This window comes from Dermacentor variabilis, chromosome 7 (genome assembly GCF_050947875.1).
Source record: "Dermacentor variabilis isolate Ectoservices chromosome 7, ASM5094787v1, whole genome shotgun sequence".
Taxonomy (NCBI): Eukaryota; Metazoa; Arthropoda; class Arachnida; order Ixodida; family Ixodidae; genus Dermacentor; species Dermacentor variabilis.
In genome coordinates, this window is record NC_134574.1 from 63,896,272 (window position 1) to 63,968,360 (window position 72,089).

General features: G+C 45.6%; 1 protein-coding gene across 7 annotated transcripts; it reads left to right on the forward strand.

Moving 5' to 3' along the window:
* Positions 1–17,260: 17,260 nt before the first annotated feature.
* On the forward strand, positions 17,261–59,059 carry LOC142587483 (solute carrier family 52, riboflavin transporter, member 3-A-like). 7 transcript variants are annotated; one of them, XM_075698533.1, is made up of 6 exons: positions 17,292–17,378; positions 17,760–17,983; positions 38,554–39,370; positions 43,845–44,105; positions 48,698–48,928; positions 58,146–59,053. In XM_075698533.1, exons 3-6 carry the CDS (start codon positions 38,633–38,635, stop codon positions 58,347–58,349), a joined length of 1,434 nt encoding a protein of 477 aa, XP_075554648.1. In that variant the 5' UTR covers positions 17,292–17,378; positions 17,760–17,983; positions 38,554–38,632; the 3' UTR covers positions 58,350–59,053. The 7 variants fall into 7 exon arrangements, with proteins under 7 accessions (XP_075554650.1, XP_075554648.1, XP_075554654.1 ...); XM_075698534.1 differs by having other exon boundaries at positions 17,295–17,382; XM_075698535.1 differs by lacking the exon at positions 17,760–17,983 and having other exon boundaries at positions 17,261–17,378.
* The last annotated feature ends 13,030 nt before the right edge of the window (positions 59,060–72,089 follow it).

A 72,089-nucleotide genomic window follows, 5' to 3' on the forward strand; every position in this document is an offset into this window, starting at 1 on the left:
CGTAGCGCTGCCGTAGCACCATGTCGAGCACGATCTCGTAGCACCCTGTCGTAGCGCTGCCGGTCGGGCACAATGACTGTAATGAGAGGATGATCCTTTGCGGTCGCATCGCCGCAGTCGCGCCTGGAAACACCTGCCGATGAGCGTTGCGGCGACGATGATCGGGCCAAAATGTCTGCCGCCCCGCCGCAGTCGCGCCGGCAAAACCACGTGTCGCAGGCGAAACGCAACAGACCGCCCCGCCGGGGGAAGGAGATCCCGATGGACAGGGGACTGCATCCGCTGTCCGGAGGGATGTCGCTCGATGATGCTCATAACCGAAGTCGGGCGTCCCTCGACGTTTCTTGAGCGCAGCGCACAGAGAAGGCCTCGTTCTCTCGTTCAGGTTCGCACGGGACACTGCAAAGTGACTTCGGGAGAGTTCACATTTTTGTTCTCGTTCCCGGCAAGCGTTAGAACTACGCTGAAACTCAACCGCTCAGTCAGCAAGCACGGCACAACCCTCACTAAGCCCTGCCAGGCTCTTTCCCCTTTTTATACCACTGCCTAGTTCCTTACAGTAGTCTAGCATCACTCAGAACGCGTCCACAAATTGAAAAATTGCACTAGAAAGCATATCATCACTTTGAAACACTAAACAAAAGCAATATGTTAAAAAAAAATCCTGCCTCAGGAAGAAAAACATCAGTAACAAACAATTTTGAGGCTGATTCCTACGTTAGGGGCTTCGACTTAAGCCATCGGCGTTACCGTTGAGACTCCCCTTTTTCGTTGTTTGATAACGTCGGCCCCGCAACTACCGCCTTTGCAGCGAGCTCCCGAACCTTCGATCTGGTTAAGGCCTGAACACTAGCTTCACCAAACAAAAGCCCCTTCTCGCGCAAGAGGTGATCGGACCTGTTTGAAAATAGGTACGGGTACTGGGGTGGCAGCATAGATGACACTGCCGCCTCTGTCTCAAGCGCTCCGAAAGGTCCTTCAATAAGCACCTTTGCTACTGGCAGACACACGCTATGAGCTTCCACGGCTTGCTTGATCCATGCACACTCGCCCGTGAACATATGGGGTTCTACGTAAGACGGGTGAACTACATCCATCGTAGCTGCGGAATCGCGAAGCACTCGGCACTCTTTCCCGTTCACGAGGAGGTCTCGCATGTAAGGCTCGAGAAGCTTCAGGTTCTCGTCAGTGCTGCCTATTGAAAAAAACACAACTTTTGGTGTGGTTTCCGGACACTGCGCCGAAAAGTGACCCGGCTTCTGGCACGTATAACACAAGCGCGCTCGCCTCATCTCGAACCGCTTTCTGCGTTTGGCTGCCGCCGTCTCTTTACGTTTGGTCGGACTGCTTTCGCTCGCATCCGCACTACGCGTGTCCCCCTTTAATCTCATGGGCGTGAACTTCGGCCTCTCAAACTTCGAGCCAAATTCACCCTTTTGACCGTCCTTAGCTCCGCGAGCTCGACGCGTCACAAACTCCTCGGCTAGCTCAGCGGCTTTAGCCACCGTACAAACGTCTGGCCTATCCAAGACCCAGTATCGCACGTTCTCCGGTAACCGACTATAAAACTGTTCTAGCCCGAAACACTGCAGAACTTTATCGTGGTCACCAAACGCTTTTTCTTCTTTGAGCCACTCCTGCATGTTTGACATAAGCCTATACGCAAACTCTGTATATGACTCACTTTTGCCTTTCTCATTTTCCCGAAACTTCCGACGGAACGCTTCCGCAGACAGCCGGTACTTTTTTAGCAGACTCGATTTTACTTTGTCGAAATCCTCTGCCTCCTCTCTATCCAAGCGAGCGACTACGTCGGCCGCCTCGCCGGGTAACAAAGTGAGCAAGCGCTGTGGCCACGTTTCCCGAGAGAACCCCTGCTTCTCGCACGTTCGCTCAAAGTTAACCAGGAACAAACCAATGTCCTCTCCAAGCTTAAACGGCCGCATCAGGTCAGTCATTTTGAACAATACGCGTTCTCCTGCACCGTGTGCCTGACTTCCATTACGAGCGCGTTCCATCTCTACCTCAAGACGCTTCATTTCCAAAGCGTGTTGACGGTCACGCTCTTGTTGCTCTCGCTCTTTCTGTTCTTTACGTTCACGCTCTTCTTTTTCTTTTGCAGTCTCCCTCTCTTCAATGGTCTCAAGGCATTCCGACAGCTCGTCATCCTCAGCCTCTAACTCAAGAATAGCCTTTAGCAGTTCAGGTTTTCTTAGTTTGTCTGAGACCTCCAGACCCAACTCTCTTGCAAGCTCCAACAATTTCGGTTTGCGCAACGACTTCAAATCCATGGCTGCTCTGAATGCTGCTTTCTCTACTGCTTACTATTGTCTTGCCGCAAACTAACCCGGCAGCAACGACAACCACAATTACCAGCTCTGTTTCTGACACTAACAAAAAGCCTGGCAAAGCTCAGAAGAAGAAAGTCCCGCACTCACCAAACCTCGCAGCCAAGAGTCCAGCGCAGTCGTTCCGCTGCAGGCAACCAGTCATCACACAGGGCTCGTTGCACTGCTCCCGGATCGTCGATGAGCTGCTCAGCATACAGTCAACTGCATCTCTTCGCTGCTGGCCTCCGTTGTCGCGATCTCACCGCTGGCAGACAGTTGTTTGAAGTCGGAGGCGATCCCACCGCTGCCAACCAGATGGTTGGATCGCACCGCTGGTACGATCGGTTGTTGGGAACTCGGCGCTGACGCCCGTGGTTGTACCTGGGTCGCAAGCCCCAAGGGTAGCGTTGGCCTGGCGGCCTGGGGTACAACTGGAAGCATCCGAAGGTCCCGGCAACGCATGAGTCGACTGGTAACAACGAAACAACTTGTTTATTTTAACATCGCAAAGAGTTGGCGGTCAGGTTTGACCGAAGTAGAGAGACGGGAGAGCACTTCACTCAACAGAAGAAATCGGAGCCCTCCTTTTGGCGTCCGGGGGCAGCTGTTTTTATACTCTCGCAGTTGAGGGCAAGAAGGAACCCCTCAAAAGACGAGCACGTGAATGTAAAATGGGCTAATGGTGACGCACACTGTCGTAGCGCTGCCGTAGCACCATGTCGAGCACGATCTCGTAGCACCCTGTCGTAGCGCTGCCGTAGCACCATGTCGAGCACGATCTCGTAGCACCCTGTCGTAGCGCTGCCGGTCGGGCACAATGACTGTAATGAGAGGATGATCCTTTGCGGTCGCATCGCCGCAGTCGCGCCTGGAAACACCTGCCGATGAGCGTTGCGGCGACGATGATCGGGCCAAAATGTCTGCCGCCCCGCCGCAGTCGCGCCGGCAAAACCACGTGTCGCAGGCGAAACGCAACACCGGCGAAAATTTTCAGCCGCCCGCAATACCACCAAGCAATCAACTTCAGTGGCATGGGACCAGCTCTCCGGCTCATTGAGTCGACTGCTAGCATAAGATAACAGTATTTCCTGCCCGTCGGAGCTGAGTTGTAGAAGAACAGCACCGAGGCCGAGACCGCTCGCGTCGGTGTGAAGCACAGTCTGTCCATTCTTGTCGTAGTATGTGAGCGTTGGTGATGCCTGAAGGGCACTCTTGATGTCACGGACGGTAGCGTCTTGGTCAGGGCCCCATTTCCAGCGGGTGTCTTTCTTTAGCAGCTGGTTGAGAGGTGTCGCGCGCGAAGCAATATTTGGTATAAAGCGGCAGAAATAGCGAAGAAATCCCAAAAAACTTCTAAGCTGTTGTGCCTTCGTAGAAGGCGGAGTACAGACAATGGACTTGAAGCTTTACGGTATCAGGGCTAACGCCTTTAGCACTGACCACACGACCCAAGTAGGTGAGTTGTGAGAAACCGAAGAAGCACTTGGAAGGCTTAATGTGAAGGTGCAAACTATTTACAAGCGTCTAGGGCGTTCAGGAAAAATGGAGGCATAGACAATAATGTAGTCCAAGTAGATCAATGCCATTGTCCATTTAAGGTGTCTAAGTACGTGGTGCATTAGTCGCTGAAGTGTACGAGGAGCATTGGTGGGGCCAAATGGCAGGCGGGTAAACTGGTACAGCCAGCCTGGTGTTATAACTGCAGTTTTTTTCTGCGTCATTTCGCTCAGTTCTACTTGCCAATAACTAGAAAGAAGGTCCAGCGTACATGGCGCTCTTTGGCCATACCTGACTCTTGCGCCATTAAACATGAAACTTCCAGCGTAGTGAAAAAATGGGCCCCATGCAGGCGGTCAAGGACGTCATCAAGACGAGGCGGCGGATACACGTCAGAATTTGTCACGCTGTTCAGGCGTCGACTAAAGCAGGTCGTACCGTCCTTGTTCACGAGGACTACGGGGGACGACCACAGAATAAACGAGCGGGATATAACATCCCGCTTAAGCATTTCGTCCGCTCGTTTGTCAATTTCTGCGCGTTCGGAGGCAGATACTCGACGCGGTGGATGCCGTACAGGAACTTGAGAGCCGGTATCGATGATTATGATTTCGTTCCATTTGAAACAGGATGGTGATCAGGCATGCCACACGTTTTCAATTACATCAATATTTATACTGACACTTGTACTTGTCTTTATCGGGCGACACGTTTCAACGCCTAACAAGTGTTATGGCACAGCGCAGGACGCGCTTGCAGTGTGGGAAGTTTCTGGAATGTTATCGATGGTTCCATTCACTGTCTGTGACCGAAACTTGTGTAATCTGATTGCATGTGCGCGCGACGCGAATAATGTAGAACTTTGTGGAAGGCGCGCGGGTCCCAGCGATTAGTCTGGAACATACGCCGAGGCGCTTGACCCGCTGATCAGATTTTCGACGATCGCCGACCGTGTTCGCCGCTATCGTTGTGCTATAAGTGTAGCCTGTTTTCGTGGGCACAGGTTCGCCCAATAAAAGTTAGTTTTGTCTTTCACAGTATTGCAACTGTGTTCTTAACGTTACCACCACGTGACAATACGTATCTATAACGTTTTCTTATATCTATAAAGCTTTCTTTGCGTCTTCCTTCGACTTTCGGACTACTGCTGCTGCTGCTGTCTGGCAAACTGCGCCGGGGGGGGAGGGGGGAGGGGGTCAGAGCGTTTGCATACATGCCAGGAGGACGGTAGAGGAAGGATGCGACAAGAGGAACTCGTTTTTACTTTGCACCATGTGGAACGTCTAAAATGCCCTCTGGAGCTCCTTGGGCGTCGCCACAATAGCCTCGCGACATCTCTAATTATCCACGATACTCCGCAAAAGCATTGCAGAAATTGCAACAGTTACCTTTTTACTAACGTGCAAGTTCACAGGGAAGCTAGATAGAATGGAAGAGAGGGGGGGCGAGAGGAGGCAGACAATGGGTCGAACCGACGAAGTCGCGAAACGAATGAATAACGGCCTTGCCACCCTTCGCTCGCGGTTCTCATACAACGGGGAGGGGGGGGGGGCGTAGAGGGGCAAACGGGACAAATTTAAATTCAAGGTATGATACGGTGCAGTTCTGCTACTAATGAGAAAGAAACACCATGTACATTTGTCAAGCGGACAACTTACGCTGGTCTTTAAGAAGCAGAGCCGCATTAAATCGCAAAGTAGGGACTAGGTGGCACTACGGAAGCGGTCGTACATCAAATGAACACTGGTTTGCCTGCTGCGGTAGCTCTTCGGCTATTACATTTCTCGAGGTCGCGGGTGTAATACCGACCGCAGCAGCCGCATTTCGACGGGGGAGAAATAAAAAACGATCGCATGTTTAGATTTATGGACACATTAAACAACACCAGGGTGTAATAATTGTTCTACAGTCTGCCACTACGGCGTTCCTCATAGTCTGATAGAGATTTTGGCAAGTATAGGTCCCCAATTCAATTAAACTTTAGTACTTGTGCTACAATTCGATGTGCCATGTGATGCCATGTGAGGCAATGAATATGCACAACTCTCTCAGAGGTTATGAAGTATGGGGCTGAACAACGCCTGAAACGAGCATCTTCCCCTGCGTGTTCTGTGTGCTACGCAGACAAACAGCGCTGGTGCACACGTGAGTTGAACATCAACTCACCGCCGGCGGGTTGTACTAATTTTTTAAGAAATTAAGCATTCGCTATAAACATCACTGCTAATTATCGTCAGTCAAAGCAAACAGCACAGAAAGCTTTGCTTACATGGACTCCCAGAAGGCGGGGCATCCGCATAATGTTTCTTCCTGAAGACTTCTCTACCTATGCAATTGCTACATGGCGTACCACCTGGTGTAATAATACGCGACATAGAAGCAAAGGGCGCACCTATAGATGCTACGCGGCGCGCATTTGACATGGCAATGCACGTGGCACCATACTACGGTAATTGTCATGATAATTATGATATTTTGTCCTTCCCTTTGAAATGCAGCAGCGGCATAGTCACCTAGCCAGAGGGTATGCAAATTTCAAGCTTCAGTGTATGCCAAAAATATGTTTCATAGAGGTTTGTTAAACATTCGAGTCTTGGCGAGAAAATTCACATCAGGTGACAGCTCAGTGAAGTTAAACAATACTTTCCTGTCCAGCTGAGAACGCCTCTTTAAACCGTGTTGCCTATGCCACTGTACACTGGTACTGTACGGGTGAGGATACTCTTTAATGTATTTAACCTTTCGCTACCGATGTATTTTTACAAGAAGCCTTGCTTGGTCTGAGGTTATGACGCTCTACATTGAGCAAGAGCCCACGCGCTTCATTCCCGGCCGCAGGAACTGCACTTTGATAGGGGTGGAATGTGAACACACTCCTGTACTCAATGTGATTCAAATAATTCCGGCGCTCAAAACATTTGTGGAGCATCTCACATATTCTGGTGTTGTTTCTGAAGGGTAAACAGCTTGAATTCTTCAGCGTTCTTAAAGTGCAGCAGCGTCAAAACACACTGCAGGTCTGAATAAGAAATGTTTATCCTAAGCATAAGAAGGCTCTAGGGGATGATGAATTTACCATTTCTGTTTTGCTGTCGTTGCGGTCAAGACGCAGCAAGAGAAAATTCAGATCGAAGCGGTCTGCCTGGGACTGTCCGGTTACGCAACCTAACTGGCGGTAGCTGCTGCCACAGCCTCGGAAATCCATGGTACAGGGCGAAAACGGGAACGGGGTGTTTCACAGTAACCTACCACGGTACAGCGTGTCACGTATTGCGCACAAGTAAAACAAGAGAGAGTTGGCAAGGAATGCGTAGAAGGATAACAAAAGCTGCATAGATTCCCACATACATAAGTAGTCTAACAGTGAATTTTTGTTTACCAAAGCGCCATCCACACTTCGCGGGGCCAGCTGCTCAGTGTAAGTGATACTGTTTCAGGGAAGGCGCAAGCGCATGCAGGGGCCTCTTTGGCGAGAAAAATTAAACATTTTGTTCAAGGCTTGTTGCGCCATGCGGTCGCTATGGCGCAACAACTCATATCCATAAAAATGCGGTGCGTCGTGTTGCCGATAAATGAAGCGCAGGCTGGTGAACGTCCAATGTACATTTGACGGGTGGTCGGCTCACCACTTTGAAAGCACGGTAAGCACGAAAAGGTTCTGTTTGCACGGTGACCGGTGCAAGAGTTATATAAAAGCAAGACAAAACGAATACCTTGTTCAGCTGGCCAATATCGCATGCCATCTTAGGCAGATGAACAAGACACCATCAATTCATCACGCTCATTACAACCTACCGTATGGCATCGGATTGAAGACAGAGCAATAAATTGCCGGGTACCACTACTTGAACAGTGCACACAATTCATAGCGTAACTATACGACGACTACAAACAGGCGCATGGAGGATGCGATGTATTGCATCAATGAGCACAACAGTTATTGACAAAAGCGAGTGTAAACGAGAATTTTACCGCAGCAACCCTTCCTCTGTGGGACGAATGGGATCATTGACGTATGCATCTATCTCTACAGATAGTCATTTCACCCGTGAAACTTCATGTACACGGATTTATGCAGAAAATTGAGCTCATTCAGATGTCAAACTAGGTATACCATTTGTATGTGCCCGTAGAACTGGCGTACATTTGTTAATACTATTTTAACATAGAAGTAGCTGTTTACTTATTTATTTTATTTGTTATATATACCCTCAATCGCTGAAGGTTTAAAGAGGGGAGTGAGGTTAGAGTTAAGAAGCAACTGAAGATTCAGAAAAAAAAAAGATGACAACATTGTACAAGTGGTAAGAAATGTGACAACAGTGAAAAACATTAATTATAACGAACAGTTATGATGGCCTGGCATAAAACAAGTATAGTGTCCAGTAAACCGAAAGGGAAAAAAGGATGAACACCAAGGGTTATAAGTATGCCAGGTGCGTACGTATTGTAAGGTTCCAATGAATGTGCAGGACGCGAACAGATGTATATCTTTAGTGCAAATGTATATGATGCGTATTGGAACAAGAAATCCTTCACACAAAAGATCCTTCCATCTACAATAAATTAGCACACATAGCACCTGTAGTCCGTAACCAGTACTGAAAATACAGTTAAACATATCACTTCCCATCACTTTATTTGCTTAGATACCCCTCTAGCGGGTATTAAGTACTCAGTGTGTTTGCATTATAGTCACATGATGTCACTCAGAAAAAAAAACATTGGCGAAGTCGTTCAAGAAAGTTGTGGACAACTGATTTCTGGAATTTTGTTATGCTTCTGGTGCGGTGCGCGAAAAAAAAATATGAAGAAGAAAATGTAACGGCGCGAGCACTTGCACGTGACACTTGAAGTTGATGGCCGACGCGATGGGATATGCGAGCTGGGGGTGAGATGTACAAGGTCGGTGGCCGACAGAACTGTAAAACAATTTGTGGAACAGGGACAGCGTGGCATTGCAACGACGAAGAGAGATTTGATAAGCCGATAAGCCGGATTCTGCTTTTAAAGCTGATACACTATCTTCATACTGAGAAGTGGACTGGATGAATCCAGCAGCGCGGTTTTCAACTGCTTCCACAGCAGGGGTGTGGGCTCCAAATGGTGAATGCTTGCTCAAGCTTCGGCCTGACCAGCGATTGATGTGCTACAAGTTTTACACGTAGGGGGACCTGGAGGTGGTCGCGTTTCAACAATGCAAGTGTTTTATTGGCCCATGATGTGCTGTTAGTAATATGAATACGCCAGGACAGGTCGCTGCATAAGATTACATCCAAGTGTTTCAATGAGTTAACAGCTTCTACACGAACACCCGAAGTTGGGTGCGGAAAATGAAAAGGGCTAGAACGATGCCAGAAGGTTACAGATCTACATTTATTACATTAAGCGTCATAACCCATTGGTTACGCAGTTTAGGACGTGGTTAAGAACAGTCTATAAGCTTCTTGGTCGAGGGTATTATTGAGAGTGCGATAATTAACACAATCGTCAGCAAACATACGGATGTTAGTTGATACGTCGTTAGGATGGATAGTTGGGCGTGTGTGTATGTGTGTTTCTTTTTTGTCCTCCGTCATTTTAGCGCCTTCACTTCAGATCATGCTTAGTTGATACGTTTGAGGGAAAATCGCTGATATAAATCAAGGACAAAAGGAGCCCAAGGATGGATCCTTGTGGTACACATGTGGCTACTGGGAGGCAACCAGACATTTTGTTATTCATTGGAACTGTTCGAGAGTGCTTAGCCAGCAATGTTCTAATCCATACAACGATGTTGAGACCTATGTTTAAGTGGCTAAGTTTGAGCGTTAGTTTTTGGTGTGCTATTTTGTCGAATGCCTTTGCAAAATCATAGATTGCGTCTGTATGTTGTGATCGAGGTTAGCCTGTAAATCGTGAAGGAAGGTGACCAATTGAGTTTCGCATAACAGGCCTTTATGGAAACCTTGCTGTCAAGGGTTAGAGAACTGGATCGAATCTAGTAAATTCATATATCATAGTACATTAAGTGTCCGATTACCTTTGAAGGAATCCTGGTTAGGGAAATATGTTGGTAGTCCAACGGCGTATTATTTTTTTTTACCTGCGTTGCAGATCGGAGGAACCGTTCCCCGATTCCAGTCCTCCGATAAGCTGGCAGTAGCAAGAGACTGTGAGTACGATAAACTTAGGCAGCAGAAATACATTCAGTGTTTCTTAGGAACTTTCAGGTAATATCATCTATACCCGATGATGAGATTTTAATATTGCCTATCTCAGATGCTATGCCGCAGGCAGAGAATGCAATAGGGGGCATTCGCGGTTTATTGGGAAGAGACGCATAAAAACGAACATGGTGCAACACTTTCCACGGTATAAACAATTGAGAAGTTGCAATTAAATATATCAGCACATTCTGCATCAGACAATACTTCACTAAATTTCTTAGTAATATAGAGAGTACGGTCATTGTTAGGTTTAATTACTTCGCGAAACTTCTTAGGATTATTGTCTTATACTTTAGGCAGACGAATAAGAAAGAATGAATGTTTGGCGCAGTGAATTCCTTCCAAGTATGTGTTTTCAGCGGCGCAATATATTTCTCACGCATAGCGCATCGCCTTTCAATTTCTAATCAAGATAAAGCCGCTTCGTTTTTATTTTCTAACGTTATTAGTGATTTCGTAAACCATGGTTTTTCGGAGTGAGCACGTAAACTAATTTTATGAATGTATTTATTTACAAGCTCGTCCGTCATAGTTTTTTAGAGTATCCAATTGTCATTAATGCTTCGGTTGTAGGTGTTAGATTCAAAAAGAGGAAGGAACTCTATTACCTCGCCATTTATAGCTTGACAGTCGGCTTTGTCGTAGAGGCGTGTAGCCTTTCTAAGAGTCTGGCCCGGGCCTGTAAGGAAGCTGAATGTGGGTTGGGCAACTTTATGATCAATAATGTCTTTGGAGTAAGTAATTTATAAGAAGCCTTCAGAACTGTTCGTGAGTATTAAATCCTAGCTGTTTGCCGATTCCTGCGTGATGCGTGTTGGTTCTGTTACCAATTGCGTGAGGTTAAAGTTAAGGCAAACATCAATAAAGTTAGTTGTTTCAGGGTTACTTACTAAAAAAAGTTGGTTACACCAGCCAATGGATAGATAGTTAAGATCACCGAAAGTGAGAACGTTAACATTACGATGCACTCCAACAAGCCGGCTTAAAATATCATTAACTTCTGCAGGGAAGTTTGGGTTAATAGAGGTAAGATATAATTGAAAAATACAGTCAGGCTGTTTTATTGTGTTCATATCATACATTTACCAAACAGTTTTTAAGGCTATACTTAAAGGGAGTCTTACGACACTGCAGTGTCAAATGCTGTTGACTATCCAGCTTGCACCTCCCCGAAATAAAAAGCGAGCTGCAGAAGACTGACCCAATTTCTCACTCATTAATGCACTCGCACAGAAGGAAACAGCACGGGACCGCCAGTTGCTTGCTCTGACGTTATTCTCCCTATACTCCCAAGAAATTTTCATAAGGGACGCAATGGATGTTTAATTTTCATGACCCGCCGTGGTTTCTCAGTGGATATGGTGTTGGGCTGCCGAGCACGAGGTCGCGGGATCGTATCTCGGCCACGGCGGCCGTATTTCGATGGAGGCAAAATGCGAGAACACCCGTGTACTTAGATTTAGGTGCACCTTAAAGAACCCCAGGGGGTCAAAATTTCCGGAGTCCTCCACTACGGCGTGCCTCATAATCAAAAAGGTGTTTTCGAACGTAAAGCCCCATAACTTGATATCGCCAAGTTTGCACAGCGCGAAAGACGAGGACTGAAGGAAGAACACAACAAAGGCGCCTGTGTTCTTTCTTCGGTCCGCATCTTTTGCGCTGTGCAAACATGTCGATATTGAATCACCAACTCGCCCAAGCTTCCACATTATCAGCCCCTAATTTAATTTTATTTTTTTTAATTTTCGTGAGCAGGTGTTTTGAGTTTCTAGATGTAGTCGCACAGCAATCGCACGCGAGAAATCGACACGTATTTCGTTCAGCACGTATTTCAGCATCGTCTTCCTTTGGCGACCTATGTCAATGCACCGTGCTTTTAGCTTCCGCGATAAGTGATACGCCAACGTGATAAGCGGTACGCCATGCCCTCTGCGCATGTGCCTACACTCGCCATCACCACGGTAACATGCCGAGAGCAGCGCTTAGCATACCTTCATCTCATCGTACCTTAGTATACCTTCCTTGAATAAAATAATGGAAGAAGGAAAGTATGGGAGAGGCGCCGGTCGACACGGACATATTGGAGGAAGTGTGGCGGAAGTCACGCACTATTTTTCGCAAATTAGCACTGGGAATGGTACCCCAAACGTCAACATTGCCATAACAACCGTGTTCCTGAAGCTCTCGTTGCTGCTATAGGCCTCTGAAAAGTGAGGTAGATTTTTTGAGGCCGCGTCTTTCTTGCAGCAGGTTCTATCTGCGAGTCAACCTAAATTTCGAGCGTGGTGTGTAAGCTTGAAAGTTGTGTTTTGGGTCTGTGAGTGCGATTTGTCAGTCAGCAACAGACGCACACAAGCCATCATGGTGTGGGTCTTCGTCATCGTGTTCCACGTGCCACGGAAAAGCACAGGAGTGCGTCTGCTTCACTGAAACAGTAACAGAAGTTTCATAGGCTCTGTTCTCATGCGCGTCGGCAGCACACACTACCGGCGACTTGTAGCAAAGCCAGTTCAAATTTCCCGCCTTACTGCTCCGGCGAGGTGATTGGAGGCGCAACGGGAGACGGCACACCAACACGGCGGCATTTCCTGTTTCAATAAACGTGACGTCAAGGGCTCTCCTATTTTGTTTCTTTCCTTCATAAATAGAATCATTCATACCGTGAATAATTATGCTTTTGGATTATGATGGGAGCGCAGCGCGGTAAAGCACAGTGTTCTGCGCTTCAAGTGCGTTTACTGGCTTAGTCCTTCATGTCCCTGTCGACTGCATTGAATCGCATTGCAATGTTCCATGGCGTCAGAAAACAAAGTGACCCATTACAACATATTATTGGCTTTTGGACCTTTCAGCATCACGAACGCATCATCAATTCTAATGCCACGTCGCAATCGGTAAGGAGGGAGTCAAAACACTTCACCGGCTCTCTGCTGCTTCTCCAGGTACAGGAGCGTGACAACAAAGGGCTCATATAAATAATAACACTTGTTGTGAAACTTAATAAGAGGTACAAAATGAAGATTGTACAGGTCTACGCCCCTACATCCAGTCATGATGACCATGAAGTCGAAAGCTTCTATGAAGACGTGGAATCGGCGGTGGGGAGAGTGAAAACTAAATACACCATACTAATGGGCGACTTTAATGCCAAGGTAGGCAAGAAGCAGGCCGGAGGCAAAGCAGTGGGGGAATATGGCATAGGCACTAGGAATATCAGGGGAGAGTTATTAGTAGAGTTTGCGGAACAGAATAATATGAGGATAATGAATACCTTCTTCCGCAAGCGGGATAGCCGAAAGTGGACGTGGAGGAGCCCGAACGGCGAGACTAGAAATGAAATGGACTTCATACTCTACGCTAACCCTGGCATCATACAAGATGTGGACGTTCTCGGCAAGGTGCGCTGCAGTGACCACAGGATGGTAAGAACTCGAATTAGCCTAGACCTGAGGAGGGAACGGAAGAAACTGGTACATAAGAAGCCGATCAATGAGTTAGCGTTAAGAGGGAAAATAGAGGAATTCCAGATCAAGCTACAGAACAGGTATTCAGCTTTAACTCAGGAAGAGGACCGTAGTGTTGAAGCAATGAACGACAATCTTGTGGGCATCATTAAGGAGTGTGCAATGGAAGTCGGTGGTAACTCCGTTAGGAAGGATACCAGAAAACTGTCGCAGGAGACGAAAGATCTGATCAAGAAACGCCAATGTATGAAAGCATCTAACCCTACAGCTAGAATAGAACTGGCAGAACTTTCGAAGTTAATGAACAAGCGTAAGACAGCTGACATAAGGAAGTATAATATGGATAGAATTGAACATGCTCTCAGGAGCGGAGGAAGCCTAAAAAGAGCGAAGAAGAAACTAGGAATTGGCAAGAATCAGATGTATGCGTTAAGAGACAAAGCCGGCAATATCATTACTAATATGGATGGGATAGTTCAAGTGGCTGAGGAGTTCTATAGAGATTTATACAGTACCAGTGGCACCCACGACGATAATGGAAGAGAAAATAGTCTAGAGGAATTCGAAATCGCTAAGGTAACGCCGGAAGAAGTAAAGAAAGCCTTAGGAGATATCCAAAGGGGGAAGGCAGCTGGGGAGGATCAGGTAACAGCAGATTTGTTGAAGGATGGTGGACAGATTGTTCTAGAGAAACTGGCCACCCTGTATACGCAATGCCTCATGACCTCGAGCGTACCGGAATCTTGGAAGAACGCTAACATAATCCTAATCCATAAGAAAGGGGACGCCAAAGACTTGAAAAATTATAGACCGATCAGCTTACTGTCCGTTGCCTACAAAGTATTTACTAAGGTAAATGCAAATAGAATCAGGAACACCTTAGACTTCTGTCAACCAAAGGACCAGGCAGGATTCCGTAAAGGCTACTCAACAATAGACCATATTCACACTATCAATCAAGTGATAGAGAAATGTGCAGAATATAAGCAACCGTTGTATATAGCTTTCATTGATTACGAGAAAGCGTTTGATTCAGTCGAAACCTCAGCAGTCACGGAATCAGGGTGTAGATGAGCCATATGTAAAAATACTGGAAGATATCTATAGCGGCTCCACAGTTACCGTAGTCCTCCATAAAGCAAGCAACAAAATCCCAATAAAGAAAGGCGTCAGGCAGGGAGATACGATATCTCCAATGCTATTCACTGCGTGTTTACAGGAGGTATTCAGAAACCTGGATTGGGAAGAATTGGGGATAAAATTTAATGGAGAATACCTTAGTAACTTGCGATTCGCTGATGATATTGCCTTGCTTAGTAACTCAGGGGACCAATTGCAATACATGCTCACTGACCTGGAGAGGCAAAGCAGAAGAGTGGGTCTAAAAATTAATATGCAGAAAACTAAAGTAATGCTTAACAGTCTCGGGAGAGAACAGCAATTTACAATAGGCAGCGAGGCACTGGAAGTCGTAAGGGAATACATCTACTTAGGGCAGGTAGTGACGGCGGATCCGGATCATGAGACGGAAATAATGAGAAGAATAAGAATGGGCTGGAGTGCGTTTGGCAGGCATTCCCAAATCATGAACAGCAGGTTGCCGTTATCCCTCAAGAGAAAAGTATATAATAGCTGTGTCTTACCAGTACTCACCTACGGGGCAGAAACCTGGAGGCTTACGAAAAGGGTTCTACTCAAATTGAGGACGCCACAACGAGCTATGGAAAGAAGAATGATAGGTGTAACGTTAAGGGATAAGAAAAGAGCAGATTGGGTGAGGGAACAAACGCGAGTTAATGACATCTTAGTTGAAATCAAGAAAAAGAAATGGGCATGGGCAGGACATGTAATGAGGAGGGAAGATAACCGATGGTCATTAAGGGTTACGGACTGGATCCCAAGGGAAGGGAAGCGTAGCAGGGGGCGGCAGAAAATTAGGTGGGCGGATGACATTAAGAAGTTTGCAGGGACGGCATGGCCACAATTAGTACATGACCGGGGTTGTCGGAGAAGTATGGGAGAGGCCTTTGCCCTGCAGTGGGCGTAACCAGGCTGATGATGATGATGATGAAATAATAACAGCCAGACATCGATAACACATTGTCCTATAGTCTGAGATGGGACAATACAATGGCTGGTCTTACGATTTATCTATTGCTCTAACGACCAAGAGCAAGCAGTTGGTTAGAGCTGTACTTCTTGCTGCCATGTTGGTACACAGTTCAGGCAACCTTCCCGTAGTCAGCGATATAAGACACCCATGCGCGGTGGACCTAACGTAACACGTGTCAAGTATTAGGCAAAGCTAAATATTTCTACAGTCTTATGTCTAATCAACTACGCATAACAATAGTGCGCCACTTCTGCTCGTGGGTGGAGCTTCTGCGGCTCGTTCGCCGCGATCTGATTGTGCAGGCAGACAGCCTACTTGTCGCTGTTTTTGCTAGACCTTATCGCAGCTTCTCGACCCTTTGTGGCTGCCGACGTCCTTCGAGATGTCACCAGTCGTCTGTCTTTCATCCTACAATATGCAAGGCGAAGAGCCGTCTTTCACGAGCGACGTGAGCAAATACATCCTTGTTTGCGTGTATAGGCAGCCCTCATTTCTCGATGGGTCTCTTTTTACCTTCTGACTCAGCGCATGTTTTGCAAGAGGTGGTGCGACGAACACAAGTGGGGTTCTCCGTCGCTTATTAAACACTGGCTAGTGCGGTGAAAAGAGTTATAACGTTCGGCTATGTTCAGCAAAGCGTCGCGCAATGGTTAGGTTTACGAATTGGTTGAATGAATGGCGAGTGATAAGGTTTAACGTTCTCGTATGATGAATATGGGCGAACGGAAAATGGTTGCCATCTGATTCTCGCGTGAAGAAGAGTCGCAGAAGTGCTTAAAGATAACGGGCATCAACCCTTCGACGTTTCAGATGTCATCGCTAAGACGCATACCTCTAAAAATATATATTCGCCCTCTGCCACACTTTAGACATATTTGCGGTTCTTGATGCATCCAACTATCGACCTCCACTGCTCAAACAATAAACACATATATGCAAGACGCCGCATTGCTTGATCAACACTGATCTGTCCGCCACTGTACTCCACTTGTGCATTGCACTGCACTTGTGGATCGCACTATTTGACGATTCTTCGTTTTTCGCTTCATCCATAAGGTGGCACGACACGCAGTGATCACTCTTGCCTGCCCCCTCCATTAAGATTGGAGCCCAATACACTGTAATGACCTCTACTTCGGCTCTAAAATTCTTTTGTAGAATCCATGGCTTTAGTAGTCCGTCCGTATGTAGATGTAATTGACATCAGATAGCGCTTTTCTTGGCGAATCTACTGGTTCTTACAAATTATCGTCTAGAAGATTTTCGTTACTCATGATCGAAGAACAAAGTATTAACTGGAACCTCCTGATAGTAGCGATTTTTCCTGTACACTATCACTGGAAACAGGGATTCAATATTCTTACTGAACAAACATCTCCGTCACCGCTATGGAAATAATATTTATTTTGTTAAGCCGTAGAATTGCACTACCTTGCTCGCTGAGCTTCGACACCTTCTCTGTGGACTTGTGACCCACTTACTGATAATTATGGCCTAAGTACCATTTTATCTATGGTGAGCACAGTCCACAGCAACTTTCAAGTGCGAGTTCTTATGGCTTTATCTTCCTACCTCGTGTGATCTTAGGCAACGACAGCGAAGTCCTCGTGCCACTCTTAGGCTTTGCGATCGATTACATCCACAGGGTGTACCCAATTACTACATCGTCGGACGCTTTTCTTCGCAGAAGAAACGCAAACGTTGGTGCCGACGTCCAAGGAGATGCGAATGCTATTACTTGGAGGCCGCTGCGCTTGCCCTACTTGTAAGTACGTATACGTCATTTGTTTATGAACACGCAAACCATCTCCAGAGTATTAGGTAGGAGAGGTTCTTTTTTTTTCCAGAACGCATGCAGTCACCTTAGACCAAATCTGCACTAGCCTGTTGCTCAGCTCATCGGAGGAAAGCAACGATAGAAGAAATAGTAATATCGCTTGATGGTAGGGGCACGCAGAATTGTATCGCGTATATACGTAGATCATGAAATCCTGTAGTGCTTAGGCAAACCTCTCAAAGAATAAAATCTGTCTCTCTCTCTCTCTCTATTTTTGTTATTGTTCCAGTTTGCAAACCTAATTTACTGTTGCGCAAATATAGCTGCACGTAATTGATAGCAGTTATTGCTCCTCTGGGTTTATTACAGATGCTGATAAAATGGAGCCTTCCGACAGCACTTGCCTTCCAAGGCGTGTCAAATGAAAGAGCAGAGCATGCCGCTTTCTTCGGGAGGATGGCGAGTCCCAACAGATATGCTGCGGATCTAAGGCAGGCGCTGCAATTACAAGCGTCTATTCAGAAGCATAGCTCGCTACGTATATATACTGAATAAATGCGGGGCAACGAAGAGCAGAGACGAGTGACGAACAGGTAAGAGCTTAAGATGTCATTTCGACAATAGACAATGAAATTGCGGTTTGGCTCACAGGCTTAGCTATTGAATAGAATCTGTTATGCTTCTAATAGACACCACGCAATACCCAGAATCCTCACATCAGAGAAACGCGGTTCACCGAGGCTAGGTCTAGAATGCGTTGAAAAAAAAAACTGCACCGAAATCCTTCGTTAAACACTTTGCATTTTCCCTGATTCGGTGGTCGACGCCGCTGCCAGTTTAGTCAAACGTAGGTTCTTCCACAGCTTAGCGGAATCCTATATATCTCTTCTGTAGAACAGTTGACATAGCGATTGACGCGTTTGACTGAACAACCTTGCGTAGTGCCTCCTGTGATTCGACATGCTCTGACTGTTAAAGCGACGCTTTCTTGACGAACTCTACCGTACGTTCCTAACCCTGGCTGCCAGCTGATGCTGTCTTGCCGAGTTGCTCACACTTGGCAACAAAATGAATTACGTTCATGGTGAGATCGATCCCAGGTCGTGCAGCACAGCTGCCCAATCATCTAACAATTGCGCCAGAATCTTTTTTTTTTCCTTACATGGTATTTCTTGGATCGTGTGTTCATAATATAGCTAAAAAGAGCAAAAACACGGAGATAATTTCCAGGTCATCTAGCACTACTCTACATTTATCGTTATAGTTTACTAACATCCGAAGCCTGCACCTTAAACGTTACGATGTGTGTTCTTTCTTAGATTATACTAACAGCGATATTGTTGCATTAACGGAAACTTGGCTACACCCATATGTAGTAGACGATGAAATATTCCCCAGTAAAGATAACATAGCATTCGCCGGCGTTATCGTTCTTTCATAAAAGGTGACGGTGTTCTAAACGCCATGAACATAGCATTACATCCATTTCACTTCCGTACAAACTCATCCCCTGAAATAATCTGGGCTGCTCGTGCAGCATTATCGGTTAAAGTATTGGTTGGTGCCTGCTATTGTCCACCCGAATCGGATCATTTCTTCATTTCTGAGTTTCACAGCAGTACTATTTCTGCCATCTAAAAATGTCCAGCTGAAATAATTTACCTGGTTGGTGATTTCAATTTCCCCCAAATAGATTGGTCGAATTTTCGCGCTTCACTGAGCTTATTGAGTTGACTTTAGACTTTAATTTCTTTGAATTGATTAATGAACCAACTCGCGGTCCAAACTTTCTAGATCTGGCCTTTTCCAGTGTGCCTGAAACCGACTGATGAAAGTCTATTTCTTGACGGCTTTAGTGACCTTAGGCTTATCCATTTACCATTCAATGTGCCACCAAGCTATTGCGTTAAAACGCTACGTTAAAACGTTCCTGCCTTCATTTTCGGACAGGTCTGTTGAACAGAACTGGGTGCTTTTGAAGAATATGATAAATAATCTAGTTTACAAATAAGTTCCTTTAGTATCTATTTCTAACGATAAAACTAACCCATGGTTCAACAAACCTCTCCGTCACCATAAAAACAAAGCGTTTGTACAAAAAGGCCCAGCTGGCGTCCATGCCAGCAGCCTGAATTAAGTACACTGGTTGCCTCAAATCTAAATGTTCTCCCCTTCGCGCTTCCAAAAATAAATACTTTTCGCATGACTCGCCAGCTCTCCTGAAACTTAATCCCAAAACGTTTGGCTTGTTATATCTCCTGACAATACTACAAAGCATTTTCCCTTGTGTAGTGATGATTACACACCACTTTCGGACAGTGAATGTCCACATGTGTTTACCAGATATTTTGCATCCGTATTCAGAAGGGAAGATCATTCCAGCATACCCGCTGTTCCTGATCATGAACATCACTACATGGCTCCTATTACCATCTCCGCTGAAGGAATCGCTCATCTGGTAGCGAACCTGAAGTTGTCATCAAGTGCTGGTGTTGATAACAAAACTGAAAAAAATATTGAAAACCACTGCAGCGATCTCAAGCGAAATTTCTTGCCTCATCTTCCACCAATCATTATCACCTGGCCTGCTCCCCACAGACTAGAAGATCGCAAAGTTCATCCCCGTGTTTAAAACGGAAACAGTAATTCACCAGAATATTACCGCCCTATTTCGCTAACATGCATTTGCTGCAAATTACGGGAGTACGTTATCACTGCTCACATACACAGTCAAGTGGAACGTAATTCTTTCTTTTTACCTAAACAGAACGGTTTCTGGAAAGATTTTCTTGCGACGCGCAACAGCTACGATTTACGGCTAACTAGCATTTGGACATGAACGCTAACCTATATACTGAGTGTATATTTTTTAGATTTCGCTAAAGCTTTCGACCACGTTTCACACTCCCTATTGTTCTCAAAATTATCTGCTCTTTGCCTTGACTCTCGAACACTGTCATGGCTTTGTAATTTTCCTCCTTTCCGCCTGCAGTTCACTGCGGTTAACAATTTCACCTCTTCACTGTGCATCGTATCATCTGGCGCATCTTAAGGCCATGTTCTTTTTTGCTGAAGACTGCATGATTTCCCGCTCAAATCATTCTATGGATGATCTCGCTCTGCAAAGCGACCTTAACCACATTTCAAGTGTGTGTACTACATGGCAAAAGACGCTTAATTCGACTAAATGCAAAGTAATCTCTTTCAGTCGCAAGCGTACATATTCTAACTTCTCGTACCTCACTGGTAACACAATAGTATCTCCGGCATAAACATACAGGTATTTAGTTATTCACCTCAAGCATAATGTTTCACAGGCCAGGCACATTCAGAAGATTTCTGCCAAGGCTTCTAGACCAATTGGGCATCTGCGCTGGCACTTGTGAAACTCCCCCAAGAATATAATAAAATTGGCTTACCTGCCAATTGTGTGACCGCAACTAGAATTTGCATCATCTGTTCGGTCCCCATATAAAAACTATCTTATCGGAATGCTAGAAACTGTACAAAATATAGCCGCTCATTTCATTACATAGAATTACAGTCCACATTCGAGCATAACGCAGATAAAGCGTGATATCTTTCTCGAACCAGTAGATTTTTGTCATTCCATTGCTCGTTTATGCCTATTTCGTAAATATCATTACAGCACACGGCCGTCTCCATTACTTCTGGAAGCACTGCATAATCAATTTAGCATAAAGCGCATACACAGACGGACTCAAACTTTCAATTCATCGGCGCTTCAACGTCCCATTGCTCTTTGGAATGATCTTCCCGACTCTAACACATCCACCTGTGTCCACCATTCATTCCATGATCAGCTGCGGAAACATTGTTCTAAGGAGTCACGTAGTGACTTGGGTCTCTTGAGTTGCTTTGCATTTCCATTCTCGTTGTTATTGCGGTATACCTTGTTATCTTCAGCATCTTATATCAGTGGCAGTTATTGTATGACCACTGTTTTTTCTTACAATATGTATTAGCCAAATATGACGCATTCATGTTACTCATGGTATAATATGACGTTCCTTCCGCCTATGTATATTTTTTGTTATCATTCCCTGTGTACAATTTTTTTTCCTTTTACTTCTTGATTTGGATTTTGCTTCGTTATTTCATACTTGTTCTTATTGAGGCGTGTATTCTATGCAGACGACCGCGACGATGGGGACATTAACCTGTTCTGGACATTAACATAACATTAGCGTCTGTTCTGACTGTTTTTGAACAGTTTGTCCTGTTGTTACTGACGAACGTCTCCCTGTCCTCTGTCCTCGTTATACTGCGACACTATACTATTTATGCTGGTTTTTGTGTGTCTTACTCAATGCCGTTCTGGGCCATGTAACGTATTTTGAATAATAATAATAATAATAATAATAATAATAATAATAATAATAATAATAATAATATATGCTAGAAATGTACTATACGGCAGAAACGTGCAAGCACTAGCCAACATATCTCGATTTCGTGGCCAGGCCTATAAATCACACTGACCACGCCATGCACCAAACAAAAGCTACAAATACTTCTGCCCTTGAAAACGTGCCAAGGACAAGCAACTTATGATGAGGTAGTACAAGTCCGTTTCAAACTATCTTAAATCATACATTTCCTTCAAGTGACCAACCGTTTGAGATTACTGAATTTTGGAAGAAACAATTGGTTCAGCGTTTCGGTCTAACATGAGTGTCTTCCGTAAGCTATGTAGTTCATTTAGGAAAAACAAATCAAAAGGCATGTCTTCTCCGTGGGGTGCGATCAAGTACCCGATGGCATGCTCATTCAAAATAAAGTCTTTTCTAAGAATCCTTGAACAACTCCCCAAAATAATATCGCATCTTTACAACTTATGCAACAATGATCTATGGTCCTGGGTGCATCGCAAAGGCGACAATTCACAGTAGATGCAAAAATTTCGGTTTTGTGGAACCAAGCTTTCACAGGTAACGTTTCACTGTGCAGTTTAAAGAAAAATGTTTTGTTCATGAGAATAAGGGTATCTTGCGGTCCCGCTCAAACACGTCATGGCCTGGCAGACTGGAGAATGTAGAGCGATAAAGGGGAGGTGGTAAAATCATTGATACTTAATGTTTACACAGTTGTCTTCTGGGCGCTGTGTAGAGCTAGTCCGTAGAAAACCGAACCAAGAGGAATTGAGCAGCGAAGCACATTTCACACATAAAACCCGACAAACAAGGTCGTTCAGAATATTGGATTAAACTATTAGGTTGGGTAAAGCATTGACTAAGTTAGACTTTATGAATGGTTGTAGTATTGTGTGTGAAATATCACGAAAAAAAAAGAAACGACAGTCTGTCACACAAATAGATGCACCAGACCAAGTTCACCAGTATATACATGTCTAAATATGTTACGTCGCCTCTAATGCTCATAGGTAGAAGACCGCGAAAATGTACCGAATATTCTATGAAAACGTTACATGTCATGTTCGGGCACAATGAAGTATCGGCAGTACATAAAATGTTTTTGTAGCCAGGAACAAATTACAGGCAGGAACAAATTACATGGTAAATGATCGTGGTAGGCAATATGCAACAAAACTAGCAATAAGTAAACATTGTAAGTAAAAGCGGACCAAATATAAACTTAGATGATTTATAAAATTCTCCGGAGACTCTATGAAGGCATGTTCTTTTCGAAAGCGGTAACTAATAAATGGCAAGTTCTGCGGCTTATTGGGTAAATTGTAAACTAATAACACAACCTTATCCTTATCCTCTGGGGGATGATTCAATGAAGAGATGAAGTAGGCCCGAAAATAACTATTTGGCGTGGGAGTGGAGCTGAACAGCTTTGAATAATATCTTTAAAACCACTTGATATTGCCGTCAGTGTTTGTGACATGCGCGCCATAAAAATAGATGTCTGTTATAGGGTTGCAAATTGCATGGCGACGCGCATCAAGTAGCTCCTGGAGCGTTCGTTATCCAGAGTGCAAGGCACGGGTTGTGCGTGAGCGATTACGAGCACCTTTACAGCGCTCAGCATCGTGCTTTTGAAGATGACTTTCAAGACGGCTGATTTCATTTGTATATGCACGTCGTGTATCTGATTACAGCTTTTTAACGTTATAAAACTTTTCCTGTACGTTTCTTCATCGCCCGTTTCGGAAATACGACCTGATAGAGCTAATTTAGGTCGCTATGTCTCGAATTCCCGGTTTAAACATTTCCCAAGCTGCAAATGAGTGTAAATTCTTAGAAGAGCTGAACATACTGGGCATATGAAATCTTTATCGCTAAATAAGCTTACATTAGGCTTTCAAAGTGTCCACTTCGGCTTGAAACTAGCGCGATCATTACCACCAAACCGGGCAATCTCCGTGCAATGATCCGAGAATGAAATAGCTTGCATTGCACACGAAATACGGCAATTTAGGAGCGCTCAAGAAAGATATATGCGATTCAGACGAGCATGGCAACGCCTTTGGAAAAGTACTTGGGAGTACGAACTCGTAGCACAAAACCAGGCATCAATTAGGCCAGCGTTATCAGTGATGCATGCTAGTGCATCAGCACTCCGATCGGCCCCTGCTAACTCAGTACAGTCAGATGAACTGCATATGCAACTGAAGTCTCCCACGATAACAATAGTCCGATTGCATTCTAGCAGGTTAGCCACTATCGCATTTACGCTTTTATCGGGCCAACGCCAACTACCTCTTTGAGATGATGTATGCCTGTGCCGTACTGCGTAACATGGGTACGTGCGAGCAAATGCGCGCGCGTCAATTTCCTTCTCGCCGTAGACGCCGGAATGGAATGAGCAAATTTATAGCACGTGGTTAACTCGCATCCAGAAAGCTACGCTTCGAATACATTCCAAAATGCGCGTTGGGCCCACGTAATTTATTTTCTTTTCCATTTCTTTTTAATTTTCGCGTTACAAAATAAATACACAGCAAATACCAACTCACCCAACGAGAATTTGTTCTGCACACCGGGAAAGCTTTGGGGCCCTCGACAATATTCGCTCTTTCAGGTGTGTACGATGTCATTGTGGTACGTAGTAGAGGTGGTAATGGGAGCCAGTTTTCACGTGAATTAAGGGTATACTGAATGAAAATATCAGGCCGAGTTAGATCGATAGTTTGTTTGCATAGAAATCCAACATCGATTTTGTGTACTAATATATGACTTTGCTGTGTATAAAATCCGATGGTCTCACTGCTGGCCCCCCCAATTTTAGCTGACAGCGCCAAAACGAACGATTCGGCGTAATGTCCACGTGACCTCTCTCTCCGCCGTTCTCTGTGAATCGTCTAGTGCGGACGTCCATTTAGTAGCACCATCCTCTGAAATGGGCCGCGCCACTGCACTATACCACTTTCATTCATTTCTCGCTTACAAAAGCTCTGTTCTCGCTAGCAATGATGAATTTACTTTTACAGAAGTCTAATCGTTGAATCAAGGTTGATTGTATACTTTTATTTGATGTCGTCTTTAGAATCACCTACGGCCGGAAGTGCGCTATATTTTCTGTGGTACGACCGGTCATCATTGGCCGGTAAACCTAAATATAACTCCCAAGACTCATTAATGGCCTTCACCCTACAGCAGGGACTGGTGGTCGCTATATTGCAACCAAAATATCGTACAAACCAAGATTGTTAAAAAAAAATAAAGGTGTCACACTCGATGTGTGCAACATGCGCACTAACTGCACAATGCAGACTTTTAATATATTGATTGCTGGAAGTTTTGAAGGAACAAATTTTGAAACCGATTCTAATTGGAATATTTGGAAAAAACGCTGGCTCAGGATATTTTGTGCAATTTTGAACATTTCTTCTTGAATACCTCATCAGGGAACAAAAACATCGAAGAAAGCTAGCACTATCTAACACCAATTGAGATAAAGAGACGCTCAACCAGCCTTTAGTGGAAACACAAGCTTTTTAGTAAGTCCAGGGTTATTGATATGATTATTTTTTCGATAACAGACTTATTTCGGCCATCATGAAAAGTATCACTGACTGCTTTGTACGCTACGCGGCAAACACCACCTTGTGTAACCATAATGTTTACCGGGAAACGGTTGTGGCGAACGCTATGCACGAAGGCAAGTTTTCTGGTCGAAGGACGGCCTCTTGCTTGGGCCGATCCCGGAGGTTGGGCACAACCGGGCCAGAACGTTACGTCATTTCCAGGTTTCTTTTATTCTTTCGCACTTTTAATGTGAAGATTTAACACGAAAGGCGTGCGCCGTGGGCGTTTTGTTTCATGACATTTGTTTGTGGGCTGTGATTCTCAAAATCCCAAGGAATAACTTTGTCAAGAACGTAAGATAAGATACGAGGAACTTTAGTGAGAGTATGATGTGGCAATATAACTCGCATGTACCGCATGCCATACAGTAAGGCGCGCCACATACCAATACGTAAATATAAAGGGAAATTTTCATTCACGGACAACTCCGCCGGTGCCGATACCAACATCGGATTTTCTGCGACAAAGGCCGCTCAACGCTGTGGCGGTAAAACCTCAGTACAACCTTCGTGCAAAGTATGTCGATGCATGAAAATTTTATTCATGTCAAGAACAATTTCGAGATTCCAGGAAATCATACAGATAAACTGCGCTGATTTTTTTTGCAATCTGATTCCCCCACTGAACTATCATAAAGTATTACACCGAACCACTCGAGCTCGGAAGAAACACCCCTGAATTTATTGAGAGTGCTTGGTGTGTCGTCCTCTCACGTCCGTGTCGTTTTTGGTTGCGCAATATCATTTGACCCCTGAAATACCTACGCTATATCACGCTAACAAACTATCCTTCTGTCAAGATATATATATATATATGCATACATACATATATATATATATATATATATATATATATATATATATATATATATATATATTGCACTTAGTGATAGCACGACGTATTTCGCACAAACCAACACCATTGGATATTTTTAGCTTTTACATAACAGAGTGCAAACGCCTATCTTCAAGTCATAACTTGCTGCTCTTCATCGTGCATTTCATCAATGCGCACTTATTTTCATTCCATGCAATATGCTCCTTGCTTGCGCACTTAGCCACAGTGTTCAATAAGAAAGTATATAAAAGTCAGTTCTTAATAGTGGGCTGCTTTCCAACAGCAGTTTTTCCCGACAAATCCCGTAGGTTCTGTTTACAGATAATCAGGTGGTCAGCTTGTGCTCGTGCGTGTCGATCCATACACGTGCCGAGGCGCTAACGTAGACGATGACGTTGGCGAACACGAACATCGCGCCCCATCTTTTACCCTTGCTGAGATACTCACTCAGTCAGCCACTCCCCGACATTCGCGCCATCTTCTGTCAGAGGACGTCACTGGGACGCGCCAATGCGTGGAACACAGCTGTTTCACATCCGGAGGGCATTTGACATCTCTGTCGGACGTCGCGACGGAACAAATGTGCTGCGCGCTCTGGAGATTACGGTGTCACCTACACTAGAAGCGCACACACCAAATGTTACGTGAATGAGTAATAATAATAATAATAATAATAATAATAATAATAATAATAATAATAATAATAATAATAATAATAATAATAATAATAATAATGTTTATTCCCACGAACACAAATATATTAAAGGAGGAGGCAGAAATCTAACACGATTCACTTGCTCGACAGCAATGGTGATGCTGGTCCTTATGGTGACTGCTGCAATGTGCTAAACGATGTTCTTGTTTCTTGCTTTTCTGGTTTAACAGCCTGCTCTAAGCCAACAATCGCCGACTCTGCTTTTGTTCCTATAGATTTCATTTCTGTAGATTCAGCTGGGGTGTGCCGTCTGATAGACAATTTAGTGTTGTCTAGCTGTGCAGGTATTTACAACATAAATTCTAAGTTCTGAAAAAATACAAAAGCTTACTGTTGCGCTATACTTTCTGAATTCTATTCGCACTCTTTACAGACTTCTATTTTGCCAGATGATTGGAAGTTGGGTAAGGTGGTTCCACTTCACAAATAAGATAGCACCCTTTCTCCCCTAATCTACAGGCCAATATCTATAACCTGTGTACCCTGTAAACCTCTCGAACACATCATTTATTCAAACTTGGTATGTTTCCTTGAATCAAATATGTTTTTTTTCTCCTGGTCAGCACGGTTTCAGGAAGCACTTTTCTTGTGAAATGCAGTTACTCTCTTTTACTAACGAACTTTTTGAAGCCTTTAGTAAAAATTTGATAACCGATTGCATCCTTTAGATGACGTTAAAGCATTCAACACTGTATCACACAAACTCCACCTCCTAAAAATGAGCAAGCTTAATATATATCCTAATATCCTAGACTGGATTGAATGCTTTCTCACTAACCGCTTACATTACGTTCCCGCTAATGATTACGGCTCTCCTACTGTTGTTGTTATTTCAGGCATACCACAAGGATCAGTTTTGGGCCCATTACTATCTCTTAATTAAATTAATAACTTACCTATCGGTATTAACCGTAGCATTAAACTCTTTGCTGATGATTATGTGCTTGATCGTGTAATTAATAACCAACAGGACGTTTCTATCTTGTCATCCGACAATGACGCTGTTTCTACCTGGTGCGACAAGTGGCTTATGACGCTAAATACTTCAAAATGTAAGGTCATGAGAGCAGTGCATCATAATAAAGTTGATTGCAACTTTTCTTATGCCCTTACTAACTCCACTTTAACCCCCGTTACTAGTTACCGCTATCATGGCATGCATATAACCCACCACGTCTCTTGGAATATACACGTTGAACGTGTTATTACCAACGCCAATCGCATGCTTGGATTTCTTCTGCGAAATCTTCCCTCCGTTCCCTCCAGTTCAAAGATTAAACTACACACAATTCTAGTTAGATCACAATTAGAATGTGCTTGCTCTATTTGGGATCTATCTAGCTCCTCAATAATCACCGCCCTTGAATCCGTTCATAACCGCACTGCGCGATATGTGCTCTCCATTTATTCTCGCTTGCCAGCGTCTCTTCAATGCAGTTTAATTTAGGTCTACTGACGCTCCGGTCACGCCGCAAGTGCTTTCGCTTAAACCTTTATCACAAAATATTTTACGCTAGCCCAACGCTTAAAGACTATCTTTTCCTCCCTTCAGATTACGTGTGCTCCTGGATCAATCATAAACCAAAAGTTAAAATTCTGTTATGCCGTACTAACAGTTGTCATGCCTCTATTTTGCCGGAAACAAACAGTGACTGGAACGACCTTCTCGCCTCCGTCGCTGCAATTAAAGACTCTGCCACCTTTAAAGTTGCGATTAACAATTTATTGTTAGAGCAATCCTCTCTGTAATACAATCGCGTCTTAAGAGTGTGAAAATAAATAAATTATTTAATAAATAAAATCGAGAAATTTTTTTGGTGAAGTTCCCAACTCTTCTACCGAGAAGTCTGCCTCCCGTTTAAGTCAAGTCAAAGAGGAAGGTTACTATTTCTTTTTGGTGCCGTGTGTCTGCGTGGCGGTGTACATTCTTCGACTGTGTTGTAGCGCATCCTGGATAGCAGCCTGCATGTGCAATTTGTCCACACGCATACTTTTAAATCCAGTGAGAGAAGAATAAAGCGACGCAGCCCAGGTCCGAGACCCGCCACAGCACAGCATGACCTGTTTTCGCCCTCTTCATCTGAGAAGTTACTTTTTAGAATGTGTGACAAAATTTTAATAAATATTCAGAGTGCATTCTCTTGTAAGAATATTTGAGCTGGTGGTTTGCTTGAACGGTAAATTGATTTTTTTTTTTGCGGCTCGCTACGAGACAGTGAATTTTATGCGTAGAGCAGAAAATCGGCGCTCTAATAAAGCTGCAGAAGGGGTATCGAGCAAAGAGCAATCGGGGACGGGAGAGAACTAGGCGGTGTGCTAAATTTAGCACGTTTGCATGCATGGATGGTGTCAGCTGGCGCAGGAGATAAATAATTGGAGATCAGTGAGCCAGGCATTCCTCTTGTCGCGGACATGACTTAGGTTTCTGATGATAATCAGGACGATGAGGACGTAACGTAGAGTCGGTGCAGCATCACCTGTGCTGAATCATCATCTGCCAATTTATTCAAGTTGTGACTGGTCATACCTACGGCGCGTCTTTTATGCCAGCGCAGGCTCACGCGCGATTCTCTTAGAACGGTTCATTTCAAAATAAGTTCCTGGGAAATGAACTGGGAAAGTTCATGCACGGTATTGGCGGCAGTTTGCACAAGATCAAAAAAGAAAACAATGGCAGAAGCGGTTTTCCTTGTTGCCAGTATCACCTCCGCGTGCGTGTCTACAGCTGTTGTTCCAGTATTCGTGCACCGGCAATGGATCGCATCCCGGCTTCGCCGCTTCCTCGTCGTGCGATCACAAGTGGTACCGCGAGGCCGGGGAAGCTTTTCATATTCGCCGTTCAGAGTCTGCCTCCGCGCTCCTGTTTATACGCTGTGGGTGAAGGGCCAGATGGGTGACAGCATGAGCTCGTCAATGCCCGGAAAGTATATTACCTTGTGCGCGTCACAAAACCTTTATATATATATATATATATATATATATATATATATATATATATTTATTTATATATCGACAGTGCTGACTACGCCTACTCCGCGAGCATCGTTTTTCCGGACTTGCAACTTACATACCGAAGCGGCGCCAACGGGCTCGCATAAACCTGCTAAGTTCTTTCCCCATCAAGTAAAAAAGAAGCAGCGGTGGAAAACAAAAAGCAGTTCTGCCAACTTGGTCAGCAAATGTCACCTGAATCTCTCTCTGGCACTCTCGGTGGTCTACGTGATCGACGTTGGTGAGACTGCTGCTTCCCCTGACAGCCTCGGTGTCGTGTAAGTTATTTTGCAGCTCGTATTTGACCTGTGTGAGCGTACTGAATAACGTATTTTTTTACAGCGGTCAAGCGGTCTACATTGGGAATGTTGCGTAGTGACCAACAAACAGCGTGAAGAAAGGCATGGACTTAACAAGCACTGCGCTACGTTCGCTTATTTTCCACGCCCTTCGCCTTGTTTACCCGGCCGCGCAAACGCAGTTTTTTTTTTTTTTTTTGCAGCTTCCGCCGGATGCACGTTTGAATACCGCTCCAACCTGTGGAATTCCCATACTCCGTTTCAGACATTACATGCAACGATGTGGAAGGTACGCAAGAAGTTCGGTGCCGAAACTGTATCACTCCGCGCGTTCCGTCCGTACTTCGGTTTGCATCAAGGGCGTTCGCACGCGCCAGCATGCACGTGAGGCTCCCCGCGAGTTGCTGCTCGCCGATCACCGATCACGATAGTAAATTAGCATATGGCTACGCGAAGTAAGGATAGTAATTTTATCACCCGTATAATGTTGCAAATACTCGCTTGCTCACTAAATTCACAACGATAGTATTTCTAAGCGTGACTCAATGAGGACGTAGAAAGAGATAGACACACACAGACAGTGCTGTCTTTGTGTGTCTGCTTCACTCTATGCCCGTGTTCAGTGGCTCTTACGCATTGTATCATCGATCCAAACCAACTAGCCCGTCAACGTGCTTTAACCAAATTAACAAGCAGTGTGTCGCGCCCGCAGATAAACATGAACAGATCTCGCTCGATGAGCGCGCAAACTCGCTGTCAAAATTCTGGATCGAGGAATCGCGGCTGCAGCAAGCGAAATGACCGTCCTGCATCTCTCGCTGCAACTCGAACGAAACGTCGAAAGCACAGCGCCTACGAAGCTACCGGCACTACGCGCACTGTGCAAACCTCGCAGATTGCTTTGAAGACGAGGCCCGCGCGGGCACGCACTTTGGCCACGTCGCAGATGGCTTTCAAGACCAGCGCCTCCTCTATTTTTTTCAATGCCAGCCAGACCGTTCACCACCCTCAGAGTATCGTCCTTTCCTACTGTCCTCCGTCGGCTAGCTTTCGTGCCTGCTTTACGGTCCTGTGGGAGTGTACCACTTGGGTGGCGCCTCACAGAGGAATTGGGAGGAAGCCTGACAGTCTCGTAATAACCTGACACCTGACAGGCGCAGCTACGGAGCATATACAACTTCTCATAGTGACCTGTACCGGCGCTTGCTCAGACGCCCGCGTTACGCAAGCAGGCGAAGGTAAATTAGTCGTACCATCTGGGTAGCGTCGCATCGCGGCAAGTCACGCGACATGCGTTATACAACTCGACGTCTTCAATTTTTTTGTCGTTGTCAAGTGCGTCGTCCCTCAGCGAGCGCTGGTGTGCAGAAAGTCATTGCAATAGAATTTTTTAATGGTTTTCCTTGTTTTGGTGTGGCGGCGACTCTCGTCGGCCGATACCAATTGTAGTTTTAACCAGGTGAACTGCTATTTTTAATACTGTTTTCTAAAAGTACCACGTAATTTCTGCCACAAAAGCCGCCTACCTGCAACATGAAGCCACGAAAAAAATCGTTGTTGATATCATGTACTTTTGGGTGCTCTTCTTGTTGGTGTAATTCTACCGGGGATAATGATTGAAGAAAAGAATATTATAGTGAAATACACCAGGTTTATCTACTGCGTGGCGCGAAGAGATGCAGATGACCAATGCATTTCTAATAATAATAATATTTGGGGTTTTACGTGCCAAAACCACTTTCTGATTATGAGGCACGCCGTAGTGGAGGACTCCGGAAATTTTGACCACCTGGGGTTCTTTAACGTGCACCTAAATCTAAGCACACGGGTGTTTTCGCATTTCGCCCCCATCGAAATGCGGCGGCCGTGGCCGGGATTCGATCTCGCGACCTCGTGCTCAGCAGCCCAACACCATAGCCACTGAGCAACCACGGCGGGTCCAATGCATTTCTAGGTAAATCAAAGGGTATATATATATATATATATATATATATATATATATATATATATATATATATCAAAGACAAACATGTAAGAGAAAAAATATAGAATATTCTACATGCACCGATAGAAAAAGCGAAAAGTCCCGAGGGGAATAAGCGTGTGCGAGGATGTGGTTCGGGGAGCAGGTGTAAAATTCTGAATGAGAGACGCTTCCGAGGGCAGCAAGGGACGAACGTCAACACTCACCACACACCAACATGTATTCAATCATCCAAAAGACAAGTACACGGAAACAGGGCATGGGGGCAAGCAAGACCAAGCGTCTTTGTACAGCGTGCAGAGAGACTACCTCCGCGCAATCATAGTTTGGTTGATGTTGCGTCGCTCGACGAACGGTAAGAGCGGAGGCGACAGGTGGGCTCTCGAAAACTCAGGTTGGTCGGCTGGTTGACGGGAGCGGAAGACGTGTCGATTAGGGGTCCCCTCGTGCGGTAATGCTCCACCGGGTCCCTTCGACAGCGGTAGGCCACCCGAACGTGGACGTCCGACGCAAGCCAACCCGTCTTCATCGCCCCTCTTCTCAGCTCCGTCTCCCTGAAGAATGGGGGGGGGGGGGGGGGGTCTCTTCGCCTTCTCTAGGCTGCCTGACTATCGCGTTTCTTGCCGATTCGCTGAGCGCTTTTGTGGCGCTTGCTCATTTGTAGTTTTATTCCTGATTTATTTTTTTGCTACGCCACGCGCGCAAGTGCAAAGAGGTGTCGTCCTTGTGGACGATGCAGACGCCGCGCTACACATGCTTCCATGTTTCCGACACCTCTTCATCGCCATCGTCCAGGCGTCTCTTGGCCCTTCACCACATCGAGTTTTTTTTTTTTTAAACAGCGCACCAGCCCAGGTGAACCAACTGACTTTGCGAGCTATTGGACGTTAATATGAACAACAGTGTTAGGAAAAAGATATTGCCTCTGTACTTACACTGAATCGGGGAGACCGGGAAGTCTTGACCAACGTAGTCTCCGTGGCTTGTCTGGCGATATTCTTCAACGTGCCAGCAGGCGAAATGAAGTAGAAAGGCACAGTTTCATCGAATGGTACTTGCTATTCAGGTCGTAATCAACTTCAGCATTCGCTACTGAAAATTATCGAATAGCCATTTCTGTTCCAATGTAACGCGTAACAGCTCCTTTGAAGTCTCTAAGGTGAGGGGCCGAAGCATTTGCAGGAATGTTATTCCGAATGAGCGCGCCGCTGAAGAGTCATGGCTTTTAATTGTGCAGGAGCGCACCGGTTCCTGAAAGAATCAACGCACGTGTGCTAATCGGTTCTGCCTAACAAGTTCCGCGTTTGGGGGCAGCCTGTAAATCTACTAACTTGATTGAAGCAAGGATAACATCTTTTTTCGAACTTATCACCATGTCTGTAAGCGATTAAAACTGGGTAACCAATGTGGTGCCACACTTCTTGAACGATCACAGCAGATGTACAAATATATCCACCTGTATGCGAGGCATGCCGCTTGTATAATTGCTTCATTATTGTCCAAGCGCGAGATGCATGAAGGTCTGTTCACTTGCTGCTGCCATAATTCCTCACTCTAGAATTTTGACAGCGAGTTTCCGCGCTCATCAAGCGAGATATTTTCGTGTGTACCTATGGACACGTGACACCATGCTGGTTAATTTAATTAAAACGCGTTGAAGGGCTAGTTGGTTTGAATACATGATGTAATGTGCAAGCGCGACTGAATAAATACGTAGAAAGAAGCAGACACGCAAATACAGCCCTGTCTCCATCTGTTTGTTTATTTCTACGTCCTTGCTGAGTCACGCTTGCATATTCTATCATTTTTAATTTAGTTAGTAAGCTAATGTTTACTACTTCACACGGCCAATAAAATTACTACCTTACTTCGTACAGCTGTCTATTAATTTGCTATCTCAATGGATGCTTCGCCTTTCGCGTGGAACTGCGAATTTTTATTTTCGTTAATAACTGTTCGTGCAAGCAGCCTCTGGTGTCTCTTGAGCGCGCAACCCTATAGGCTTCGACGCCGAGTGACGCAGGATGACAATACGCCAGAAAACACCGGGAGAACGCTGAATGTGGGACGGCCTGAGCGTGTTTCTCAGCGTTCGAATGTACCGGCGTTTCGTGCATTTGGGACGCCATAGGCAGGCTTCGCGGCAGGAGCTCTAAACGGCACCGAGTGTTCCTAAGGAAGCGGAAAAAATGAATCCGACCGCCACGCACGTCTCACACATAACTCCTTTGGACGATGGTAATGCGTTGTGTTGATTGATCGATTCGATGCCAAGCGCACTGCCATCAACAGTCATCGGGAGACGGATCACGCAGCATTTTTAGTCCAATGTTTACTTCATCGAGAAACGAAAATAATTTCGTTTGTTTCAACACGCCGCATAAAAGCAGGATATTATGCGAAAGAGGCTCCTGAAATCAAATATTTCTCCCAACTCATGACTTCACCTGCCTGGCGTTATATAACTGGCCTTGTCCAGCAGTGGCTTTTCTCTAGCCTTCACCTTTGTCGTCATCGTAACCATCAATTACTTCGGTCTCGCAGTAGCTCACACCATCGTGTGCCTGCGAATTTGCAAACATCGTCGCGCCACCTATATCTCTGTCGTACTCGACTGCGCTCGCCTTCTCTCGGCACTCATAGTGTATCTCTGATGGACCACCGGCTTTCTGCCGTATGCATTACATGGCCCACTCAACGCCATTTCCTCGCCTTCAAGGAGCGGAGACACTAAACTGTCATGTTACAGCGAAGCTGTTTATGGCTAGGGTTCCGGGCGTTTTTCGTGTCAGTCAAGAAATCTGCTTGAGCGAAAACTATCATCATCAGCAATGGCTAGAGCGGCGTCGTCTTATTCGACGGCTTGTTCCGTTGCCGCTTATCATTCCAGTGTAGAAATTCACTTCCATGTCTCCGTAATATGGAGGGTGCGTTAATTCTTTTTCTTTCATTTACGGGAGTATGAGCCATACATTGTCTTAGGTGACGGACAAAATTTTCTTTGAGTTGGCATAGAAATGTTCATGCATTTAATAACAGAGGTGACACGGGAAAAGGTTAGAGTGTACCTATCGTCAGTGTGATCACCGGTCAGGAAAATTCTCTGTCATCTCTGTGTCGCGTGCTAAACAGTTTCGGTGGCCCTACACCTTCACAGAGTTGGATGACTCATAATTTGATTATTTTGTAACTCTTGTGTAATACACAGCGCGTAGGTTGCACAATAATATCAGCCAGTACATGCATGATCGCGTCCCCAATTACTGAATACAAAAGGACTTCCATCGCACAATTCCGGATTTCAAAATTCCCGCCAGCATACGTGGATAATCCTTGAGTGACGTAATTCGTGTGTACCAGACGTCACGGTGTTAACGCGAACCACGTGTCACCCGTCGAATGCTCAATGTCACGCGTGCGCCCGCAATCACAGACGCCGGAGCTAGGCGGAAGACGGGCACGTGCGTCTGCCGGCCCCGTTTCGGTAAACGCACGGGCAGCTCCGAAGGTGCGTCGCTACCAGCATCTTTGACGTCGCACTATATTACTCTCAGCAATGACGTTTTCAAGGTGGCGATCGCCACGAATCCGGAGAAGGGAGCCACGTTGAATTCATAGATAGAATGAAGCCTTCAGCGCACAGCAAGACGAGGAGTAGACAGGAAACACAAGAGCGCTATCTCGTCTTCCTTTCCGCGAGAAGCTTCACGCCTGTCTTATCAATATGACCAAACAGCCACGCCATTTGTACATCTAAAGATTGAAATGAAATACCTTTTAAACCTCTGCTGTCCGTCACACTTCATGAAAGCCTTTCTCGGAAGCATGCAAAACTTGTGCTATAATCAATTTAGCGTCTAAATTTAGTGTCTATACACTCTTTTAATGTCAACTGAAATAACGCCACCGCATGCTTGCCCTCTAATCAGCACGTCTGATGATACCAAATATACACTCTTGGGCACGTCGGATTAGGATGAATGCTGTAAATGCACCAACGCTAGCTTGAGGTTTCACTATGCACCCCGGTCAGAGAGTTGTACCGTAACAATTCGTCCATGCTACATCTGCAGTGACGTTAGTAGGACATTGCACTCGCTGCACTGCAGAGCCAATTGAGCTGCGCGTATGGGTGCGTCCATTAACCTGCTCCATCATTTTGTCTCTATGGCAACGGGTGCGTTGCTCTTCCCTCTGGAAGGCACAGTTATCAAAATTACGAAATCAGTCATATGCTCTGCAGCTGTTGAGCACCTGGATCTCAACGTAGATGCCCAACGGAAACACTCTATTAAGTTAATTCTAACAAAAAAACCTTTTTAATCGCTGCTTTGTCTGCCCTCTCCTCGCTGCGCCGACCAGGAGAAAAGATTTGCAGAAACTACGCGATACAGCTAAAAGAAATTAAATCACAGGTTTTACGCGTTAGAACCACGATCTGATTATGAGGCGCGACGTAGCGGGGGAATCCGGAAATTTTGACCGCATGTGGTTCTTTAACGCGCCCCTAAACCTAAGTACACGGGCTTTCTCGCATTTCGCCGCCATCAAAGTGCGACCGCCAGGGCCGGGATTCGATCCCGCGGCCTCGTGCTTACCGACCCAGAACGATAGCCGCTAAGCAACTTCGAGGCAGCTAGTGAGACATTCTGATGATATTGCATAATGAAGAGGGCGCTCCTTAATTTATCGCGCTCGATGGCAAATGCACACGGTACACATTGCATGCTGGAATAGAGAATGCTGGAATATGGGGACAACACATGCTCATTGAACAAAATCAAAGTGGAAAGAGTGCGACACTTCACAAACCCTACACGGAATGCCTGCAGTATTTTTATGTTCTTTTGCAATTAAATCGTAATTTTAAGAGAATTATATCGTCACGTGATGTATGCCGAGGTGGCAGTGTAGTGTACACAATCAAAATCACACTGCAACAGAGCTGCTGTTAGATCTACACTGAACTGTTTTCAAGTACTAGCGCAGCGCCGGAACGTTTGTGCCCTTAAACATGATTTTCAGCTAAGCACGCAGAGCCATGCCAAACATTATTTTTGTTTATTGACGCGTTTCCTTTCATACTTAGCTGACATACGCAAATAATAAGCGCCTAAAAGAATTGCAATACTTTATGTATTATCCATATTACTTTTCTTTTTCTTTTTTTTTATTTACACTATGTGTATTGGCTATTTTCATTTTCATTTTCATTTTATTACCTTAAAGACCCCTTGCGGCGCATTACATAAGAGGTGGGTGGTACAAAAATACAGCAGGTTGCCCACTATCTTATTTTAAAGACAGAATACTCGTTACTTCATCCACGAAGGCAGATGAGGTGGTGATGGCAGCGACGTGGTGGGGAAGGCTGTTCCAGTCCTTAGATGAAAAAATGATGACGAGCAGGTGACAGCGCGCGCGCTAGGGCGAGCAACATTTAGTGGGTGGCCTGTGCGCAGCGATATGCGTGAAGCGATGCGTGAAATGATATGCGTGAATATGCGATCCGGATGTTCAGGATCATTAGTACTCGGATTGAGATCGATCTGTTTTTTTCACTGTGACATGAAAACCGGATAGCCGTATTTTTCAAAATTTAGCAACGCACTTTCAGTCGGTTCCTCCGACAAGAAGCGGGGCTGCGCTTCGACTAATAGTTCGATTTCAACATAGGTTGCCGGAAACAATGCATTCAAGGCCGAGTATTGGCTCACTCAAGTTTTGCCCTTTGAGGTAGACTGCATCTCTCCGTGCACTCTCCGCAATTTCTCAAGTCTGCCTATGTGCCTGCACTAATATCGGTGAGCCTGGATTCTTCGGCTATTTTGTCCCTAGGTTCTACTCACGTACTTCGCTCAGGAAAACATGCATGGGCATGTTTACATTATAAAGGGAGCATAGGGGCGAGGAAGGAACCGGGGAAAATATATATGTTGCCCTCGTAGCACCCTTTACGAACACGACTTTCTCGTAAACGTTTTTTGTCGGACACAACTAACGTCCGAGTCGAATGGACGCCCAATATGAAATAAAGAAACGCAAAGCTCAAGTTGGTTGTCAGCTTATGCTGTTTTACTTCCTCGTTAAAGTACCGACATATGTCCGCATTAAGATTCCCACGTGCTAGCGTCTCCCTTTCTAACAAATAAACTCTTGGCAGCCAAGACACCACTGTGTTGGATGACGGAAAAAGTGGGAGAGGAAGCAACCCACCGTTATCTTTTTCTCGTGTTTTCTTAGCTTACCAATCGCCAACCACTTGACGTAGCAGCGTGCGTTGCGCAAGCACCGAAAATTGTCATTTCGCTTGTTGCAGAGTAAGCCGGTGATCAAATCCAGCGCTGTGCGGATCTCGAGATTCTCGAGCTGGGCAGGCGACCGACCCACGAGCGACGATGGCGGAATGGTGGTTCTTCACGAAAGAACGACGTCCGCTAGTCGACCTGCTGTGCATGCTGTACGGCCTGAGTTCGTGGCTCGCCATCACGGGTCTGTGGATGGAGCTGCCACTCCTGGTACACGCTCTGCCGGAGGGATGGGCGCTCTCCGCCTCTCTCAGCCTGGCCATCCAGCTCGGTAACGTCGGCCCGCTCTTATACGGACTCGGTCGGTTCGTCTGGCCGCGCGTCTGGACGGGTCCGCGAGGCCTCAGCGTGGCCAACCACGCGCAGCTCTGCATCGGGCTTGCCGCCTGCGTAGTGCTGGTCTGTGCCTGGAAGGTCACCACCCTGGTACTGGGTCGAGAGACCAGCCTGGTGCTCCTTGTCGCTGCGTTCGCGCTTTCCATCGTCGATTGTACCTCATCCGTGGTGTACTTACCCTTTGTGGGCCGCTTCCGGGAGGTGTACATGACCTCGTACTTGGTGGGCGAGGGGCTGGGAGGCGTCGTGCCTAGCTTGGTGGCATTGGCTCAGGGACTGGACGAACCGGAATGTGTCAACGAAACCAGGACGTCCGCGAATAATGTTGCAGTGAACTCTTCTGACGTGGAAGATCGTGTGGTTGCGGTGCTCCGAGTGGGGGCCACCAACTTCGACGCGGAGGTTTTCTTCGGCGTTCTGCTGCTGTTAGTGGTGCTCAGTTACGTGGCCTTTGTTCTACTCGATAACTGCAAGTCATTCCAAACGGAATGGGTAAGTGTGCATTTTCTGATAGCTAGAACGAATGCAGATCAGGTTCCTTCACACCCATGGTTCGATGCACCGAACGAGTGTTGAAACGGTAGCATGATCTGACCCAGTAGTGACGTCCATGTTTTATCGCGCGTCACGCAACGCTAGATACTACACGCGCCCTAGGAATTTCGGACAATCGTAACCGTAGCTCGTGCACGAAATTCCACTAGACGCTATCTTTGCCCAAGCGCATTCGCGCATTGCCTGTACATTGCTAAAGTGATAAAGTAGAGGTCCTTAACTTTAATGAACAAAACTATTACAAATGCCAAGCTAGACAGGTGACCAGGCGACCTTGCATCCCAGCACCATTCAAACCGGATAATATGATATCTTTATTACTCTAACGTTCACTCTTACCAGTAGGTCTTGCGAAGAGCTCAACAACTTTTGCAGCGAGGTGTCACCGACTAGATTCAATTTCTTATTCAAGGTCCAGATGTGCACCTACAACACACATTAAGTGCAGCTACGAACAGCACACCTCGAAGGTCGGGCAAGCACAATTGGGTTCTGGATATTACCGTTCCTAGACTCAAGAATATAAGGCCCATAGAAAACCACTGAAAATTTATAAAACCTCTCGCGTTGTTGAAGTGTGACAAAATTCAGTAGTCCGGACTTCAATAAAGTCAACCAGCTAATCCTACATTCATAAGCATAGCTCGCCGCTGTAGCTCCGTAGCTATGTCACTGTGTTGCGGAGAACGAGGCGAAAAGTTCGGTTCCCCTCTTCGGCAGCCGCATTCTCATGGTGATTTGCACGCACATTACCAACCTCATGTGCTCAACTTATTCGGGAGTATATAGCTACGCTGTCACTCATATCAGACTTTGCTCTTTCCGAAAGTTAAACCCACAAATTTTCAAAAGATTTGGCCATAGATTTTGTGCAGTAATAAAACAGTTGCACATTTAAAAATAAAGGTCTATGGAGAAAATGGAATACATCAATTATCGGCACATAGTTCAGCCTTACTGCCGCCAGTTACGTCTTGCCATTTTACGCTAGTAATAGTCTTGAGGAAAACTTTATATGTGTGCGCTTTGTAATGCGATTTTTACATATGCCAGAAATTATATGCCTTCACTAGACTTGCGGATACTTATCCGGTAAAGTGTACGCCTAATGTATATCTGATCTTGTTTGCTACGTGTCTTGCTTTATTTTATTTCACTCTAGAGAGCCCGACAGGTTGCCTACATACGCGCGTGCGCCTACCTAGACCGCTTAGAGCCTGCCACCATGGTGCTCCTACTTGCGGCAGTTAACGGCGTGTTTTTACAGCGAAGCTGTTAAGGGCTAATTTAAGGGTTAAATTTAAGCGCTAATAAGGCCCGTGTGTCGACACGAGCCACTCTCCTCTGGCTTCCACGTCAGACGCTACCTGCGTTTGCGCCATCGAGTACGCGACGTGATTGACGTGGGCCTACTAGAATAAAACGTCAATATTTGGGCCGATACCAAAGATAGTGCAATACTGAGCCGACCCGCGGCTGAGGTGAAGCAGGCGTTAAGCGCTCCCCATACGTGCGCCAAACCAGAAGATAGTGCAATGCTGGGTTGACCCACGGCGCAGGTGCATTTCGCCATTAAAAGGCCCACATACACAGCTTCGCTGGTCATCCTTCTCCACCGATTGGAAGAGCACTGAGTTCTTTTATTATCATTATTTCTTTGCACTCTCGTCCTATGCTTCCGCGCCGAAATAATGCAACACGTAAGAGCTCTGGCATATCTTTTTGAGATCCCCCAATAAAAGCATGGCCACCGGCAAGCATTGGTCACGTGCTTGCTTCCTCTCCGGCCGGCCTATTTAGCAATTGAATTAGTTTTTGGCGCCAACACGGAGAGCAGCAAGGCCCCTGAACAATAGGTCTTGCACTTCTGATCGTGGTGCCTTCAAGATTCTCACCAAATATTTAGCACTGCAATAACTGTGCAAACCTAATGGTTCGGCAGCTTTATATAAATGCAAATTAGTGCTATGGACCGTCCCACTCAACGCAGTGTAGTCCAAAACGGTTTCCACGCGAGTGCTAGGCAAAAATGCGAAAATTTTAGTGCGACACATTAGAGAAAACTAGCTTGAGCTGTAAATATGGATTACCATCGTACATATAAGAAAGGTCAGCCTTGTAAGAAAGGGCGCTCTCTATCGGCAAGGAAAGACGCAATAAGAAGAGACAGCTAGGTGGCGACACCTTCAAGTTCCCTGATCCACTAGTCGTAACGTCACATATAGTGACGGCGACGACTCAGCCCTAGGCAATATTATATGTAACGATGGGCTGCCATCTCAAGGAGCCGAAGGCTCAGCTTGGTATTCTTCAAGAACGTCTTACTACGTCTGAACAGGCCAAATAGTAAACAAAAAACAAGAAAGAAAAAATATGTCACGCTGACATATCATCCCAGAGGTTTCCGCGCGAAATTGAGGAAATGAAAATTAGGTATTCATATAACTTTTTTCAGTACTTAACACCATACCACCAAATTACCCAAAGTGAAGTTCCGAAAGAAAAACTAATTATTCTAAATTGTGCAGCATTTTTTGCATTCCTTGAACCTGTGGTTTTAGTATGTGACATGCTCTTTTATTTGCTTATACTTGACTGAACCCCAAATAGCCTCAGGCTAGGCATTTAGCAGCGTCAACACATTGCATTTTCAAAAGCGTTTATAGACCTTGTTTTCATGTGCACCGCCAAACTTCACACGCAGTGGCGCCATCTATGTGTAGGTGGCACACTGGCTTGGGCGAGCACTTTGTGTCGTATGCCAGGTATACGCTCAGCAGCAGTTTCTGGTTGTTTTCGCGGCACCTGTTCTGTCTAGTATGACGCGGTGTATTCTACATGGGAAACAGTTGTATGAAACGTAGTGAAATGAATTTCACCACGATGACTGGTGTTTTCACTGCGTCGAGGCGGACGGAGCGCCCAACGCAATGGGAGCACGCGTCGTTGAGTTCGCAACCAGCCTCGGAGATGAGTTTTGTGTTTTAGAAAATTCGTTTCACTAATGTGACCTTACTGCGGCATTTGCCCTGTAGATATAACCTGTGATTTCGCTGTAATGAATAGTTAAGAAACATATGATGAATGTAGCAGTGTGGGTGCCGTTCTGCTGGGGAATGAGTTGTGCTGTTTCCTTTGACCAGGGTTCAAATTGTTGTCTCTGGATACATTGCGCGACAGCCTCACTTGTTGGACGTCGTTTGCACCCACAAGTGAAACACCTTCTCCTAATAATAAGCGCGCACAACAGTCACACCTGCCGAGTCTTGGAGCGACCGGTGCGGACTGCGTGTGTATCAGAAGCAGTCGTATAGCGCATACAGCGCATGGCTGTAGCATACAGCATGACTATGCTTGGGTTTATTGCAACTTCATGCAGCATTTTTTATTTTAGTTTTGTTTATGAGGAATAACAGGACGAAAACCATTTTTTTCGGTCTTGCTCGTTCCATCCTCCGCGACGCATTCACCCGTTTAACGGAAATTGAGCGCTCACAAATAGTCATCGCATTAGTTTAATGCAATGCCATTTCAATATTTGTGTTTTAGAGGCTAAAGATGACAATCCCGAAGCGCAAACTTCTACGCCGCACGCTGGTCTACCGACTGCAATGATCGCTGTGTTTAGCAATGCCATCGGCCTCATAGATGAGGCTAACACGTAGAAATTGCATAGTAATCCTATGTCTATACTAGACTAGAAATGCGTGAGAACTGTTGCCGGTTGCTTATGCAAATATTTTGTAGCGATAGGCGTTTAGATCTTTCGGGGTTGCATTACGTTATCCGTACAGGAACGTTCTTAATTTTCATTTTATTCAGAAATACGTCAGGTGCGACAAGAGAGGCATGTGGTACAGTTCAATTATCCTTGAAGACAGTTCCGCTGCTAAGCATCGGCAAGGAAACAAGCAATCCCACAACTATGTTTTACTTTTTAGGTCAACTTATCAGGTAGTGAGCAGGTATTCCAATGAACGGTCGCGCTTCACACACTGCACTTCTGTTCGTCGATTAAAAGCCGATACAGCCAGAAATACTTCACAACACATAGACACACCACTGCTGATGATTCCGCCACGTGTGTTTGCACAGCCTAGATAAATTTCCGCATACTGTAGTTACTGCTGCACCGAAGGGCTCCACAGTGGTTCTTCGACCACCTCATGTGAACTGACATGACGCGAAATTTCCGGAGAACGAGGTAAAAGATCGTCAAGCTGTGCCGTGCCGGCTCGCACAAGCCAGGGAGATGGAAAGGCTCGTCGCACGCCCTTTCACCCTCGCCCGATGAGAAGGTCTACAGCGAATTACAATTCAATAGCTCAGTCAACCTATCCTTAAATCCATCAAAGGTGAACGACTCGCTTTGTTTTGTGCAACGCAATCTCTGCATCGGCTTCCCTTGCAGCAGGAAGACTTCGGGCGCGACGTGGCGCGCCGCCGTCAGCTGTTTCCTGCAGCTCCAGAATCCGTGCCACTGGATGCTGTGCCCGTTGCTGAAAAGACGGAGGAGGCGCTGTGCAAGCGATACGCGGAAGCGCCGCTTACCCAGGACGCCGCCGAAGTGTCCTTCAAGCGCCGCAACTCGAAGCAGGGCTACTACGTTACGCTATTAGCGATACAGACGTGGGCCAGTCTGCTCACGTTTGGGTTCCTTCCCGCAATACAGGTACGTTGGGTGGGCTCACAAAAACTCAGTGACCGTAAACATACATTCTCTGCACCTGCTGTATGTGCCTTCTAGATGACGCCTGTTCTACGTCGCTCAAGAGAGCAGGCGCATCTCTTGCACATGTATGGGCCATGTTTACATAAATGCGACCGTAGCGTGGCGCATTTCTTAGCGCATCGCGCTGATATGCAACAGCGTTTACATGCAGTGCAGTGAGGCGCATTACCTCGTCTCAAGTTACCCTCTACTGGCGCTTCAACACGACTCCCCATTCTAGCGCATTGCGGCCGCATACATGGATATTCGACGCACAAAAATGCAATGCAGTTTCCCAATTGTCACATTCATATAGCAAAAAACAAATGTAAGGCTTCACTCACTAAAATATAGCATGGTAGCAACTAGAAGACATCGGTGGTAGCTTTTAAATAAATTGGCATCTGTGCAGGAAGACGGAAATGTTCCTTTCTCTGATTTATAAATAGATGTGAAACTTTCACAAATAGCTTGCTTGTCAGTAAAGTTCGAAGCACCTTACAATTATGTTTTATAAGCAAATTTTGTTCTATATATTATCGTGAATTTTTACTTTCACTTTCACTTTCAAATTGTCGCGTGACTGACCACTCGAGAGACTACGCATGTATTCGCGGGCTTCTTTCACGCTCAGAAAAGCACTTTTATGTAGCCCGTATTGAGTAACAGAAAGCTGTATCGGGAGTTTTTCATGTTGCTCTGCAATTTTCTCATGGACACTGTTTATGTTTGAGAGTTGATTGATTAATTGAGATAAACTATGTAGTTACTTAGAATGACATAAAAATAACCTGAGTATCTCCAAGCGACGGCAAACAACATTACCTTGGGTCTATCCAGCTACGTAGCATTCAGATATTTTTAAACCCTGAGTAAAGCTAGCTGGGAGACCCTGTATAGTACGAATAATTAAAATGCACTAACGCATCTAGAATTAACATTTTTCCAGTTTTTTGCTTTAATATTGATAACTTTACGTAATGTTATGACTTAACAGAAGATTTTCATTTGCGCACACAAAATTTTGAGAGGGAGCGAGCATAAAAATACGTTTAAAACAATGAATAACACTTGAGGTGCTACCTCAATAGCGTCTCAAGTGCTTACGTGTAGCAGTCGACGTAAGTAAGCAGATCCCTTACTTTTGTAATTAGGTCCTCAGTTTTCAATCTCTTGTAGATGAATAACTAAAATGTAACTTGTTAAACTATACTGTGCTTGTTTTAGTGCACTTTTCTTCGTTAGGTGCATTGTTTAAGACCGAGGCTGACACCTCGCCGAATGCTTGCCTGCTTTTATGGATGGGCACAACGTGCCCTAAACGATACAGCGGCAACTTGTTGTCCCATATCTGAAAGTATTTCTAATACGCAGTCTTCACTGGTATGAAATATTGAATCCATATACATCAAGGAATGGCAACCGCAAACATGCGCAAGTGGGGGGAAAGCTAGCAAGAGATGGCTAGAGTGCCACTATAGTAAGGGTGGGGAAAACGCTTCAAGAAAACACTAATTGTCACATTCAATTTATCCTATTTTATAACAAGAAAGTGCACTTTAGCTCACCTTCCATCACTACATTATGCAAAAGATGCTCACAAACTTCATCTTCTTTAGCTATATCTCTGTCCATCCTAACGATAGTCCAACCATGCCATCCATTCATTCACAAGTCTCCATCTCCAGGAGATGAACCCCTTGAGTTGGACATTTAACGTTTATGTAAACTAAGGTCTAACGGACAGGCACTGAGAGTAGACGTGCACGAGAACGTTTGAATGTAATGCAAGTAGCCACATAAAAACATTAAAGGCCTCAGGTTGTAATTGGTCACAAAAAGTTCATTGTATGAAAGTATTATATAGAGAACAAAAAGAAAGTCGCTACTTTGTGCCATAGCTAGTATTTTCTTTTTTTGCTACAGCATAATATCTATAGGACCTACGTTAATTCTCCTAATATTTTTTTGTTATATCCTATATAATAAGCCTCACTTTGGTTGCATGAACGCTTATAAACTCATACCAATGCACTTTCAGCGGTATTAATTTCATTCCGTCATCGGGCCAATTTCACTGCGTAGGTGTATTTCCACAAGGGCCCCTAATCACGTTTGGTCATTTTAAGCCGGCAAGCATGCAATGCGGCCTCGCGATCGCGTTTGCAGAGTATTACACCGCTGCGCACAGCGAAAACACTTGAAACTTCAAACCAAACACCGGGTGCCCTTCTCCAGGGAGCCGCGTCCCCACCCGGAAGGTCGAGGTGAGACGCACAATCGCATCTGCGGTAATGCGCATTTCTGACGAGTCACCCACCGCGACACGTGACCTCACCAATTATTCGAGAATGCAGCAGTCGTTTGGCTGATCCGTTGCTCCACTGGACGATCAAAAGTTTAGAAAAATAATAGCACCTACAAACGGAATGTCCGCGAGTGTTTGTTTCATTTCGCGGTGTAGCAGGAGGGACGCAGTGTACTTCCGTTTCGTCTGCTTCTTCCCACATCGTGAAGGAGCACGCGGAGAAAAGAAAACTACGAGTATGCGCCATTTTCTACCTGGCTTCAGCACACCCCGATCTGCTCGCGTGCTCCGCGGTGTTCGTGAGGCACTGAGCCGCTAGGCAGGTGTTCTCCTGCACAGCGAGCAAAATAATGCGCTGCGCGGAAAGCAGACAGACGCAATAGCTTCCGAGCGAGACCTTTACCGGAAGTGCGTGATTCTACGGCACCGGTATGGGCGCAACGCAGGGAAGGAATTTCGCTTGCAGAGGCTGGACGGCGACAAGTGGGAAGAGTGTCTTTATTGGCAGTGAGGCTCACCTCTTGGGAACATGCCATGCGATACTTCTATTATTCCAATCCCCGCTATTGTGGAACCAATTCGAAAACATTATTCCAGTAGAACCCTCCCCAGCGGGCACGTAACAACTGCCAGCTCAGAACCAAAATGTGCTATGTGGCGTGGTGACCGACTCTTTACGGGTACCAAGAATTCTCGAGTGCCCGCGTATATTTGGGACACCATCCCAGAAGTGCAAGCGCAAGGTTGACCCATTATATCGCAGTCATTGCTTCACCTGGAAAACTGCCAGTGTTTTGCTCCGTACAGAAATTCCTTTTTATTAGCGCCTGTCGCTGCTAGCACAATCCTTGTCATTCACTTGGATTACTCAGAACATAGACATAACTTGTATGAAAAATAAAAATGTATATTCAACAAATTCACCAAAAATTCACTACAATCTTTTTTAATTCATTCCTATACTGCACATGTTGCATCAGCAAATTGTAGCCGGTGCGTTGGTAAGGCATAGACGCTTTGAACAAATTTTTAGGGCGCAGCAGTTTGCAGATACTTAATCCCAAAGTTCACGGTGAAACCCTTGCGCGTTCCCGTTACGTTTGGTCTTTGATGCATAAAACGGCGGTTTCGTAAGTGCAAAAATAGCGCATTTTTATCGCCAGTTTCTCGGAGCATATCTTGACACGTGTAAGATCCTTCGAGTTCGTTCTAAGTGGACGTGTTTTGCAAGCTCACCGCCTAAATTTCCTAACTTGAAATATATTCAATAACGTAGGTAATTAAACTGGTAATTTGAAACTTTTATGCGTAGCATATTGCAATCACTCAGTTCAGCCCTTGGGCGCGGCCGGGCAGCCACCATTGAGGGACCATTGAGGGTCCAGTCGTTGTGGTGTGAACCTCTACTCTTGTCCTTTGTGTTTTTGACTGGTTTTTTCGTTCAAGTATGTACCAACGGGCCCAGATTTCAACCCTTCTGAGGGTATGAGCCATTGTTCATTGCTGCGCGTCTCATATGTGGGTCTATTCTCTTTTAAGTTTGCTATGATTGTTATTAAGTTGCTTCTATTCTTATGCGTTGCATATTACAATAACTCAGTTCAGCCCTTGGGCGCGGCCGGGCAGGCACCATTTACCTTTAGCGCAACCACGTGACGTGACGTCACGAAAGCCGGAGGAAAAGCTTGGCCCCAACTCGCGCAATATGCAACGCATTCTTGGCTTAACCAAGCTAAGCCTGGCCATTTTTTGTTCAGTAGTCCAATATGCGTTTCGCTTTCTGGTGCTTGTAACGTACGCCCTGTCGAGTAATCTATCGCAAAGACTAAAATCCTATCAGACACAGGCTTTTTTTTTTAATTCTTTCTGAGCTCGCTAAAAAGAATAACCTTGTATTTGTTCCCATGTCCTTTCCGTTTGTTGACTAACCCTATAGCTCTTGTCGCCGTCGAACGAATGCGGCTCTAAAAGCTAACCTGTTCCATTACCACTTCGGTGTTTTGTGTTTCGATTATTTAAATTTATTTCCGAATTACTAAAGGGATCGACCCACTGCACGTGCAACAGGAGGGTCGGTGTCACTTGAAAAAGGGCAACATACCTATCACAGCAGACAGCACCATAGTTGGACGCTAAGCTGTGGTTCTCCTTGCTCTTATTCAATTCTGAATCTGGTAAGGTAGTCTACTAAGAGAGTGGCCGGAATTCCGGCGACGTTACGGTTGAGCAAGCGCTTGTCGTGCAGTCGTACTCGTGCCTGCCGTACGGACCACGCGCCCTGCACCTCTCCGTGAGCCTGTGCGGCATCGCCTACCCGGTCGCCGGCGCGTTCGCCATGTTCGTGGCACTGCGGGGGACGCGGCACCTGTGTGCGCAGACGCTGGTGGGCACGCTGGGTGCCGCCTACATCACGCTGACCGCGGCCACCAGCCCCAACTCGCCGCTAGTGGACACCGACGCCGGAGCGTTCCTAGTGGTGAGAGCCCCCGTTTCAGTTTGCGCGAGTGACCGAGAACGCAAGGCCACGTCACGGTGATGGTGACGCATTACCGCGGAGAAATGAAAACGCGAGCGGGAAACTTTCGTAACTGGTTGGGGAGAGCCCATATGTTTAGTTCCGGCGTTTCTGGAAAGCAATGTGTTCTTTTCCGTCGTAAATAACAGTTAAAGTACCATGTGATATCTTTTAAGCATTATGGAAGTTATAAAGATCACCTGTGGCACATAACGTAATTATATTCCTTCAGTTAGGTTGTTTAGAAAGGCGGACAAATAGTTTCATAAAAAATTCGAAACACATATCCAACTAATTAAGAAAATGACTAATTATCTGATTAATTATTCAATTTACGGCACATATTGTAAGTTACACATCCTAAGCGGTGAGTTTGTCAGGCGTATCCACTTGCAATTGATTTCCAGAAATGACACCAGTTTAGAGATATGCGCAATCAATCTGCGTAGAAATGTACTCTTGTTCCTCTTATATTTTTACAAAAACGCTATTTTATGCATTGAATCACGAAAGTATCTGCAACGCGGACGTATTTCGTCTCACACTTCGGCAAATAACATCTCGTAAATTTCAAGTGTATACGTCTTGCAAACTCGTTAAGTGCAATAACTGCCGTAAAGTTTTGAACAAGCAAGTTATTCCGTCAATTTTTGTTAACTTGTTGAATATTTGTTTCGATTTGTCGTGCTAATAATGTGTGCGTCCTCGAATATACCTGTTCAACGATAAGAATATGTGCTGTCTCCAACAGGCAATTTTTAATAATTCCATATGACTTAAAAACATTCACGCTGTATAAAGGCTTAGAGTGTATCAATACTTTTTCCTTTCTGCGCTGAGCTCACTCTCTCTGCTTTCCTGCTGTTGACGGAATTGTGACAATCACCTATCGTTTCGTCCCCACAGTGGGCTATGGATTCTTTCTGGTGTCCAAGTAACGGTGCATGCCTTCCAATTAACCAATGGGACGGCGCACGGTCGCATTATTGTTTATGAAGCAACACGAAGTGTTGTACTAGAGGGGCAAGTTGGCCTAGTTGGTGGATGTTCATCTTGTAAAAGGGGATGCTGCGCCAAACACGCACGAACAAAAGTAGAAGTGGACAGGTCGCCTCCTGTCCACTTCTGTTGTCCGTGCGTTTTTACCTCGATAGACCCTTTTCACACAAATACGAAGTGCCTAGATACATATATCAAATCGCATCACAAGTAAACACCTGCACGCCTATTACAAAGGAAACTAAAACATGTGGCCCATACAACGTATGTGACGTGTAACTAGTGTTGATTAAGGCATCTGCGGGGGGGGGGGGTGCATACTACCAAAAATAAGGTGTGCCCTCCCACTACTTTCGCCATGCGTGTGTTATTCACTACGTAAAGTCACTCCATCGTATAATTATTAGCTTTACCTGGAGCTGGCACGCAAACTTAGTTGTTTGCTTTTTTCTGGGCTCACATTTCAAAGCACCATAATATATTAGTGATGACGATGATGATGACGATGATGATGACGATGATGACAACATTGCTAGAAGTGGACAAGTGTTCGATGAATTGTAGCTTTATTATGATAACTTTGACAACCATACGAAAGTAACATACTGATGAAGCTAAAAAATTAAAGTTCATTAACGTACTTGTCGAGCCTGGACGGGCAACTTATAGACTTGGACAACCGCCGAAATAGCTCTAAAACTATCCAGTTCTGCAGCTCAGCAACAGGTCACGGGTTTAATTTGCCACCGTAGTAGCAGCATTTAGGCAGATGCTCATGCTTACGCATAACTTTAAGTAGCCCCAGGTGATCCAAATTGTTCACAGCCCTGCGCTTCTGCATCCCTGTATGTGCCTGTGTCAATTGGTACGCAAAACCCTGTCAATCAATCAATCACATTTAATGTCAGTCATACCACGGATATTCTCCACAGTTACGGTTGGTATTAAACTAGTCGATAGCGAAATGCGTATATGCATCTTTTAACCTCAGCTTATTTATCAGTGTTTCAACTGCCAGCTATGCAACTTCATACCATCTATCTAAATCTGAAGTTTCCCACCATGTTTGTCTTCCTTCATAGTTGAACACCTAATAGGAATAACAGAGAATAGGCTTCTGGTATCCCAAGTTGGAGCACGGTAGAAACTAGTCGAATGTGAAGTGAGAATCAGGATGTGGCCTCACGGGCTGTCATGACCACGATGGTGTAGCTCAAATGGCGGACGGACAAAGCAAATCAATTTTCTAGCTGTTCGCTTATGTCGCAGTAATAGACGTCGCAAACGTCCACAGTCTATGCTTTGACAGACGCCGTAGCGGTAGACTCAAGGTTAATTTCCGCTATCTGGATTTCGTTAGCCCACTCTTAGATGTGGTTGCACGAGCGTAGTTGAATTCTTCTTTTGTAGAGATACCAGCAGTCATACAGTCACTACGTAATGAAGGAGTACAGGAAAGATACGTGGTAATATTTGACAATGTCTACAAAGATGGCATATCAAAAAAGGCGTCAGGCAAGGAGACACAATCTCTATAATGCTATTCACTGCATGCTTAGAAGAAGTATTCAAGCTATTAAACTGGAAGGCTTAGGTGAGGAGGATCAACGGTGAATATCCGAGCAAGCTTAGGTTTGCAGATGGCATTCTCCTCTTCAGCAACACGGGGGACAAATTGCAACAAATGATTGAGCACCTTAACAGAGACAGTGTAAGGGTGGGGTAAAATATTAATAGGCAGAAGACAAAGATAATGCTCAATAGCCAAGATCGCCAATCAGCGTCTAGAGTCTGTGACGGAGTACGTTTATCTAGGCCAACTACTCACAGTATACCCTGATCAAAAGAGGGAAATTCACAGAAGAAAAATGACACGGAGGGCATACGGCAGGCATTGCCATATCATGTCTGAGAGCTTACCACTATCAGTGAAAAGAAAGGTGCACACCACTGGATTCTACCTGTACTAACATATGGGGCAGAAACTTGGAGGCTAACAAAGAAGCTCGAGAATAAGTTAAGGACCACGCAAAGAGCGATGGATCGACAAATATTAGGCGTAACGTTAAGACACAGGAAGAGAGCGGTGTGTATCAGACGGCAAACGGGGATAGCCGATGTTCTAAATAAAACTAAGAGAAAAAGCTTGATCTGGGCAGGCCATGTAATATGTGGTATGGATAACCTCTGTACCGTTAGAGTTCCAGAATGGGTGCCGAGAGAAGGGAAACGCAGTAGACCGCGGCAGAAGCCTGGGCGGGGAAATGAAATGATGTAATTTGCGATAGCAAGTTGAAATCTGTCAGCCGAGGACAGATTCCAACGGAGATCACATAACATATCATGCTTGAGATCAGGGATGTGTGAATACTCGAAACATTGTAATAACAAATCTAGAAGTTTCCTTTTCGATTCGAAGACCGAATCGAATACTCACTATTCCCAAATACAATGATTTCTTGAATACTTTTAGAATATTTCAAAACGTCAACTACGCCCAATTAAACCTAAAATTGGAGCAAAAGTACGGTACGGTTTCATCCCCGCGGGTATACTATATACACAAAACATGAAAATTTGTGTAGTCGAAGAGGCTACATCGCTAGGGTAGCCACACTTTACAGCATATACAGTCATCATGCGCACTCTTTGAAAAGTCCTGTGCACGCGAAGGAAATACTTGTTTGCTTCGAATGCACCATTTGTTCATTTATTACAGAACGCATTAATTACAATTGACTGTGTAATGACAGAAAGTACTAACCTCAGGAACACTAGGATGTGAACTTCGTGTTATAACAACTGTTTTAATGGCTGTTCATTATACGAAAGATATTCCAAACTATTCGATACTCGATTCGATCTCGAAAATCACTGTTCGCACACTACTCGAGATAAACAGAATTGGCCACTGGTGCTGCAAACGCTGTTATATTTTCCCTCGAGGTCACTGAACTCGACTCCTTATCTCCTCTCGGTCTCTGCCGCACACTACTGATAGTAAGTGCCCTCGCAGCAGTTGTTGCCCGCCACGGTGTACGCGCCACGAGCGCAATGCTGCCAACGCCGTTCGTGTGCGTAAAAGCTCCGGCTATGTAGCACTTCAATGCCTTCCTAAAATATAATCTTCAGATCTTTACTTTCGCAACGAAAATAAATTGCCTCGAAGATTACCTAATGTAAGACTGCTTGATCAGTCTATTAAAATAACGGTAGCGATGCCAGTCAAAAATAAGAAATCAGAACACAGCTTCCCCTGTGGCATTGTAAATGGCATTCTTATGACAGTAACCGAAAAGGAATGCCTTGGTGTAATTATTTCTGATGACCTCAGCTCAAAAAACCCAAGCCCAAACGCGACCAAAAAGCGTTAAAGAATTTATGGTTTCATCAGCGCGCGTTGCGTTTGGCAACTTCAGACATCAAGTTACTTGCATATAAGGTCCTTATCCGTCCGATCTTAGAGTAGTCAAACAACGTCTGGTTTCCGTACATGCAAACAGATATACACGTGCTCGAATCGGTGCAGAGAAAAGCGGTTCGCTTTATGTGCAGCAGCTATCAGCGCACTGATTCCCCCACGCAGGTGCTTTCGCGCGGATGCCTAGACATATTATCAAGTCTCACAACACTTCATAGAGTCAAGTTTCTGTATCAATTATTAAATAATACATTCAACATGGATCCTGCTACTTACATTGTAGCTTTAACCGTTCTAGGGACGCGCGAGTTTTCTTTCTTTATTTTATTTATTTGTGCAAAACAAATGCAACGTTTGCCCGCTAGGTGAGGCAAAAGGAGAGCGTAAACTTCCTGACTAACGCCTGTACCCCACTAGAGCAGCAGAAGTAGCAGTTTACGTAAAGCGTCACGAGGTATCGCTCTGACCTCGGCTCAAGTCGAATGCTGAATAGTTGAATCAACCTAGGTGACTGTTTGTCGTCGGCCCGGTTCAAAGGGGTTGCAAATATAAATCATCATCATCTGGGCTTGCAATGATAATAGTAGCAAATACGTAATGTTCACTGAACGATTATTTGGCTGCAGGCGCATCAACAGTGGTCTTTTACGAGTATATTCAGTTTATTAATGATATAGCGGCTAACTCTGGGCGACAAGCCAATATTTTTCCGTTGCCAGCGAATCGGCCATGTAGCTCGTACTGTCGCACCTCCTGGACATCGCCATATTGGAGCTACTTTTCCCCATCCCTTCACCCGTATGCCCATCCTCGCCTCTTGTCACCCCGCCGCATGTCTCCTACCTCCGATGTTCCCGTTCATGTCACTCGTCCGGCTCGCTCGCCGTCTGCTCAGCGCCTTCGGTCCCCGTCGCCCAAGCCACGCCCCTATTCCTCGCCCACCAATTATGAACCCTCCCGGACAAAAAACTAGACCTCGTTCAATCCCTCGTTCGTATAACAATATATCGCTGTCCAGAAGACGACAATGAGCATATGCCACCATGTCAACTTATAAAGTCACAACCTAAAAGCCATAATGATATTCTGTGTTTAGGATTGCTTATCATGTTAAGCTATCGACCCTCTGGACAGCCTACCTACTGTACTGCCTTTCCATACTGTTCAGTTAAGTTTGTTAGTTAACGCAATTCACTGAGGGAAGGCTTAAGCCGGGGGGAGGTGATGGCACGTTATTGGTTCATCTGGTTGAGATGGGTTTTCCAAACGCGCATTTTACTCATGACCAGTATGGGAAACATATTGTAAAGATTGTCTTCACCCCCTCTAACGTCAAGATTTTAACACTGACAATGAATTGTCATTAACGTGAAAAAGTGTTCGTTCCAGTTGAACAAATATTGCGCAGGTTTATGAAGAGTTATGCGGGCATAGAACAAACTAAGGCAGCAGAGCAGACAAGACAAGAACACACGAAACGTAAAACAGACGCACTGAGTGCCGCACAAGTGATCGAGTTTATTCTTGGTGGAAAGTAAGGGTTCTGCGAGCAAAAGGAAGAGCTGAACTCTAGTTGAGCCCTGCACTTCGGAAGGAGTCAACATGGTTTCGCTTTGTAAGCTGTCATCTACAAACCTCCCCTTTAAAAGAGTGTGACTTAAGAATAATTCAGTGTCTTTGTTAGCGGCTGACAAGGATGGAGGGCTTGTTCTCGTTTCAAAGCATTGGTTCGGGCCCACGGGTTTGAGCAGTGTTTGTTCCGCTTGTGAGCAGCGCCATGCTGAAAGTTGGAACAACGTTAAAAAAATTCCGAAAGCTGAATGCGATGCGGAAATTAGGAAAGTTCTTGATGATAGAAAAGTCTCTTGGTGGTTAAGAAGCTCTCTTTAGAAATGTCCTTCACCACAAAAAACGTATAAGGACGACTGCCCTGATTGTGTAATTGTCTAAGAAAATGTCACGCAACAAAAGACTCTGGCGTTGTTCTTACAGTGCAACTTGGAACTTTTTAAGCATGGACAACAATTTAACTAAAAGAATTCGTGAGGAGTGCTCGATTAGTCTCAGAAATTCACGAGTCAAAGTATTTGATCCCTGTCTGTCGATGTCAACAATATTTATTATTCTATCCCTCACGACAAGCTGTTCAAATCTGTTAAACATTTCAAAGGAACATACCGAATGATGCGGTTTCAAAATTTGTGTCCATTTACCTACAGAAACACGGAATCTGCACTCTTTCAGGTATTGCTTCTGCAATAAATAGTATTTAATTGGCACGGCAAGATCAAGAGTTACTGGAGTAAATAAATGGATTGGCATATTTATCGGTTTTGCTTATGTTGATCATTTAGTTCCTTTAAACTGTGGCTAGCAGGGCTTGGTTGCTTATGTCTGTAATACCACGTGCGTATTTTTCTGAAGCTTCAAGCATTTCATATTAAAGTACGAACTGCCTCACTAAATCATGCGACAACATGTGTGAAATTGGTGTTCATATATAGGCTTCTGGTTCCTTAGTGATAGGAAGTACCGAAAACGACATCGATTATCCCGATGTGAACACGCTGAAGTGAGCAAAAAGGCTGGCAGCTGCAAAACTAAACTATCGGGAGAAGGAAAAGAAATTTTAAGTTATCCTGTAGACACACACCACCTCTCACGATCTGAAGCAGATTGGCAGATAGGCAGAGATGGGTGTCATCTTTCTTGCGCCGAATCACCTTACTTGTCTCTGCCAATAGATTAATAATTGAGCTGATACAGCTCGATGCTGCACTAAGCAACACCGTCAAATGTTCGTCAGCTGCTGTGAAACTGGAATACGTGCAATTTCACTGTTTTGTAACATACTGTACATAGAAAAATTGCTGGCTCTCCTGTAATCCAGAGTTGATGTAAGCATTAAATGGCAACTGGTAAAGCAGACTGGTTGGAGAATAGCCTCAATCTTAAAAATGGCATAGTGTGTGCTCGCAGCGGCACACCTTACCACATCACGCCGCACCAAGCCATATGGACGCTGCCAAGCTAGAAGAAGAAAACTAGCCGAATGCGGCTCTTCATGGAGCGAAATACGCCAGGGAGATCGAACTCATAACCCAGCTAGAAGAAAAGCGCCGGAAGAATACGCAACCAAACGTCTCAGCAAATCTGGATCCTTGCTTCGTGATCTCGATGCGAGAAGTCGTGTTAGGCCGTCACAGAGCAAAGGGAGGGCTTCATGTAGCGTTCGCTTGCCAAGGGTGGCTGCGTGACGTAATGCTATCTCCTAACTTTTACAGTGGAGCTGCTAGAACCGCACTGCGTTTCTCTTGACGTTCGCAGAATGTAAAAACAGCATCGCGCGCATGAACGAAAAATTCGCCGAGCTCGGGGAGAGAGAGCTAGAGCGAGTGATAGCAGAGTATAAAAATAGCATCCCACATCATAGGCGCGCGGCAATAGTAGGTTGAGCCCAGTTAGGGAAGAAGGAACGGCGCGGGGGGTACACAGGTGTTGTCACGTCATTGCTCTCCGATAAAAACCCGCGCGGTCGCTCCGGCGCATTTCAAGAAGCTTAACGCTACAAGAATTCTTAACGCCACAAGACACCTGTGTCAGCAAAGCTTCACTTGTGCTTTCGATTAACGGACCTCATTTAATGTGCAGTTAGTAGTAAATATAATTTGAATTGATGCTGTAATAGACAATGACTGCTCGCAGATTTTATCGCATATATTTCTGTTTTTGATGCTGTTTGCTTGTTTCGCTCACCAAACCAATATTTTCCACCTATATATAATTTTGTCGATTGATCACAAATGATACTACGTTGTTAAGCGCTCAAGGCGTCTGTTTTAAGTTTCCTAGGTCTTCGTCATGCCTGTGCTGCTTGCTACCTTAGTATATCCAACCAACTAGCCTATCAAGACGTGCTCATCTAGCACATGGAACATTTTCATTAGTATGAACGTAGGTAATGTCACTGATTCGATTTCTTCCAGCTAATGTGTCAATATGATGCCTGTATTGTATTAGCCATCTAGGTTCGTACAGCAGCAACGAAGTGGATTTTATGTTTCTCTTTTAGCGTTTATTATGGCATAAATAAGTAACAAGGCGCTCAAGGCGTCTGTTTTAAGTTTCTTAGATCTTCGTCATGCCTGTGCTGCTTGCTACCTTAGTATATCCAACCAACTAGCCTATCAAGACGTGCGCATCTAGCACATGGAACATTTTCATTAGTATGAACGTAGGTAATGTCACTGATTCGATTTCTTCCAGCTAATGTGTCAATATGATGCCTGTATTGTATTAGCCATCTAGGTTCGTACAGCAGCAACGAAGTGGATTTTATGTTTCTCTTTTAGCGTTTATTATGGCATAAATAAGTAACAAAATTTAGGAATACTTCTCTTGCTGCGGGAAATAACCGTATTATTAATATCTGTTCAAACTAATGTGATTATGTAGCCTACGATCATGAATTTATTTTTTATATATTTTTTATATTGTATGAGCTTGTAAAAGACAAAGACGAGTTGATGGGCACTGCACCATATTAATCTTCTTCAGAGTTTCTGTGTTCCTTCCTTTTTTTTTACTCCGAGTCACCCTTTTGTCGCCTGCTGTGTTGATATTCTAGCCTTCTCCTGGTGAACGCTTCTGCGAGCTTCTTTCATGTTTACTATCCCATCTAGCTTCCACTTTCTTCCATAACGTCATCAAAATGTGTAGCGCTTTCGAAACCTCCTGATTCTCGTATAAATTTCGCAGGTTTGCTGCTGGGTGTGCACTTTCCTGCTCCTGAGCTACGCCAAGACCATGGTCACGTTGATACTCACCAGCCACGGAGAAAATGCGCTTTTCTGGGTGGGCGCCTGCACGCAGATAGGTGCACTGGCTGGCAGTCTCATACCTTACATTCTAGTGAACATGGATGTATTCGCCGAGCGAGATCACTGCGCCTTGGCCAACTAAACACACGAACACACGCAAAAATAAAACTAACGAGCAAACAACGAGCTCTGGAAGCTTCAAGAAGCCTGGGACGATCGCGAGGACCAGCCGCGATCATCGGTCTGAGAAATCGGGGAGAAAGCAGCACCACAAAACTGCGCGCAAAAGAAATTCGAGATACGGGATTTTGAGGCAGGAAATCGTCATTCGTCGACTAAACTGTAAAGGCGGTTTGAACGGATAGACATCACAGTAGACTTCGTCATTGTCAGCGATCATCTCTCTGACAAGAGGTATAGAAGTGGATGCCAACATCAAACGGACAACATCCTCCTGCTTCGCGTGAGTAGGTTCGCGAATATTTCTCAGCGTCAGGTATTAATGAATGGGAGCGTGAAAGAAAAAGAGGCACTGGCGAAGTTCACTGTCATTAAAAAAAACAGGAACAACTGATGTTACGCGCAGTAACATATGCGCCCTTCGGTGCTGAAGTTCCGACGCAGCGTGACGTTACGTTTCACCTCGGGAGAAAAATCATTCCAGTTCATGGCACAGCTAGATCATTTCATAATACAGCCCTCAATAAAGAGAGATTTCTTAAATGGAAACTGAAGTGGTCTTGAAATTGAAAGAAGTCAGATGTTCTCTAAAGCTGTAACAGTGTTAGTCAACTAATGAAATTATTTTCTCGAGTGCGCGCGTCCGTACGCAACAGTTGCCGAACAAGTGCCCGTAGAAGACCCCTCTCCCCCCCGCCCCACCCCCTACTGCTCTCGCCTAGTGAAAGTAACGGAAAGCATAGGGACAAAAGGAATAGCAAATGAAGTTGCCTCCGCATAGGGGTCCCGTGAGTCGCCCACCTCACCGGCTTGGAAGCAGCACGTTGCTCATATCCTTCGTGATTTTTTCATTGATCTTTTTTTGGGGAAAAAGTGTGACGAATCAGATGGCTTCAGCAATCAAAACCTGTTGCTGGCATAACATGGTAGTCATGATAGCGTTTTGGTCAGTTTTGTGCTGTGCAATTACCGGTGACTGCGGTGGTGTGGTTTCCAAAGACAATAATGTGAATAGAGAATTCGCCACTCCGGTTTTGAAACAAAAGATTTCAATAATAGAAAGGATATTCATCTGTTCAATGTTGATACTGGAGCAGATGCCCCGCGAATAAAACAACCACGACTTAAATTTGACCAGTTCATAAATAACGCCTGTGGTGGTGGTCAGGAGCAGCCCAGGTTGACGTTGCACTTATCATTCACACTTGATCCTGGAAACGCTATGCCAATAATGTTGCGTTTACCATTGCAGAATCGATCACCGACAAAGCTACCTGCTAAAGCTACACATTTTTCTTGAACTGTGAAGCTTTCTTTATAAGATAGACGTGGGGATTTCTTTTGTAACTTCGTGATGCAGTTTAATGGATGACAATATTTTCTATCATGAACCTTCCTACAATGTTCGGGTTTCCACAGGACTTTTTTGCTGTATCCAGTGTCCCAGTGGTCTGAGCTGTCGATTATTTCGGCCCTGCTCTGCGATCTGCTAACCTCTTGATTATCCTGCATGACAGAGCGACCGCCCCGGAAAGACGCTGGTTTCAGGCTCATCCCCGGACCAGGACGAGCTTCTTTTCAGCTTTGAAACTTTCTCACAATCCTGTATGGGTGTCATTTGTAGTTTTCTGCTACAGTCGGGTGGATGCCAATTTTTGCGTTGCTCAATAAACCATCCAGTTTGCACAAACATGGAAGTGAATTATTCCCTGCACGTTTTGTGGCTGAGCCTAAAATTGTCGTTACGTAGAGTATTGTTGATGTTGTATAGGGTATTACCATATCGGCACTGGCAACGATGGTTAGTAATGTCATGCATCCTTATGGATCACCTATATTAGTTTATGGGTGCGAATACGTTCTAGTTTCATTTGAAGATCACAAGTTAACCTTGCGAGCTGCAGCGCGTTTTCTCTGCACTCCATGCGTTTAACACGTTCGAAGTTTCACCCAAGCATGAATATTGATACATGCATATTGCATGTTTCTTGTGAACGATGCACGCGGGCGCCCCGACGAAGACGACGAACGCTCGCTGGCTCTGGAGCTGTCGGCTGAACTGCCAAGCGCTGCAGTTATTCTTTCTAAATATACAGTCTCCGTTGCTTAATCTTTCGTTCGCGTAGCATTTTGGTGGATGGTGCCGTTCCCTGTCCTCACCACGGAACTCCGCAGTGGCCGCACCGTTCTGCTTTTCGCCATGGCTCCCGGTGACGACACCCTCGTCTGTTTCTACCCCGCACCTCCCCCAAAATATTACGCGAACGAAACATTAAGCGCCGGAGACTACTTACAGATTATATTGACGCATGCATATTGCGTGTTTCTTGTGGACGATGCACGCTGGCGCCCCGACGAAGTCGACCAACGCTCTCTGGCTCTCGAGTGGTCGGCTGAACTGGCCAGCGCTGCAGTTATCCTTGGTAAATATCTCTGTAAATAGTCTCCAGTGTTTAATCCTTCGTTCGCGTAACAACATATACTATAGGTACGCCTTCAGGATCCTTCGCGCAAAGCGCTCAAAAATAGCGCGCACAAATATTGCAGCACGAAGGCCAAAATTAAAGACACTCCTTAACTCTTCTTTGAATTCTTTCGCTTGATGCCTGAACAATAAAGGAGCTCTGTGGAATATGTTTAGCCACATTATTTTCATAAACTTCGGAATATGAAAACGTTACATTTTCACACAGTGAACGCTCTGTACAAGGTACAAGATGGGGCGATATGGAAGATCCAGAAGCATGCACGCCACCAAATGGCGGTTTGTGGGGCACCTGAACGCGAGCTCTGTGCATCTTGTGACGGCAGCTGCTTAAATCAGAACGGCATTATTTGCGACGAGTGATCTCCTCTATGTAAAGAATCTTGGAGTAAAAAACGTGTGGGTTTTATTAGGGCATAATACACTAAATTACGCGAACACGAGCGAGGTGGCTCGCGTTCATGGAACTGCGTGCCAATTTATATGCTCTAGAAATTACTGATATACGCCAGAATACTGTATGGCAAAACATTGGCCAGAACCGCAACAAATAAATAGGCTAGGGGTTTCAGGTAATGTAGCTCCAGTGCTACCTTAGATGCATTTATGGGGTCTCTGATAGTTAAAATTAGTAAGAGTACGATTGCCATGATGGATCGAGAGCTAGCAGATGTCGGTCACTAAACAAGAAGTTGTGTGCAGAATAATTGCGTATGCTTCCATCGCACAGGGAACATCACAATGGAAGCACTATAAATGCCAACATTTCTTTTTTACATAGCTTAAAAGGCATTACATTGAAAACTAAAAAAAGGATAATTCTGGGGTTTTGCCTACCAGAACCACGATCTTATTATGAGGCATGCCGTAGTGGCGGGACTTGAGAATACTTTTGACCACTTGCTGTGCTTTAACGAGAACCTAAATCTATGCACCGGGGCGTTTGTAGCACTTCGCTCCCGTCGCAAAGTAGCCGCCGCGGCTGCGGTCTCATCCGCCGCCTTAGTCCAGCAGTGCCACGCCATAGCCACTAAGCTACCGCGGCGACAACTCTTTGAAAACGCAAAACGAAATTACGCAGATCCATCGCAATTCATAGAACCTACGCGAAGCGAAGCTTTCGTCAAGCGGGTAACCGAATACAATGAACTTGCCGATTTCTATCCTTCGTCATAGGCATAGATGAGACCGGTGCGCATGCATGTGCTACGCAGTGTGACACACGCGACGATAATCTCAAAGAGCTAGATAACGTTCGAACAATAGAGGTATTGCACGCACAGGCTGTAGTTTTCCCTTAGAATGAATAAAGAGCGAAATCTGAGGCAGATATCTCTATCACTGTAACCCACTGCCTTGCTCTTGTTCGCATAATTTTTCGTTCACGCATGCAGGCGCGTGAATTTATCGCCAGCGTACTGTTCCGGCGCATGTCGCCTGTCACACGTGTAACTACAATAGACCGGCGGCGAGTTGCTTTACAGTGACACAACAAAGAGAGACTCGCAAGAGAAACTCTCCCTGGTGCAGTAATCGGCCACCACCTTCCTCGTGATTTCTACAATTAACCGATGGCCCTCAGCCCCAGCAGCTGCGGAAGACTTGACCAAGGCGGCGGTCAGATCTGTAACGCCGCGGAGGGTGCTAAGAATCTTTGGGTCCGGACAGGCCACAAATTGAAACTGACCCTGTAAAACTCTAACACCCGAACTCTGTCGAGTAAGGCTAGCTTATAAGGACTCTTTCAGTAACTATGAGACGTTGTTCAAGATATCCAACAGGCCAACCTAGATGCAGTAAGGGTAGAAGGCAACAAATTCAGACTGGTACTTACAAACAAATATGCAGCATTAGAGCACCTAGATAAAGATGACAGAGGTAACAAATGAAACCTTCGGTAGGCTAGCTTCAGAGGCAGCAGTTGAAGCGGGAGGCAAGGGATCAAGACAACCAGTAGGCAAGCGCTCCCAAATAACAAAGGACCTAATAAAGAAGCGACAAGGAATGAAAGGGTCCAACTCAACCGATAAGAACACTGTGATAAGATGTCAAAACTGATCAACGAGACCAAAATATGGCATATTCAAAATTCTAACATGAGAAAGACTGAGGAATCCGTAAAAATAGACGGAGCCTAAAATCAGTGAGAAAAAAATTTGGCATATGGCAAACGAAGATGTATGCACTGAATCATAAGCAGGGTGACATCGCCAGCATGCCCGAAGGTATAGTAAAAGCAGCAGAAGAATTCTATAGTGACCCGCACAGCACCGAGAGGATGGTGGTGGTGGTGGTGGTGGTGAATTGTAGCAACAGGCGGGTTTAGCCTGTCGATCAAGGCCGGCAATAGCTCCGCCCAAGCGTTTCGCACAATATCGCTTAAGGGTTTCACCATATGTCCATCAAACCAGTCTCTCTTAAGAATTCGATGAGGAGACGTGCAGTTTCTTTGCGGGCTATAACTGATCCCTCGGGAAATATAAGGTGTTGGAGGCGCGCATGCGGAAAGTCCTTGTTTTGCAGATTCTTCAGGAGAGTGTCTCTTTCATTTTGGAATTGCTGGCAGGACCACCAAAGTGCTCAATATCTCCTGTCTCGTTGCATGCAATACAGTTCGGAGAATTGATTCACCCCGTTTTAAATAACCAGGCCGGTGTATTAGCAGTTCCTGTCCTTATTCGATAAAGAAGTGAGGCTTCCTCTCGGTGCAATCTCTTGGTTACGCAGGGATAAGCGGTGGAACCCAAAGCGACGCAAATAGATTTCGAATGTCAGATTTTCGCACTTTATTACTCTTTGGAGCCTTCATTTTGGGAGGATGATAGAGCGCTGCGTATGCAAACGCATCAGCTTTTTCGTTTCCTGAGATACCAATGTGGGAGGGAATCCACTGAAACTTTACTGTGAAACCTTTGTTGTTGAGTTCTTTCACGATGGCTAGTGATTTGCGTGGGAACTTGAGGGATGGCAAACCACGGTATACTTGTTGTAATGCGGCCTTTGAGTCCGTAAGGGCAACCACATTCTGCGGAAGCAATGTTTTTAGTTTGCGCAGGGCAGAAGCTATTGCTGCGCCTTCCACAACTGTCGACGAGGCTATACAGTCCACACGGCCAGACCAAGTATATCTTAGAGAGGGAATATAGAATGCAGCTGCGCAGCGGTCTTCGTCTGCCTTGACAGAGCCATCTGTGTATAATTGTAGGTGATTCGGGTAAGTCGTGCTCAGGTGTTCCAGGACTAATGACTTGGCTTCTGCAGATGGAATGCAGCTCTTTGATTGCAATCGTGGTACACTTAAGTTGCATGTGATGTCCTCGAATGTCCAGGGTGGTTCTATCCTTTCCCTCTGTCTCAAGCAGCGCAATCCTAATACACGAAGCGTGTTCAATGCTGCATAAAAATGTGAGCGCGGCCTGTTACCTATACGTCGTAAGAGGGCTCTACCGGGCGTAGACTCACTTAGTCGTAGTAGCTGGATCATGGGAGCCTGGGAAGCCTGAAGTCGTAGAGGGCGTGACTCAGCTCCGTAGAGCACTTTCTTTTTTGACGCTGGCTGAGGGACTCCAAGGCAAAGTCGGATACCTTTTCTGTGGATGGCTTCTAAGCGCTCGTATTGGCTGTCTGAGGGTGACATCAGTGGTAGCTGATACAGGATTCGACTGGTAACCAACGCTGTATGTAGCCGTAGCATCGACGTCGGGTGGTTGCTCCACTGTATGCCAGCGATTAGCTTGAGCACACGTTGCCTGGGTGACGATGACGCCACAACGTGGCCTACACCGCGGCGCCAGAGTAGCCTGTGGTCTAAGGTGACGCCCAGAAATTGGACGTTGGTGACTTGTCGAATCTGGTATCCGTCCAAATTCAGCGTCAAACGTGTAGATTTTCTTTTCACTCCAGGAAATAGTACGAATGATAATTTCTCTGCTTATGGTGATAATCCAATCGTTTCCAAGTGGCCCTGAATGGCTTTTACTGCTCCCTGGGCTATTCGCGCATAGAAAGTTCATTCCAGAAACATAGGAACATAGAAAGTTCTCGCTGCACGCGCATGTTTTGAAATCATGCGGTCCTCCACATCTCTTACACCGCTGCTCACCACGGCAGTACTTGGCCGCATGTCCATAGCGCTGACACTTGAAGCACCGAGGTGGTGTCTCAACGTAGTCAAAGGTCTCGTGTCATGTTAAGCCCAAGTTGATCTTCTCTGGGCGGTCTATATTTGGAGCGAACGTAAGCACCACGGAGCTGGTTCGCCTGGACTCCCAATCAGATTCGGAAATTTGAACGCGTCGCGTGACTCTCCTTGCATGGTAAACACCTTATGGCTTTAGGTATACCAACAGTTCCTCGTCAGTGTACCACTTCGGTACTCCTCTAATAATGCACGTGTTTTGCAGGTACGAATTGGGCACTCGTGCTGAGATTGCAGTCCCTGAGATTGACTTGCAGCTGAGAAGGGAATTCACATGCTCTTCTGTTCGTACATCTAGAAGCAGGGCTCCTTGAGCAGTAGATCGGCTCCTAACTGGCGATGCGCCAAGGATTTTTTTCAATTTCTGTAGACAGAACAATGGGATTTACTATTTTCAGGTCGGCTCCCTCTGTGGCAGGGTAATAATCACTGGTATTCTCACCGTCCTCTTCTTGCGGTAATCTGTGATGTCAGCTATGTCACAATCGTCAATAAGCGTAGACTCGTCGTCTGTTTCAGTAGCCTTGTATCACTTACAGTCACGGTTGCTCTCAGGGTCAGTCGGTCGCCTCTGGCCCGGTGTAAAGTCAGGCGTAGTCATGACGGAGCTCTCGCCGCTACCAAATCGGGCTCTTCTGCAGGCTCCTATCGAAGCAACGGGAGGCGAAGGGCCCGCAGGCCTCCGGTAGGGAAGGTATCTTGGCGAGTCGTCCGACGTCTTCGACAAATCTATTTGACAAAACGTCGAAAAGATTCAAAAACACTAGGAAGCGAGACAGCAGTGCCACTGTGTCGAACACCGAGAGGGGTCGAGATAGCTCCATTCGAAACAGTAATGATCATGATACAGAAACTCCTGTAAGCAGCGACGATATCAGAAGGGCCTTGCACGACATGAAACAGGGACTAGCGGCAGGAGAAGATCGAAGAATAGTCAATATAATCAAAGATGGTGGAGAAATAATTATCGGAAAACTGGCGGCTCTATATACGAAGTGTCTATCGACTTCAAGGGTCCCTAAAAACTGAAAGAATGCAAATATTATACTAATCCACAAAAAGAGAAACTTAAAGAATGGAAAAATTTAGGCCCATTACCTTACTTCCCATATTATATAAAATATTCACCAGGATAATCTCCAATAGAATAAGGGCAACTCTGATCTTTAGTCAGCCAAGGGAGCAGGCAGAGGTTTCAGGAAGGGATACTCTATAATGGATCAGATCCATGTCATCAATCAGGTAATCAAGAAATCCGTAGAGTACAATCAGCCTCTCTGTATGGCTTTCATTGATTACGAACAGGAGTTTCATTCATTAGAGATACCAGCATTCACAGAGGCATTACGTAATAAAGGAGTACAGGCCGCTTACGTAAACATCTTGGAAAATATCTACAGGTATTCTACAGCTACCGTAATTTCACACAAGTGGGAAGATACCTATAAAGAAAGGGGTCAGACAAGGAGGCGCGATCTCTCCAATGCTTTTGAGTGCGTGCTTAGAAGTATTGAAGCTATTAAACTGGGAAGGCTTAGGAGTAAGAATCGACGGCAAATATCTCCGTAACCTTCGGTATTTAGGTGACATTGTTCTGTTCAGCAACACTCGAGATGAGTTACAACAGCTGATTGAGGACCTTAACAAAGAGAGTATAAGAGTGCGGTCGAAGATTATTATGCAAAAGACAAAAATAATCATGAATAGCCGGGCAAGGAACCAAGAGTTCAGGATCGCCAGTAAGCCTCCAGAGTCTGTGAAGAAGTGCGTTTACTTAGGTCAATTAAGCAGAAGGAACCCTGACCATGAGAGGGAAATTTAGAGAACAATAAAAATGTGTTGGAGCGCATACGGCAAACATTGTCAGCTCTTGACTGGAAGCTAACCATTATGATTGAAAAGGAAGGTGACCAGTCAGTGCATTTCACCGGTGCTGAGATATGGGGCTGAATCACAGACAAAGAATCTTAAGAACGAATTAAGCACTGCGCAAAGAGCGATAGAACGAAGAATTCCGCGCATAGTGTTAAGAGACAGAAAGAGGGCAGTCTGGATCAGAGAGCAAACGGGTACAGCTAATATTTCAATTGACATTAAGAAAAAAGGATGGAGCTGGGCAGGTCATGTAATGCGTAGGTTAGATAACCGGTGGACGCTTAGGCTTAGAGAATGGGTGCCAAAAGAAGCGAAGTGCAGTCGAGGACGGCAGAAGACTAGATAGGGCGAGAAATGAGGAAATTCGTGGGCACTACTTGAAATCGGTTGGCGCAGGACCGGGGTAATTGGAGATTGCCGGGAGAGGCCTTCTTCCTGTATGATGTTGATGGTGATGATGACGATACAACAATCTGCCTTCGAGATGCGCGTTGAGCTTTCTCTGCCGCTCCAAGGCAGTTCAGCGTGCGCCGTTGGCCTGGTGGATGTTGTTAAACCAGTCGCATGAGTTGTCTCATGCCCTCTCCTGCGTTTGTGATGTACAACTGTGAGGAAAGCGTAAAGTCTTGTCTGTGCTGAAATCAGTGCTGAAATTAACCGTGAAGCTATCATGCCTGGAAGAAATACCAGCCGCACGGACCACACAATATACATATTGATCACCTGTTATAGCACCTGAAAAAGATTTCCTTGGTTGAACTGTTATGCTGCTATACGGAGGACCACACTGTTTGGGCGTGAGGCCCAACGGCTTAGCTTTTTCGACAGGAAGTAGCCATAAGTGCTTCTACCTTTAGTGCGATTTTCTGCCTCTGAACAGCTCTGTACTCTCCCTCAAGCAATACATGCCAAAACGTGGCGGCACACAAGAAGCACCAAAGAACCAACGCGACTTACTTCTTGGTGCAGTATCCGCCTTTTTTGCCCTCGCCGATGGAAATAAGAAAAAAAATCATAGGATTTTACGTGCCAAAACCACTTTCTGATTATGAGGCACGCCGTAGTGGAGGACTCCGCAAATTTCGCCCACTTGGGGTTCTTTAACGCGCACCTAAACCTAAGTACGCGGGTGTTTTCGCATTTCGCCCCCATCGAAATGCGGCCGCCGTGGCCGGGATTCGATCCCGCGACCTTGTGTTCAGCAGCCTAATACCATAGCCACTGAGCAACCGCGGCGGGTGCAAATAAGAAACAGCAAAGCCTGTAAGTATTCTTGCGTTGGCAGAAGTCAGGGTTTACAATAGTGTATTTTTTTGAGTAAACACGTGAAGGTTCCTGCTCGGCATGTGATGTCACACCTCCTCGAACACGGCCTTCCCCTATCCCCCTTTCCTAGAAAGGAAAGGAAGCAGACACATTCAAGCGAACAGAGATATGGAAATTCACACATTATCCATCCGTATAATTGGAATTCGTAAGTCTTCTATTTATTTGTTTTTCCAGGAAAATGTTGCGACTGATCGCCGAGGCTATCACACGTAGAAGCTCTCCCAGCAAAACAGACCGTTCCCTAAGTATCCGCGGTCGCAGACGCAGCGTCCCTTGGCCGTTCCCAGAGGCACGATGCAGGACGCGTGCCGACTGCACTCATCGTCATCCCGGCACGGCTGCAGGCCGTCCACGTCAGCGCGCATGCGCTCTTCTTCACTAGGCGCCGGAGACCTCTTGCCGTACTCGTCCGTACCACGGAAACGGTGTCGCAGGTAGCCGCCGCCACGCGGGCGGTGATGACGCCAGCGTGACTGGGAGTAAAGGCGCAACCATCAAGCTATTTCTGAATGGAAAAAAAGAAAGGCTTTGTCACCTGCATGACTTAAACAGAATACCTGGAAAAAATTGCGTGCGGGCGCAACTTTTTTTTAATCTACGCGGCCTGCCCGTACGTCGAGTACTGCTTCACTTCTAGGCCGTAAAAATACGCAGGCTGAACGCCTGGGTGCTTTTCGAGATGCACGCTGATGCGGCATGGCCAACCCGGTGCTGCAACTCCTAGTATAGCCTTTAGGTTATGCTTCTTGGGCAATAGCAACCACAATTGGCAGGCGATCAAACCAGATGTAGAAATTAAGGCAAAATGATGTTGCTTGCGCAAGCATGACTATCCCAGTAAGATTAAAGAAGTTCTATGTTGCCAATTTATGCAATAGGCTTGTGTAGTTCCTGAATGTCACTGCTCAGCAACCATAGTTAACAAAGTGAAGGCTGGCGCTGAGTAATAAAAAAAATCACCAGACCCACTTTTTTATCCAGTTGGTGGTTCGAGTGTTACCTATGTGCTACTGATTAGGTTATCGTCGCTGCTCTGCCGCAAGTTATTGGCAGCCAAGCAACTAATTAGCCTGAGCTAAATACTTAAAGACCTTGTGAAGGGCCCAAACTTATCTGCCCCCGCGTCAGACGCAGTCACTCGCCACTTGACGAGGCGGTGTCCAGGGACAAAGGTACACAGTGCTTAGAGGTGCAGGCAAAAGACAAACCAGCACATCGAGTACGAACAATTATTTATGACCAGTAAGTTCCACAACCCACTTATACAGCTACCTCCAGCTGAGAGACTTCACACGTTACTTTAAATAAGTGGCTGCTCTTCGAAACCATGCGATAAAAAGAGGAATGTTGTCGAAACATTCCTCACCTAGCTTGCGTGGTGGGATAACGCTGGGCTTCCAGAGTGTTATAGCGGAGACCAGAATGGTGAGAGGAAAAAAAAGCACTGGAAAGAGTACATTGTAGCTGAGGTAGGTTTCTATTTCCTAACATTTGTTCTCCGTTACAGCGAATTATATGCAGAACGCCGCGTCAAGAAGAAATTCCTACAGGCATTTAACATCGCTTAGTCATAGCGGTTGAGTTTACAGAAAGTAATTGATATTAAGGGTCGAGTTTGGTTGGCTATGATAGGCGGTGCTCTAAAAGCAATGTAGTAGTTGCCAAGTGGGACAGGGTAATGCAGTGGAAGACGGCAAGTGAATGCTTCGTGTCATGAGAACAAGAAACGAGGAAGCATAGGATAGCCTAGACTAAAAAAAAGAAGAAAAAAATTCACCTCCAATTATAATACTCCCTAATTCGAAATTTGAGTGCAGCTGTATGCGTGTTTTCATTTCGCGATATACTCGCTCGCGCGAGCAATATATCGCGCGCGGCATGCTGCAAACGGAGCGAAATGTGGCGCGACTGCGTCGCTAATCGTGATGCTTGGGCGTGATTCACAGCGGCCGCCTCAGACAGACCTCCGCTCATGCAGCGCTTTGTTTCCATACAGACGACGCGCGCTACTCTGGCGCCATCTGGTAGCCATCATCGCCGCGAAGCCCGTCTTGCGCGCCACTACGCTTCTCCCGCTTTCGCCACACCCTCCTCCTCCGCCTTCCTAGCGCTGTCGTCGCTATCGCCTTCCATCTCCTGCTGCGCTCCGCTTTCGCTTTCATCATTAGCTGTGCTCATTCGCTCGGTTGTGAGAGACAATGCCGACACAGTTAATCTAAAATTTGCTGATGTCGGATGCTGAGAAACAGTAATGGTCATTAACATAAGTTATTCCTTCAAACATCTAATTTGCCGACAGCAATGCCAGGTGTGAGAGTTATTTGGGATCGTGAAGCGCTGAAAGTATAAGGTGAAAAAAATTAAATTGTGGGGTTTTACGTGCCAAAACCACTTTCTGATTATGAGGCACGCCGTTGTGGAGCACTCCAGAAATTTCGACCAGCTGGGGTTCTTTAACGTGCACCTAAATCTAGTACACTGGTGTTTTTGCATTTCGCCCCCATCGAAATGCGGCCGCCGTGGCCGGGATTCAATCCCGCGACCTCGTGCTCAGCAGCCCAACACCATAGCCACTGAGCAACCACGGCGGGTTGTAGAAGGTGCGGTCACTGATACAACTGCAGGAATTTCGGTTAACCCATGCGTTCTAACCATGCAAACTGCAGGAAAAGGCGTGAATCGACTTTATACTGCATGCATTTCTCTTGTACGACACATCGAAGGGAATAATCGTTATCCACCTGACAGCAGCACGTCTACGAAGAAAGCTATCGCAGAGTTTAGCCACTTCATGTTCTCCATTGATTCAGCCTCCCACTACGGCCTTCCAGCTTACTAATTAGCTTATTGTGATATAGGAACATGCGGAGATAGAGACGAAAAGACCGACAGCCGTACAAGAATGGATGTCTGGTTGGAGCCCAGGTTTCAGCAAGGGAACTAGCTTTAGATAGAAACTGCGCTCTCCAAAGTTCCTTCTCCGCTGCACACATTCCTCTCCCGAGGTGAAGAAGGGGAAGTTACAAATGAGCGCAGGCGCCGCTGCGTCGTGTTATGCTTCTTTGACTGTTTTCGGACATTTTTTGTGTTCACCATCGATATTTTGGTTTTTTCTAAACCAGTTTCGCGCTAGCTTTCCGACGATACATTCTCGTTCGGGTGAGTGAAATTTTCGGCGAGTTATTGAACTTTGATTGTGCGAAACGGCACCTAGGGTTAGTTACGAGTACGAAGCTAGGGTTAGCTTCGAGTACAGCACTTTCGAGGCGGCGCCGGGCCTCGTAAGGCGCCTGTCGCCCTGAAAAGACGGCGAAGATGCCCGAAACGATGACGGTTGAAGGCACGCACATCAATCCGGAAAACTTCGATGTAGCTGGGTGGACCACCACCCTAGGCGCCAGACGACAACGGGATCCGGCAAAGGCCGCGACGCAGGGAAGCACGGCGACGAAGAACGGTTTCAACGCCCGCTTCCGCTCGACAGTTCAGAGGGTCGTAGGCGCTTCGCGGCTCCCCCGGCTGCCGAGAGACGAGATTAAGATCATTGTCCGGCCCTGAGGAGGGCTCGACGTTTCGAAGGCGCACTTGGTGCTGCTGGCGAGGGCTCTGACCATGGGCGCGGCACTAACCGACCAACCAGCATCGGAGGACACGATCTGCCCCAACAAGGTACAAAATATTATTGTGATTTCGACTCCAGTGTCATCCAACGCAGCCGCTTATGCCGCCATCCAGAAAATTCACACAAAAGTCGGCGCATTCGAGGTCTCTGTATACGTGGCCGCGCCAGAAAACACTTGCGAAGGGGTCATCAG

What these genes read in the sequence shown, in the direction of transcription:
- LOC142587483 (XM_075698535.1), top strand. Translation starts at nt 38,633, where the DNA reads ATGGCGGAATGGTGGTTCTTCACGAAAGAACGACGTCCGCTAGTCGAC. An exon ending in AGTCATTCCAAACGGAATGG is followed by an intron (nt 39,371 to 43,844) that starts GTAAGTGTGCAT and finishes CTTCCCTTGCAG; the next exon opens with CAGGAAGACTTCGGGCGCGA. An exon ending in ACGCCGGAGCGTTCCTAGTG is followed by an intron (nt 48,929 to 58,145) that starts GTGAGAGCCCCC and finishes TAAATTTCGCAG; the next exon opens with GTTTGCTGCTGGGTGTGCAC.